This window comes from Sceloporus occidentalis, unplaced genomic scaffold (assembly GCF_023333645.1).
Source record: "Sceloporus occidentalis isolate IW3139 unplaced genomic scaffold, rSceOcc1.0.p SCAF_9, whole genome shotgun sequence".
Taxonomy (NCBI): Eukaryota; Metazoa; Chordata; class Lepidosauria; order Squamata; family Phrynosomatidae; genus Sceloporus; species Sceloporus occidentalis.
Window position 1 is genome coordinate 42,660,271 of NW_028316989.1, and position 72,089 is coordinate 42,732,359.

General features: G+C 42.1%; 1 protein-coding gene across 1 annotated transcript; it reads right to left on the reverse strand.

Moving 5' to 3' along the window:
- Window positions 1-31,423: 31,423 nt before the first annotated feature.
- Window positions 31,424-36,576, reverse strand: LOC149307415 (apoptosis-enhancing nuclease-like). Its single transcript, XM_089537966.1, has 3 exons — window positions 35,797-36,576; window positions 34,341-34,541; window positions 31,424-33,995 (listed from the first exon to the last, which is right to left on the reverse strand). The coding sequence occupies exons 1-3, from the start codon at window positions 36,442-36,444 to the stop codon at window positions 33,804-33,806; spliced, it is 1,041 nt and encodes a 346-aa protein (XP_089394092.1). The 5' UTR covers window positions 36,445-36,576; the 3' UTR covers window positions 31,424-33,803.
- Between the last annotated feature and the right edge of the window lie 35,513 nt (window positions 36,577-72,089).

Below are 72,089 nucleotides of genomic sequence, written 5' to 3' on the forward strand. Positions count from 1 at the left end.
CCACCAAGAGTTGAGGCCTAATCTGTTCAATGTCCCATTTGTTTGTCTGTTTGGCCATCCACAGCATCCTCAGCACTCTTCTCCAGCACTACATCTCACCACAGTATCCCTTTGTATATTTAACTAAGTAGCTAGTGAGCAATGCTGATCATGATGACAATTGCTCCTGTTGCCATGATCATACAACTGCTGCTAATTACTTTCTAAAAATATCTGGTTTCTAAAAATTACTTGGGAAAAATATTCCCAGACTCTGGCCATAGGGCAGGATTTGGAGACAAAGGTCTGGAGCCTTACTCAACAGAAAAAGCAAATAGGGGGATCTCAAATAGATCAGGGCTGGTTTACCACATTTCGACGTAAATATAAGACTACACAGAGGTGTCTGTAAGACCATTAAGTGCAGGGTGTAAAAGCACCACTGGTCCAGGCCTTGACTACTACAGGGTTCCTTCTTCCATAAATAACCAAATCTAAAATTAGGAGGAACTTCCTGACAGTAAGAGCTGTTTGACGGTGGAATATGTTGCCTTGGAGTGTGGTGCAGTCTCCTGCTTTGGAGGTTTTTAAACAGAGGATGGATGGCCATCTGTCACAGGATGGGCTTTGATAGTGTGTTCCTTCATTGCAGAATGGGGTTGGATGGCCCTTGGAAGTTGCTTCCAACTCTATAATTCTAAATGATCCTTTTCCCCCCAATTGTTTTGAACCTTATAGACAGGTCTGTCAAAAATTTATATGTAGGTCTAAAATTTTTAAGTATAAATATAAGTAAAATATATTTTATGAATATCAATCTTACCTAAACATTGTTTTCATTCTATGTGTATTTTAGAATGAGAATTAATCTGGACATAATCTTCTGAGATGTGGGATTTTGGAGCTCCAGGTCGTTTTATGTAAAAAAGCATATGCAGAGCTAGCAAATACTTGTTGCAAAGTAGTTCATTACCTGCCATTTGTTTTTCAAATTAACAATTATTTAAAAAGTTAATGCATTAATAGTTAAGCAATAGTTACATTAATAGATTAAATCATGAATAATGTTTCATTATTTCAAATTTTATACTTTTGGAGCAAATTGAAGGGAAGCAGGATTTTTTTTTAACCATTCTTGCCCATTTTAGTAACATTAATACACAAAATTACTATTTTCAGGGTGTGGGTGAATACAAACAGCTGCAATGCTCAGCCTAATTTCATGCACAAATGATTTTCTTTCACTCTCCCTCTTTTTCTCTCTCTATTTCTTTTCTTATTCTATTTTCTATTTTCTTTTTTCATTTCCCTGCTTCTTCCCCCCTCTAGTTTCTTTATATTTGATTGCACAGTATATATTTTTTATTGTAAGTTAGCTTGTATTTAAATTAATTAATTAATTATTTAATTAAAAATAATCTTTTAAAAAGGTCTCATTTTGTTTGGCTCTCAGCCTGAGAGCTTCTTCTTCTTCTTCCTTTTGTTAACTGCTGTCAAAATCAGCTTCGGTTTATGGCAATACTACCCCTTGAAGGTGCCAAGTCCTGTCTGATTTTGGAAGCGAAGCAGAGTCCGCCCTGAATAGTATGGCGGTGGAAGACTGCCAAGGAATATGAAATGTTGTAGATGATATACCAGAAATTGGCAATGGTAAACCAGTTTGGAGTATTCATTGCCTATGAAAACCCTATAGAATTCATAAGGTTGCTCAAAGAATGGATGCTAGGATCACCATTCCAAAATATCCACAGACTCAGCCTAAGGAGTTGCCTCTTTGTCCATCTTGCCTAGTCAATTTGGCAGAAGCCATCTAGGGTTTCAGATATATTCTTTTCAAAACATACCACATAGTCCCTACCGAACAGAGATGCAAGGAGTGGAACATGAGGATTTCTGCATGCAAAGTGTGTGCTTCCTCATTAAGTTCCAACTTCCCCACACCAAACAATGCATTATATGCAGAGCTAGTTGAGTTTAGCCCTGTCTCCAAAGGGTCGCTCTCTATGAGCAAACGGATGGGTTTCAGTGAGTTAGAATGGCATTAACCTCAGTTTCATGTGGCTTTCTCATGACTCAAGCCATACATTTTGATGGTTTGTGATGTCAACCATGGTGCCTGGATGGAATTCCATGGTAGCCACAGTTGCCTATCCACTCCCTATGTTGAGATATGAAATCATAATTGCACCATTCATTTTTTAAAAACTAAACTCATAACCAGCCCTTTCTTTCTCTCTCTTTTTCTGGACATCGACCAAAAGAGACCAAAAGAGAGGAGGAGAAAGGGAAGGAGGAGAAAGAAGAAGAAGAAGAGAAAGAGAAGCATCAGTAATGACAATCCTTCCAAGTATGAAGTAGGGGAGGTTTTTCTTTTAAATTAAATTCCAGGCAAGTTAAACATGTCATATAGGAAAAAGTTCAGATTTTCCAAAGACGTAGCTGCTGTTTCGTGAGCCTCTCCGCATTGAAACACATGGATTGTCGCCATGCGCTACAGTTCCATGGGCAGACAGACTGGAAATGTATCAGCAGTTGAGAGACAGGAAGTTATAACCCATAAAGGCACATGAGGCCAAGCTTTAAAAATAAATTTTAACAGTCTAGTAATGTGGGAAAGTATAAGTTAGTCGAGCAGTCAGTGGGTGAATGCAAAGCCATCTATAGCAGCTGGGATGGTTTTGCTTCTGGTAACAGAAAAGAGATATTAGCAGAAATTCTAGCCCTGTTCTTTGTTTTATGACGCATGCATCATTCCTACAGATCTGAGCAAAGAAAAGTGAACCAATGTGCAATAGAGAAACACATACACAGCATGCTTCGAGGCAGAGGTTGCTTAGGACTACCACTCAAACTGTATCTTTCCCTGCTTGGGTCAAACTAGACATTATGAGGAATGAATATTCCTTTCAACTTGCCTATTTTTCTCCCACAGTGAGATTTCCTGAGAGATTTATACTGCAGCCGTAAAAATGGCATATTAAGTATGTATATACTTCCCAGTGCAAGAGACAGAACTGAAGCAATGCATGTGTATTCATACATCTTTTACCGCATGCCCAGCCAAGCAGGCATCATCACATTGGACCCCTTAAAGACATGTAGCAATGATGGCATTGGGCACTGTGGTAACCTAAGAGTTCTGTAGAACATTTCGAAATACGGTTTAGGCATCTAAGGAAAAGTGCGAGCAAAGTTATGAAGGGAATGCAAATAGGGCAGATAGAAAGAGTCGTAGAATACTAGAGTTGGAAGAGACCCCAAGGGTCATCCAGTCCAACTCGCCGCCATGCAAGAAGACACAATCAAAGCACCCCCAAGAGATGGCCATCCAGCCTCTGTCCTCCACACTCCAAGGCAGCGTATTTCACTGTTGAACAGCTTAGTCTTGCAGAATAAGACTAAGGGAACGTTTCATTGTGAGGGCAGAATTGCTATTTAGTGGGCAATGCACAAGCTTGCTCCTCTTTTTACATGACATCCCTTCATATATTAAAAGATAGCTATCATGTCACCTCTCAGTCTTCTCTTCTCCAAGCTAAACATGCCAGCTCTCTCAGTTTTTTTTTTTCTCATTAGTTTTCGTGTTGTTATTTTTTAAATGTAACTTGTTACTTCCAGACTCTGGGATTGCAGACATTTGCATGTTAACAAAACCTCCATTCACTAACGGACATTCTACCCTTTTTGAGCTGGTGCTCCATGTAACAAACACAGCCACTTCCTCCTCTCCTTCTTGTTTCCATGCATTCGCAGTAGCAGTTTCCTTGCTACCGTGGGCATCCCAGGTTTGGGGGCTGGGGAGCATAGGGGACAGTTGCTTAATTATATTGACCTTTTAAACCCAGATTTGGTATATAAAGAGCTATTTTACTGCTGTGTTGCCTAGTTTGTGTAAGCCATTTTTTAAAAATTGTGAATAGGTGCTTTGTAGGAATCCACTGCATGGTCATTCACACAGGTTCTGTTTGGCCCTTTAGAGCCTCAGGAAGTGGAAGCAGGAGGTGAGCAGAGTATCAGGTAGCAAACCTATTAATGAATGGATGCATTTGGTGCTCTGGAAAGGCAAGGGTTGGTGGACAAAAACTGGTTCAGGGGTGTTTAACTAGCAAGCACATACAAAGAAGCAACCTGTCCCTTTGGAACAGTCACACAAAATCACTCAGTTTGGTGGGACCATTTGAAGTGGCAGAGGCATTTGATTTCACTCATTACTCATATGGATTGGATATAGATCACCGTTTGCTCATCATAATTCCAAACATGGGAAGCCCAGATAGCCTTCTGTCTATAGAATCATAGAGTTGGGGAAACCACAAGGGTCATCCAGTCCAACCCTCTTGTAACCCTATCTGAAAAAGGACAGAAGATCAGTCTGGCATGACCTGTTTTTGAGAAAACCATGTTGACCTTTTGTGATCATGGCATATCTTTCCATGTGTTTATAGACTGTCTGTTTAATGATCTCCTCTAGAATCTTTCTTGGCATGGATGTCAGGCTGACTGGGAGGTAATTATTTGGATCCTCTCCCTCCCTCCCTTCCCTCTTTTTGAAGATGGAGACAATACTTGCCTCCCTCCAGTCTGCTGAGACCTTCTGTTCTTCAGAAATTCTCAAAGCTGATTGCCAGAGGCTCTGACATTACTTGTGCCAGTTCTTTTAATACTTTTGGATGAAGTTCATCTGGCCCTGGAAACATGAATTCATTTAGAATAGCCAGGTGTTCCTGTACTACCTTTGTATTACTTCTGTGCCGCATTTCCCCTTCTGCAACTTCTGATCCATTTCCACCCGGCTGATCACTGTTCTCTTTTTTTCAGAGATGATAGAGGCAAAGAAGGTATTCAGTAGTTTTGCCTTTTCCTGTTAGCATATCACCTTCTTCTCCATAAAGTGGTCCTACCATTTCCTTGCTGATATTTTTGCTACAGAGATAAACAAACAAACAAACAAACAAAACAAACAACTCATTTTTATTGTTTTTAATCTCTCTAGCAAGCCTGGGTTCATTCTGCACTTTACCTTTTCTGACTCTCTCCCTACGTGCCCCAGCTATTTGTTTGAATGCCTCTTTGGTGGTTTCACCCTTTCCCCATTTCTTGTACATGCCTTTTAGATCTTAGCTCAACTGAAAGTTCTTTAGATATCCAACCTAAGCAGGGTCAGCCATAGATAGTACATGGATGGAAGGGCACCAACCAATACCAGGTGCTGTGGGTTATATTTCAGAGGAAGGAACTAGCAAAACCACCTCTAAGTATTCCTTGCCTATGAAAACCCTATGAAATTCATGGGATCACCATAACTCAACAGGCAACTTGAAGGTTCATACACACACACTTTGGACCTATCTGGAGAAGGCATGACTCATTTGAACAGAGAATAATGCTCGGTATGGTGAAAGGCAGTAGGAAAAGAGGAAGGCCACATTTCAGGTGGATAGCCTCAAAGAAACCACTGCCATGACTTTGCAAGACTTTAGCAGAACTGTTGATAACAAATGTGTCTTGGAGGTCTCTCATACATAGGGTTGCCATAAGTAGAAGTCAACCCAATGGCAGTTAACAACAGTAGTTATATAGACACTCTCTTGCCAGCCTTTTCGTCTCCTGTTTTCAGAGCCCCATTTTGGGTTGTATTTCTTGGTTATCCTGGAGTGTGCCCTCATGATGGAACGATGATAGGAAAGAAGAAGAGGAGGCAACCATCAGTATATGTGACTCACAGAGAGGTTCCAGTGCAAAGAAGTTTAGAATTACAATTCAAGTTTGTAAAAATGCTTTTTGGGAAAAAAGAAGCAGCACTTCTAGAGTTTCTAGGAGCTGTAGTGCAGACAAAGAGCCAGGATTGTAATGTCAGTTTGCAATCTAAATCCTTCACCCTTGCTGTAATTTGCGCTCATCATTGTGCATTACAGAACTCATAAGAATATTGTCAATCACTCATAATATAGCCCTTGAACTCAATCAGGACAGATAGAGGACTTTGTTCCCAAAGGTTGTAATACTGTCCTCAAATTATTCTCCTTCAACTTTTTTTTAAAAATAATAATAATAATAAAACCCTTTCCATCTGCAGCCATTGAAAGAGAAATGATTCCAACCCTTCCATTAGATTGGAAAATTTCTTCAACTAGAACAAATTGGCCATCTCCAAAAACATTAATCCCATCAATGTCATTGTTTAATTTCCCTCCGTTCCACAGAACCAAGATCTTTTAGCACTTTGCTTTAAAAAAAATGATGGGATTTATATTGCGAAATTAGCCATGTTTTTGTGCTGATACTGTATAAGATAAAGTTGACTAACTGGATGGATGAGAAGGTGATGTGCAGACTTGGGGAAAGTCTCTTTTTTCAGACTATATTTACTAGCATTGCCCAGCCAGCCTGGTTAGTGACCATCCTATCTGTTTTCCAAACCTCTGGTCATGTTAATACCTAGAAAGATCTGTTGGAAAGACCCCAGGAAATCCTGGCAACCTATTCTCAGTACTAAAGGCTTAATATCTGCTCAGGAGAGTCCCTGTTAATAATCCAGCATCCCCTTTCATCACTGCCATCCACTTTCCCTTATGGAGCTTATCATTAAACCTGAGAATAGGGAATTGTCGAATTAATAATTATAAACCACTCCTGTGCCATAAACAAAATGTGGCCCATGGACTTTTCAAGTAATGTTTTGTCCCCAAACAGGCCAAAAATGCCTTAATATGCATCGTTTTAATTCTCCTAGACCTGGACTACATAACCTGCAAGAAAAAAAAAATCCTCCCCCCCCAAAAGGGAAATTTTGGGGGATGTCATTGAGAGGACTTCAGATCCCTGAAACCCCTCTTTCGTTTATTACAAATACTTTCCTGTTCACATTCGTCATAATAGCTCCTTAAAAAATCCCATTACAGTACTGTTAAAAAGTTTCAGTTCATTTTACCAGATTAACTAGCCCTTGAATGCTTATCCAAACATGATGGTCATAGTGGTCAGGGCTTGAAATTACACCAAGAAAACCACAGAAAGACAATGAATAGAGAGCCGCACCCATCTGCTTAGCTCAAATATTATCCATATTGGCTGGCAGCAGCTCTCTAGGGTTTTACAGACGGGAAATGTCTTTGAAATGTACCTGGAAATGTCAGGAATTAAACCCAAGGTCTTCTATATGGAAAATGTGTCCTCTACCACTAAGCAACAGCTCCTCCCAAAAGGGAGGGAAAGCACTAGGGCATCGGAGTGTTCCTAGCAAGTGACTCATCTTCTGCCCTCCTTGAAGAGGCAAGTTGCCACATCCTCACTGCAGCTTCTAAATGCTTTTCAAGGGCAGTTACTGTTTTAAAGGGTGCACTTGAACCATCTACTTTCATGCAAAGTGGCCAGATTCCTCCAAAACCTCTCAGGAGGTGTTACGACCCCAAGGTAAAATATCAGGTCAAATCCTGGACCAAAACCCTGCCTTGTTCCAGGATTTGGAAATGATGTATAAATCCAAATATGCTAGAAAATTTCTCAATGGCCACTGTAACATATCCTCCAACTTTACCAGTTTGGTAGGGAGAGTCCTGATTAATAATCCAGCATCCCACTTTTTTCAGATGCTTTTAAAACGTCGTAGTTTCTTTTCCTTCCTCCCCCTTTCTCCCTGTTAGATAAAATGCAATCAGTATACAAAGATTTTTTTTTATTAGCTTAAGTGAAGTTGCTGAGAGGGCTTTGCGCATCTGAAAGCCAGGATCTAGCCGTGTATAACTCCAAAATGCAAGTTCTAAATGGTTCTTATTTTAGAAATAAAGGATTCATCATTCATGCAAGAACACTCACTCATGCACACTTTCAAGAACTAATGATATAAAGGTGGTAGCTGATAGCGACTTAGAAGTTTTAGCAGGGGATAATACAGCACAATCAGCATGGAGTTCCAATTTTGGGAGGGGGCATGGTAAAGTGATACTGGCTCAGCATGCTGCCTTAGGATCTTGACTGGCTCGCATGTGCCAAGGAGTCAAGGGAGATACAGACAGAGTGTCTGCCTGACTTCAACAGAGACCGAATTTGGATTGCCCAGGTGGGCCCATAGATATGGCAAAACCTATTCTGGAGCAGTTTTGGAATTAGAGTGGATTTTCCAGGTAGGAGAATGAGCAAGACAGTTGAGAATCAGCTGGTCATCCACACAGGTGTTCCTGAACAAAGACATTCCTCTCCTGGAGGGAAATACTCTTGAGCTTCTGTTTACTTGCAAACGCAGATATCGCACACACAATGGTTTCCATTGATGAGGGGCTTGTGCAGATTTCAATAACTGGCAAATTCCTTTGGATTTTATGCTAAGCGCTCCTGTGGTGTCTCTACAGGATCTCCTTATAAGGTCTAGGATTTCCTTATACGATCAAAGCAGCTTTCTCTGCATTGAGACACTCTCGGGACTATGACAGCCCCTTTAATATTAAATTTATAGCAAACAGAAGGACCCTTCATGGAAGGGTAATATTTGGGGTAACACCCCTGTACTCCACTTACTTCACTTAGTGCAAATTGATTTGAGAAGCCAAAAGTAACATGCACTCATTTAACTCAGGAGGGGGAGAGGACAAGAGTGAGACAGAATCTTGTCCTTCCCTGTAGAATCAGGCAAAAATTGGATCTGGTGCAGCCTCTCCTAGTTTCTGTTTTCTTCCTCATTAATAACTTTTGCCATCTTGATCACACTCTGATGTTACTTGGCCATACGTATCCCAGTTTTCATTTGTGAAATGTTGGATGGTATGCTGTAATGCCAGTAGTAACAATGGTAGCAGAGCAAACAGCGGGAAAGAAAGGGCTAGATCAAATTTATTAAGTTGTCAAAGAGTAAGAGGGGTTGATGAAAGAGAGAAGACAGATGGAGAGACAGTCTTCTTCTTAGATATGGCAACGTTCACAGGTGACACTTCCACTCAAAATATAAGGTACACGCTATTTTATAAAGTGCAAGTTTTGGCAGACTGGGCATTGTTTCTCAGGGTAACACATTGAGAGTGGAGCCAGGTTGTCTGGAATGGAAGATGGTGGCAATATATTTTGAAGGGGATGTGTCTAATTTCTGGAGTGCCTGAACCAGAAAATACCTGATAGTATTGGGCAGTGTGTGTGGGGTGAGGTGGGTGGATTAATATGACTGTTGCCAGTACTGCAAACAATGACAAAACTGCTTCTAAGTTTGGTATGTATTACTTTCACCATAACCTAGTTCTGTTGGCTGAAAGTGTATTCTAGAAACACACTGATTTTTCTGGACATTTATTCCTTTGCACCAAAGGTAAAGCTACCCATGTTGGCTCCAGACAACACAATTTGGCTGACCCAATGCCTCAATTTATCTCCAGCACTGACAATTATAGAATCCTCTGGATGGACTGGCTGCTCTCATCATACAAATGACCCTCACATTTGGTAAAGAGGGGTGTGAGTTTTCAAGGGATTTGTTGTTCTTCTTGTTCTTCTTGTTATATTTTCAATTGGAGAACCACATTTTCTGGTTCCTTTTTATTGTGTTTTAAACTTAGGGCTACTGGCAGTGGTGTCACTAGGGGGGTGCAGGAGATGCTGCCCACACTGGGTGACACCTCAGAAGTGCTGTGATACCTGGTCAGGTCTTTCTCCCTCTGTGGGGTGAGAAGAGGTAAACACTCCCCTCCTGCCTATACTGTGGCAGTGGTTTCCTCCTCAAAAGGAGGCCACCATTATGGAGAAGGAGAAGGGCGAACATGCCCCTCCTGACTCTGCCACAGTTGCAGCTTTCTCCTGAGGAGGAGGGCTGGCCACCAGACCTCAACACTTCCCAAAGTATCAGCTAATGATTTTAATCTTAATGGGTGCCAAAAGAATGATTACTTATAGGCCATCATAGGAGTTTCCCTGTCCACCTTAAGCTGGAAAGTGAGAATCTTGGGATGATATAAGTAGCCCTTATTCTTGATCTGACCAGGCCTTTGTGAGTCAGACTAGGCTTATGGAAACTGAGTCTAGCTGATAACTGCCAGTTTTCCTTTCTGTCATTACCCTCACTCCAAGAATTTTTAGTCATATAATAACTAATGTTACTATATGATTCAGCAGTGGCTCCAGGGGTGGCCTGAGATGTTTTTACTGCCCGACACAAGTCACATTGGTGCCCCCTGCCTTTCCATGTACAGAACTGACTGTACTGGCAGCTCAGTTTTAACACTGTATTTTCACACTGGCAAAGGATACTCACCCTCTATCATACAATGCACCTGAGGAGAGTAAGGTAGTTTGGAGGAGTTCTCCTCTGGCTATCGGATATGGAGGACCATGTTGGCTTTTTAGAATCACAGAATCATAGAGTTGGAAGAGACTCCAAAGGCCATCCAGTCCAACCCTATGCCATGCAGGAAATCTCAATCAAAGCATACCTGACAGATAGCCATCCAGTCTCTGTTTAAAGACCTCCATGTTTAGGACTGTCCCAGAACAGGGGTCTCCAAATCAAACCCTGAAACCTAGGCATGGCCCAAGATAAAACCATCAGGTGCTATTCATTAATCATACCAACCATAGTTACTTGCAGCTTGTTATTCAGAGAAATGGGGGCTGGCTACTTGCTTCTAGCCAGTAGATAGATGTAGAGTAGATGAGAAGGTAAGCTCTGGTGACACAACAACTAGGAGGGAAGGTGGAAGTTAATTACCCTATATACTTGACTATAAGTCGACTTCATATACAAGTCGAGGGCTGGTTTTGGGACCAAAATTAAAGATTTTTACATGAGCCATGGATAAGTCAAGGGTAAAACTTAATGGCATGCAACAAAAGCTCTAAAGGATGAAGCAAAGCAAAACAACACCAAAGAACTTACAAAATTCATGCAGGCTGGATAGATGAAATAATAGAGGGGGGTCAGCAATTCCATGAGTGATTATGCTCTTGACTTTCTCCAGGTGATGGTTCTTCTTTAAATAAGAGTTAAAGTACAGTACTTACACTGACCCATGGATAAGTCGACTAATTTTTGGGGAGGTCAATGGTTTGACCAAAATGTCTAGATTTATCCATGAGTATATACAGTAAGTAAATAATTCAATTAGCCTCAAAGTTGCTATTAGTCTCAGAGGTAGCAGCACAGAATGGTGGGTGGCACAACAAGATGTGTGTTCAAACAGCCACCCAGCATCGCAATGGGAATGCCAGGTAACAAGGAGACATTGGGGCAGCTCTGGGGCCAGAACGCATAGGGCTGCCTCCAGAGTATTCTGGCCTATGTAGACAAGGCTTTAGTGAGTTGAGTGACATTAGGAGAAAAATCTAATGGGCTCAAAATGGGACGAGTTCATTAGCTAGCTCTTTCCAATCTTTGGCTATAGTCCTTTACAACTTGATAGCACCAGGTTGACTACCCCATTTTAGGCTATGAAAAGAAGTACAATCGCAACAATTGGCACACAGGATTGTTTGCTCTTGTTGATATGATTTTATTTCTCAGCCAATCTAAATTCTCTAAAAATGTCCATTGTTTTGCCTTCTGCTTCACCATATGTTCCAAGGAAAGAAAACACGAACAAACAGTACCTGTCACTGGGGGCATTGTGCTGGCATTGAAGCTTTCCCCACTTACCACTGTTAAAACAACCCTGACCCTGGATACTTGGCCTCCTTGGCTGATAAGCCTACACTGTTTACATATATTTATAGCTTGTTCTGTCTAGGCTGCATTGCCTATGTATTTATCAGACAATATCTGTGGGCTTTAGAAGAAAGTAAGAAAGTAAAGTCATATTCCTAGTTACCCCCTTGTCTGGCAAGCTCACATCTAATTTCTGGGTTAAAAAGAAAAAGATCATTCGTTTTCTATATGTCTGTCTTTAAAGCGAACATTTAAACCTAAGTGCCTTATTGCAAAAAGTCTGGAAATGGTAAGCAAAACACAAAACATAGAATTAATAAGAGCTGCCCCTACCAAATCTGTATAGTTGCAGGATAGATGATGATGGATGATGATGATAGGTGAATATACTTTAAAATTCTTTAAAATACTTAAAATTTATACTTAAAAATGACACTTTAAATAAGCCTCACCTAAGGGATCTCATGCCCTTGCTTTACAGAAGCACATGTTACTTATTTCACTTTAAAAAAGGGACATTATTAGTCATTGGCCAGAACCTGTTGGTACACTATGCCAGTGTAACTATGGTTGCATAGGTGGTGTTAGTTGGAGGAGGAAAGGCCATGGGGAAATTAAGCTGTTTGAAGCTGGAAGAAATGCAACTGCTAGCATAGTGCATTACCTGGATCCAAGCCATTATGTTAAAGGAAAAATATTGTAATCCTGTTACTCAGAAAGTAAGGGATGAAGGTAACATCCTCTTTTCTTGCCAGATACCTGGACTACTTGGAAGCCTCTCCTCTGAACGGTTAAATTCTTCCATGCTAAGCCCTCACCTCTGTTACTTTATCTTGGTTTTCTCTGACTAATATTAATAGCAGGGCTGGATGGGTGTTAGTATTTTTTAAATCAAGAGTTAGCACTGGGGTGTGGGATGGAGGGGAGGAGGAGGTTTGAAAAAACCCGGAGGAGTCAACAACTGGTAAAGGAAAAGTAGAACATGTGTGGGTGTGTTTGGGGGGAGAAGACTTTTTTTGTTTGTTTTCTTAAAAATATCCTCACAAGGCAAACTGTGAGGTGAAGCAGAATTTAAAGTTTTTCAAAGAAGTTTTGCAAGCAGGCTCCCTCACTTTACACAATGGGAACATCTGTGCTACGGCTGGACTCTTGGAAGATGCTCTGGCCACAGCACAAAGCTGGCGTCAGTCAGCTACAGTAACAGCCTTGACTTTCTCTTTTCTTTCCTTACCAGACTTGGCCGCTCTGATATCCATTTTGATTATCCAGCTACTCTTCCTGCTGCTGCCAGCTTTGAAACCCTACCATAAATGCCTCTCTTCACATTATCTTCTTCACTGTGAGCCTGGCCTACGTCAAGCACAGAAGTGTCCCATGGAGGGTGGCATGTGTGTGTGACACCCGTCAAAGAGTGCATTAAAGAATGAGACCTAGAAACAGCCACCCTTCTGTGCTGTTCATGAAAAGGAGTGTTTGTAAGTCCACAGCTTGAAGCATCCTCTTAACCCAAATCCCAGCTGCAAGCAGGTTAAACTCACACGTTGTCCTTGCAATCCAAGTGGCTAGAAATCAATGTTAAGGCAACCACATGGCCCTTGTTTTTAACAGAGGACAGTCTTCTGTCTGAAGGACTTGCCAGAGGTCCTTTTTGGAGTTTTTCTTGTTTGGAAATGTCCTCTGAAGAGCTATCCAGTCCAAGTCTGGTTTAAAGATAAAGAGCTTTACAGATTAAAGTTTAAAGGTTTAAAGATAAAGAGTCCAAGTCTGGTTTAAAGATAAAAAGGAGAGTGATCACAGACCTTGAAGCTATTGTTGTATGCTGTCAATTTATTTTGAACTTGTGGTGATCCTAACATGAACCCATGCATCTAGGATGACCCTATCCTAAGGTGAACCTAATGGGTCACATTATACATGGATGCACATTGTAAATGGTGCCATTACATACCATTGGTTGTGCATTTGGTTGCACATTTTGTGTCTTGGTTCAATAGTGTGGCACTGTCATTCAACACAACAGCCGCACGTGACAATTAATGGGTAAGTCTACATGTGTAGATCTCTTCAACATAACCCTTATGTAGGATTTCAGCAGTAGAGCTCTTTCTCACACAAACACACTCACAAACAAGGCCAACCTTACTATTAGGCAGACTGAGGCAATCACCTCTAATAACAGCAGATACTGGGAGGGCATCAATGGCCGTTCCTTGGCTGTTTCTGATCTCCCTGGCTTTTCCGCTTTGTTAGAGAACAAAGGAAAAGAAAGGGCATCTCATTCTATCCTTCACAAAGCAAAGTATCTGTATGTAGAGAGATTTTGCAGCACCTTTGAGACTAACTAAAATAAAGACTTTGGCAGCATGAGCTTTCATAGACTTCATTCTATTTTCTCAGATGCGTATAGTGGAGTGGAAACCAGGGACAGACATATATGTGCCATTGGTATGTGAGAAAGCAAAGTATCTTTGGCCATCCCTGTGCATATACCATTCATACTAAGTAAATGATTTTATAACGACAACAACGACGATGATGGTGGTATCTATCCTACCTTTTTCTCAGCGGCTTATGACGACTAAAAACATTGTTAAGAATCCACAAAATACAAAATTTAAACATATCAGGAAAAATTAAAACCAGGTTTAAACATATATCATTAAAACATACACATACTAACACAGCAGTTAGCAATATCCAATGCATTATATCATCATTCATCAAATGCCTTTTGGGATAGAAAAATATTTGTTTGTCTGCAAGAAGAAAGTCAGGAGGGTGCTATTCTCACTGCTCTGAGAAGGAAGTTCCAGAGTCTGGGAGCCGCTACTGAAAAGGCCCTGCTCCATGTTCCCATAAATTTTAAAAGAGAAAAAAAGGAGAGATGCAATGATGTATATTATCACAGTGAAAGTTCTCTTAGGCCAGCCCTCCACAGTTCCTTGGTAGGCAGAAGCTATATTTGTTCTGTGAGTAAGCATGTCTGATTCAAAAACAGAAGTTCTATTCAGTAACTAGGAGGGGAAGGGGGAAAGCTATGTTATTTTTAGGGCCATTCTTCCATGATGCAGCCAAATATTTTCCTAAAATGGCAGCCTCACCTTGCCCCATGTCGCTTTGGCCTTTTCCATCTCCCTGTTATTTGAAGAGACAGGCAGATCAATAGGTAAACAGACGCAGTCGATCCTTCCAGCCTGTTTGCAGTGGAATGTGCAATTTTTAGCTTACCGGGGGTTTTCCTTTCCAAAATGTAGGGTGGTGGGTGAACCACAAAAGCGTTTCTGTACATATCTAAAAACTGAACATGATGCTAAACTGGCCAGCTAATTACCTTATTATAGAAACTGACAGCACTTCTGGCATACAGTGGTGTGGATCTATACTGAGAACCAGTTTTAGCAGTTTTCATTTTCAGTAGCAACAGGTCTTTTGTAATAACCAGTGGATTTAAAGCACCTGTTCAACATCACACTTTCCCAAAATACTTTGCATTCATTCATTTCATTTATATCCCAGCAATCGCTTCAGTACCTAAAACAGACACATTCAATGCCAAAGAACTACTTCTAATCTATGCTACAATTGAAATGCCTGTCTGTCCATTGATCTATCTATCCGTTATGCTGTAGAAATCCAGCATGAACCATTGGACCTTCATGAAAAACTTGAGAAAGTTTTTGAACCTGATCTGTGAACTACTTTTGGTTGCCTCCTAAACAAAAAACCAGACATTGCTGGGTTGGGTCCACTTTGCCTGAAACCTGATGTGAATGAAATTTAAGGATAGAAATTTACGGATAGAGAGTGCTGCTGCTTGCTATTTATTTGAATTCACAACATAAGAGAAGCCATCCAGATTTATCTCCGATAGTGCCAGGTAAATTTTGTAGTAATACATGTCAAGATACTATGCACAGATTAAGGGCTCCACCCAGTGGCCTGGAATGAAAGAGGAACCATTGTAAATTGTAAAACCTTTTAAAATGAAAGGAGCTAGTTATTGTGAGCATAATAAGCATGTGAGAAGAACCTTACTGGATTACATCCAATGCCAATCTAGTCCTATTTACACCATCAGAGACCAGCTAGATGGCTATGAGCAGCCCACAAACAAGCCACAAGAGCAAAAGGGTAGAGGTAGGAGCTTATCACATTAACAAATAAGCCTTCTCGCCTCTTCTGGCTTGAATTCAGGATCCAGGATGCTCCCGGATGTTATCATACCTAAATTGCTGCCAATCTAGCCACCATGCCACTGCCCGGATGCATCGCTCAGCCAGCACTTTTTGAAAGTCGGGGAGTTTCCAATTTCAAAAATTGGCCGGTTGAGCAAAGTTTCAACCTGGGATGCATCTGGCATCTTGGCTAGATAGGTGGCGATTGAGGTATGATAACATCCGGGGGCATCCCGGATCCTGAATTCAAGCTGGAAAAGGTAATCAGGCTTATTTATTAATGGGATAAGCTCCGTAGACAGTCAGATCAGGGTAGACAGTTGGACCACATCAAACCAATTCTGTACAGATTGTATTTCCAGTATGTTTCTGATCTAATGCAAAAATGTTGACTTGGTGTTTAAGGATATGTATACTCTGGGTCTCAATTACGTGAAGCACTAGGAGCACTCCAGTTAAAAGTCTGGGCTTTAAGATAATATCAGAGATTCCACTAATTTGTGTGTGTGTTTTCAAGTCAACTGATATGCTGGGAGTTGCAGTCTGACAATATCTAGGGAGTGCTCCTTGTCCGCCCCGATTTATTTGTACTCAGTTACTTGTTTAACCTTTACACAATAGGCACTTTAAAAAAATTGTGTGAGCTGTGAGGCATTTTCCAATCCCAAAGAGAACTCAAGCACGTTGCTAGGTATGCAGATGTACCATCTCCAAAGGAAGATCTTTATGTGCAGAATGGCAATCCTCTAGATGCCTGCTTGGCGTCAGTAATGGGCTGGATGAGGGAGAACAAACTCAGTGTGAATCCAGGGAAAACGGAAGTACTGGTGATAGGCTCCCCGGTTTCTGGTGGTGAGATCTGTCACCCGGCCCTGAACGGGGTCACGCTCCCCCTGAAGGACTCGGTGCGCAGCTTGGGAGTACTCCTCGATTCGTCGCTCCAGCTGACTTCTCAGGTGGATGCGACGGTCAGGAGTGCCTGTTATCAGCTTCGGCTGATACGCCAGCTGCGTCCCTACCTGGACCGAAAGGACCTAGAATCTGTTGTACATGCTTTGGTAACCTCTCGATTGGATTTCTGCAACGCGCTCTACATGGGGCAACCCTTGTACCAAACTCAGAAGCTGCAATTGGTGCAGAATTTGGCAGCCAGATTGGTCGCTGGTAGCTCCAGGTCGGACCATATAACACCTATCTTAAAAGACCTTCACTGGCTGCCTATTCGCTTCCGAGCTCAATACAAGGTGTTGGTTTTGACCTATAAAGCCCTAAATGGCTTGGGCCCAGGGTACTTGGAGGACTGCCTCTCCCCATATAATCCACCCCGCACACTCAGAACATCTGGGACTAAATTGTTGGAGGTCCCTAGGTCTAACCTTACCCGGACCTCACAGAGGGCTTTTACTACTGCTGCCCCTTTACTTTGGAATAAGCTCCCTGCAGAGCTTCGCTCCGCCGCCTCATTAGCTGTTTTTAAAAAACAGCTGAAAACATATCTATTCCGGCTGGCCTTCCCACCTTAATTTGTTTGTCTATCTTTCCTGCCCCCTTTTTTTTCACTTCTGACCCTGGATCGATGGAACGTTTTGCATTTTTCTTCTGCCCCTGATATATGTATTTCCTATTTTATTGTTTCCTGTTCCTGTTTTTGTAGTAATGGTTTTAATTGCTTATTGAATTTTTAACTTGTATTGTAATGTTTTTATAATCTTGTAAGCCGCCCTGATCATTTCTATGGAAGGGCGGGGTAGAAATAAAATTTATTATTATTATTTATTAAAATAAATTGAGATGCAGTAAAATGAAATGAAAAATAAAAATATTTCCTTATCAAAGTAAATTCTAATGGCTCTTCAGTGGAAGACATTTCAATTTCTTCTGAATGGGAACCAACCTGGAAAGAATCAAAGCAAGTCACTTTGCACCAACCAGAACTGCTTCATTCAGGGAATCTAGAACAATTTTGAATCCGGGCGGTCAACATTGGCAAGTAGGCTGTTATTCATTTTGCCTTCTTGCAGGTTCTTGCAGGGGGAGAGCAAATTAGTTTCACCATCCCTTATCACTGAAATACCTTTAAATATGAAAACTCTTAAAAGCACTATGTATACTTAGTGGTGCCCACCATGTAAAGTGCACAGGATACAATACAGGCAGTCTTTTATTATTCTCGGGTGAGCTCAACAATCATAGTTATCTCAATATTTCTTACTAGTTGATCATTTAGTATAAAATGGGTCCTTGTCCTCTGGGGTCTGGTTCCAGCACACCTCGTGGATAACAAAATCCGAGGATGCCCAAGACCCATAAAATACAGTAGCATGGCAAAATGGTGTCCCTTGTAGAAATTGGAAAATCAAGGTTTGCTATTTGGAATGTATACTTTTTAAATCTTTTCAAGCCTACATAAACTGAAGGAGCAAAAGTGTGGTGTAGTGGTCTGAGCATTGGACTATGACTCTGGAGACCAGAATTTGATTCCCTGCTAGGCTATGAAACCCATTGAGTGAACTTGGACAAGTCATACACTCTCAGCCTCAGGGGAAGGCAATGGCAAACCTCCTCTGAACAAATCTTTCCAAGAAAACATCATGATAGGTTTGCCTTAGGACCACCATAAATTAGCTACGACTTCAAGGCACACAACGCATGCACACATATGAAAAGAGCAAGTGAAAGGCTCAAGTGCAGCAGTGCTTAGGGTTTTTCTTTTCTTTTCTTGATGTTCCTAGTTAAGACGCATGATGAGCAAGACAGCAGTAAAACACAAACAAGCAATGATTCTGAATGGGAAATGCACACAACTCCACTCCACTTCCTATTCCCTTCTAGTCCTTATTTCAGAAACGCTTGGCTTTTGTTACTATAGGATTGGGCCCCTTCTCTGAGGATCTGGCCTCCCTTTATTTTTTCCAGACAGTCATAATGCCTTGGTGTTCGTTCATTAGGGAAATGTTGTTGCTAGGACACACACTGGCACGGTTGCATTGGTTGCCAGGATCCGTTCGAAACCAATCACAAGTCAGTTGAGTTTGTTCGCTGGCGTGCGTGCACAGCAACAAGCCATAGTTCACCTATTCATTCAGAGCTCATAATGCATCTTTGGCTTTTCCTACAGCCGCTTGAGCCAGAGAATAATTTCCCCTTTTAATTCCCCCCCCCCCACAAAAGCACCCTAATTTGGTAGTGCTGCTTCGAGTGCAAAAGCACTCATGCACATGCATGTGTGCAGGAAATGTCTCTCTCTCTGGGTGGGAGAAACCGTTTCCAATTTCATACCCTTTCCCGGTAACTGACAAGGTGGAAATCACTCTGCAAATGTGGCATCTGCTTGCGGGGCCACATCCATGCATCTTGCTAGAATAAAATAAATAGATGCAGTTAGGAGGCTTTGAGTTTGGGGAAATGGACTGACTTTCAATGGGGTGTGAATATTCAGTTAAGCATCAGCAGAGACCTCAGACTAATGATTCTCCTTTGTGAATTCACTTTTGTCATTTGTTGTTGTCTGCCTTCAAGTCATTTCTGGTGACCCTAAGGTGAAACTATTATGGGATTTTCTTTGCAAAATTTGTTCAGAAGGGGTTTATCATCCTAGGAGGCTGAGAAAATGTGACTTGGCCATGGTCACCTAATGGGTTTACATGTCCAAGCCAGGATTCGATCCCTGGCCTCCAGAGTCATAATCAAATGACTAGCCATAGCCATAGATCAAGCCACAATGCCATGCTGGCTCTCTGTGAATTCACTACTGGACAATAAAGTACATAACATCGCCACTAAATGCCCCGTACCCTCAAACCAATAGCCAAAAACCAAGACTTCATAACAGTTTCCTGAAGACACTTTTCAAAGCCATCAGTAATATAAATATACCTATGATCCATAGATCTTAGGCAAACTTTGTGCATCAGTCAACTTCTTAATGCTATCTGAGTCTGAAATACAAGTTTTTGATCTCTCCCTCGCCCTCCCTCCTCTCTTTCTTTTTTCTTTCTTTCTATAATTCAGGTTACAGTTCAAATTACAACATGAATTGGAACAAAACCCAGTAAGTTAAAAACACTGAAGGGCAATTTAAATAGAATTAAACCACCTCTCATATATTAAAGCCAAGCAATGATTGGATTCAAATTACAAGGAAAAGGATTTCGCATGAACATCAGGGAGAGCGTCTTTATTGTGAGAAATGTTCACTCGTGAAATAGACAGCCTCCAAGGATGGTGGACTCTATTTCTTTGGAGATATTTAAGCAGAGATTGGATGGGAATCTTTCAAGAGTTCTTTAGTTGCATATTCCTGCATGGCAGGGGTTGGACTAGGTGGCCCTTATGGCCTCTTCCAGTTCTATGATTCTGTGAATTAAAACAGCTTCAACACATCTTTTAAAAATAGGACAAGAAAGGGAGCAAATACCTTTACAAGATCCTTGCATAGCAAACAGTTAATAGACCAAAGCCAGTCTAAATAAAAAGTTCTTGGCCCCTCAGCAGAAGGAGAGGACAAAGGGTGGCACCCCATGGACAGTTACTTCCATAGCCTAAGAGTGGCTACCAAGAAAGTCCCCTTTTAGTGTCCTCATCAAATGTGCCTCTGAGAAACCCTTCTCCCAGTGATCAGAAAACTCAGGCAGGGTCTTAAGTGGATATGCAATCTTTCGGATAGTATGAACCCAAGCTATATGGTGATTTATGGGCCCAAACCAGAAGTTTGAATTGTACCTGGAAACAGACTGGTAGCCAATACAGATTGGTATTGAACATCTCTTACTGTCCGGAAGTCCTTCCTAATATTTAGGTGGGATCTCTTTTCCTGTGGTTTGCATCCATTGCTCCATATCCTAGTCTCTGGAGCAGAAGAAAACAAGCTAGCTCCATTTTCAATAGGACATTCTTTCAAATATTTGTACACAGATTTCATGTCACCTCTCAGTTTTCTCATCCTTAGGCTAATCATATTCAGCTCCCTAAGCCACTCCTCATTGGACATGGTTTCCAGACCTGTCACCATTTTGGTCGCCCTCCTCTGGACATGCTCCAGCTTGTCCATATTCTTCTTGAATTGTGGTGCCCAGAACTCGGCACAGTATTCCAGGTGATATCTGACCAAAGCAGAATAGAGAGATGCTATTACTTCCTCCCATCTAGATACTACACTCTGATTGACATGAAAGCACTCAACACCACCACAAATGTGTATGTGCACTCACACTAGTGTCCCTTCACCTTGCAGCTCTCCCCCTATGCGGTCCTCTTTTGTTGCATCACATCTCAGTACCTTCTATCCATTTCCTCCACTTAGCTGCAGGTGATAATGAGCGTCTTTCGCTCAAACTGCTCATGAAAGTTCTACAATATTTCCTAACCATTGTAGCAACCTCCCAGAAAACATCCAATAACTATGCCTGTATGTTTCAGTTGCGCCGGACCATGGTGCATCTTTTCTGTTGACTTTTCAGTGACAGCATGATGTCACCATTATCAAGGGAGACCACTGGGGATTGGCGCCAGGAGGGGAAGGCATGGTGGTGCTAGATATGTATGGAGAACACTCGCTTTCTTCCTGGGGCGGTTGTGGGAATGAATGCAAGAACAACCATAAATTGCCTTGCAAAACAGAAGTGATGGATATTGTTTAGCTTTCTCTTATTTGGTATCTCTTCCCAAGGAAATCAGAGCTGAGCACCATGGTCTGCCGGGGTGATTTTAAGTTCACGGAATAATATGCCATGTGCAAATTCATTTTGCAGTCTTTGCCTATATTGCAAATAGCTGCTAAACGATTTGGGCTGCAGAGCCGATTGTGAATTGTGGCATGTTGCTCATGAGAAGGGGGTTGCTAGACAAGAAGAAATAACGGTGTGTCTGGCAGCCAGTTTTCTCTCATTGGTATATGTGTGTTAGTGGAGGATGCAAAGGGGGAAGGGGAGAGGGAGAGAGAAATGTCACTTCCGTGACATCACCATCAGTTATCAGCCTGAGCAGCTGCGACAATATTTCTCGACAATAAAAGCTCTGTTTCCCCTTTTGTTCTGATTCATTATTAATGAATATTGAGAATGCCCTGTGCACGCAATTCCAAAAAGCATCAATATTTGCATAAATGCAATACATATTCATGTAAATCACTCATCCAGCCAAGCAATGGATTTGGTATGACTGATTTTGTGGCTTAGAAATTCACTTCTCTTCCAGGAATAGCTTAGTGCATCATTAGTTCAAAGGATGTGCTTGGGCTGGCATCACCACAGACATCCTTGGGAACCTGTCAGCATCTCAGCATCCTGATAGAGGCCCATCACTGATGTCTGCTCTGGATCCACCAGAACCGGCACTCTGAGCATCTGGACCAAACCAGCAGTTTGATTTCCCACAGTACCTGCAACTTAGCCTCATTCTGGGGCATTGTGGAAAGTTAAGAGGGCGGGTAGACACACAAACACAAACACACAAACAGAAACTAAACTCCCTAGACTTTTTCCTTCTTCTGCTAAGCTAACAAAATTCATTACTTATTTCTTACCATTTACTTCATATCTCCCATTGATATATTTTAAAATTTTTCCAATATTTACTAAATATTTTATCTCAGTCCAAGCCCATTACATATTCATATCCCCATTCTTTTTTTTAAAAGCGCTATTATCTTAATGCCAATGCAAGTTAGCTGCCTTGTGCAATAAGGCTCTGAGTGCAAGCTACATGTGCATCTTTTTGGTGCAATAGATGAAAGCTGAGGACAAAAGGAAATGTGGAAGTAGAAGAGAGAAACTGGGACATTCAAAATCAGATGAAAAAGTGGGATGACAAAGGATTAAATCAGTATTGTCCATGCCAAACTGGGACAGATGGAGGGTATGTGTTATACCTTGTATAGAGTATTGTAGTGGAGCCAGTGTTCACTGGGTCAAAGTGCCAGTATGTTTCGGTTAGTAAGGAAGAAGCTGGTACCTGCCATCCCATTTCACAACATGTCTTGTTTTCTCTGACTTTAGCTATAATCCTTAGAGCAACTGGAGGGGAATGGGTTTTCTTAGCAACAAAGTACTGTGAGCAATCCCTGTTATTTCACAAAATATGTTTGTCTCGCTTGGTGTTGAATGGGTTATTAAGACCCATTAGTTTTATAAAAGATCAGCTCTTGATAGAGATGAAAGCTGCTAGAAGAGGTGTATTGATTTTGAAGTAAAACAGTTTTCCCACTGCTAGGAAAAGACCATTATGATGAAGTGCCCACCCTTCAAGATGTTCCACTCCATCGCTGGTCACATTTCAAGGAGAACCTGAGTTGGCAACTCATGAAAACCACCTGTGTTCTGAACAGCGCCTTTCTTCTACATTGTTTGTTCATCATTAACTGGTACTCTGAGGCTGAGTAAATTGTAGTTTCATTTAGTGATGGTTGCCAGTGGTGAATAAGAAGGTAAATTCAATTTTATCACAAGGCCAGACGTTCAATATCACATGAATGGGGGGGAGAAGGTGTTAGAAACCCTGTGGCAAGGCAAGCAATACTGTGAAAACTCTTCTTCGCAGCATAAGCTGTGTTAATATCAAATCAATGTTAACCACCTATTTCTAAGCACTGAGTCCCCAAGGCTGAAAGATCAGACCTGCTTTCCTCAATAGTTGAACAGTGTTTATCTGAAGCCAGTGGCATCACCAGGGTTGGTGTCACCCAGTGCCGTAACTCATGGTGTCACCCCCTCCCATTGACCTCCTCCCATACCATCCCATACAGAGTCTTTAGGCCCGGTAGAGACTGGCGCAAAGCACCAGCCTAGGGCTGATTTTAGGGCTTGGGAGAGCGGAGCGTCCACATGCTCCCAAGCTCTACCGTGCCATAATGGCTCACCCTCACCCACACGGGGGCCACCATGATGATGTAACTGCGGCATCGTGTCTAAATGGTGCATTGCCGCTTGGACGTCATCATCGTGTGCGAGGGCACCAATGGCCCCCAGCATGCGCCCTAAAAAGAACCCACTGGGAGCAGGTTCTTTTTAGGGCTCCCAGAGGCCATGTCGCTTGGTTGCTGCAGCCTTCGTGTGGGGCAGAAAAGGGGGGGCGTCTTGGTGCTCCTGTCTCCCCATCTGTATCCCCCCCTTAGTAATATTTTTTGATTAATGTTACTTATAAACCATAATTCTCGTATATCACTGAATGTAATGGCAATAGTTGTGACATAAACAACTAGCAAAATTAAAATTATACCTTTAAATTACAATAGGATATGCACAGCCTAAATGTATTTACATGTACATAGTTTCATGTGGTTAAAGTGAAAATTTGGTAAGATGTGATGTTATTAAAGAAAATTTAGAAAGTGTGTGTGTGTGTGTATTAAAAAGGAAAAGAGAGGGCCCAGGTTTAATACATTCACGCACACATGTACACACACAGTCATCCCTCAACATTTGCAACTTTGACTTTTGCGAATTTGATTAATATGTTCTAAGAATCTCGATCCTCCTGTGCAACTCTGCTTGGCATTGACCATGGAGTTGTGCTGAAAGACCTAGAGAAAACCCTTCTCTAGGCATTTATAGGTCCTCCAGCATGATTCTATGGTCACCTTCTGGCAGATGTTGGCCACAGAGTTGCACTGGAGAACCTAGAGATTCTAAGAGAGGTGTTTTCTCAGGTTTGAAAAATAGTACTATTTTATTTGTGGTTTTTCCACTTTCGTAGGAGTCCTGTGCCCCTAACCCCAGAGAATGTGGAGGGCCAGCTATATACATATATCTATATGGGGTGGTGTGAGTCTTTTGGCAAGGCCAAAATTTCAATGGCCTAGTGTATTTGCAACCCAGATGGGTTCAGATGCTATTCTGGAGTTATGGATCCCTTCTACACAGAGCGTACTCTCCTCCTTGCTGTCATTCTACATGCATCTTTAAACCATCCTTGCATCCCTCCAGCTCACTCCTGTGTTTATGGCTTTTAAGCTCTGGGTTTGATGTTGCTATTTTCTATTTCTTATAGGGAACATTATTGATTCATTACGTTTAGGTCCAGACTGTCATCAAGGAACAATGGCACTTAAGACTGCATATGGCGGGTTTCCAGGCAGCCTCCCATCCAGACTCTGATCAGCTCCAGACTTGTTGTCCTTTAGACTAGAAGTGGGGCTCATGTAGCCTTTCTCTCCCAAGGAAAGAGTGGGAAAGGAAGCCTGAGGTACTGGAGGAGTAGTAGATGACAATTAACTTGCTAATCCAAATGTCCTAATGTTTTGATCTCACAGGCCATTACACCACTGGCAGATACTAAATGTAAACTTCCCTAGATGTGATTAGCTTCTGGAAGACAAATAGTTACAAACGGGAACCTGGCTACATTTCTAAGTGCTAGACAACTCTCCCAGGTATTTACTGACTATTCTGCATGCATTTAAAGCCCTGGCTCAGCAGAAGGTCTCAATCACCTGCATTCGCAACTGGAATGTCAAGCACATTAAGTGTGATGCCAATTTTAACAACAAAGCCAAAAACATATATCTTCCAAGTTTAAGGTCAGTGTGCCTTGCTATAAGGAAGAAATTGCCATGTAATTTCATTGGGCTGATCCGAAGACTAGGGTGGTATCTGCCTTGTGCTTTCAAAAACCTGCTCAGCATCAGTTTTGTGCTACCAAAAGCTCAGATTGACAACTTGCACATATTTAAACAAGTTAAACTATAGTTGTATGCCATCTCTTCCTGTCTTGCTTGTTGTATTATATTGTGTTACAGTCGGCCCTCCTTATCCACGGATATGTTATCCACAGATTCAAGCATCCACGGCTTGAAAATACTTTTAAAAAGTATAAATTACAAATAACAAACTTTGATTTTCCATTTTATATAAGGGACACCATTTTACTGTGCCATTGTATTTAATGGGACTTGAGCATCCACAGATTTTGTTATCCATGGAGCATCCTGGAACCAAACCCAAATGGATAACAAAAGCCCACTGTATTTTATTTTCATTCTCTAAACCAAACTTTGGTCCTCCAGGTATTTTAGACTTCAGCCTCCAGAAGGTCCAGCCACCTTGGCCAACAGTCAGGATTTCTGGGAACTAAAGTCCAAAACATCTGAAGAGCCAAAGTTTGGGAATTGCTGCTCTAAACTGTTACAAAAGCTTCCGTGTACAATCAGAGTTCTGGTTCATGTCAAAGCCTTTACACATACAAGCAGTATATACTAATGTTCCCATGCCACAGATATTTCCAGGGTCCATCTCTATGCCTCACATCATGAAGTGCTGGAGTATTCAGCAACAGGATTGAGATGTGTCGGTGCAGCCCTGCTCTCCATTCATCATGTGTTGACAGAATATGTGAGATTCCTGCCTAAGTAGGACTAAACACTACAGCTAGAATCTGTTGGTGTCTTGCACATGCATATGTTTCCATACAGCAACATCTGGACATTTTTGTCCAGTGTGGAACATTTCACATTTGGGACATGGCAGGGAAATAGAATCATGCATGTGATACCATTATACATGCAAATTCTACTCTACACATGGATGTGCATTGCGAGTGAGCATGGATTCACATTCAGTTTGGTTGCACATCTGGTGTCTTGCTTCCGTTGTGCACCACTGTCATTCAACAAAAGGGCCCCATGCCATAATTAATGTGTAACTCTGCATGCAGAGATGCATGCTACATGGAACTCAGTCTATGTTGGAATATAAGAATTAATTGTACAGTGGGTCCTTGTTATCTGCTAGGGTTTGGTTCCAGGACCCCCGTGGATAACAAAATCTGTGGATGCTCAAATCCCATTAAATATAAGGGCATAGTGAGATGGTGTCCCTTAAATAAAATGGAAAATCAAGGTTTGCTATTTGGAATGTATACTTTTTTTGAATTTTTTCAACCAGTGGATGCTTGAATCCGCGGATAAAAAAATCCGTGGATAAGGAGGGCTGACTGTATATCCATTTTCCATAGATTGACTGATACAGCTTTTTTGACTTGAAAACCACTGTTCTTTGGGTTTTACTTGAGAAATTAATGCATATATATATATATATATAATCTTAAACCAAAGAACAGTGATTAGAGAAAGCACACGATAAAGGCATGAGAAGATTAAAAGCGAAGGCAAAAGAAGATTAAAAGATTAAAAATTCTACTGCATGTACAATTAAAATTGAACCAGTTGAACTGGCAGAACTACAATATTCTCAGTTTATCTGATGTACAGAAACAGTGTTTGCAGGAAATAGGTCACAACTGATCCTGGAGAGGTGTCATTGTTTGCTGCGCTGGGGCGATAATGGATCACCTTGCCATTCTAGCAGTGGGGTCCCTGTAGCTTTAAGCCGCCATGGTCACAGTCACATCTTATTAGTGGCCATTGATTCAGGTAACACTTGTTCAAAGCACAGCCTCAAAAAATCCAGCTTAGTTATGTGTTGTATTGACTACTAGCGGATGTGTCTTCAGGGTAATACACATTAAAACTTGAGTTTGCAAACTTGAGAGAAAAGGACTAAAGAACCAACAGAATTTTTCCATCAGCTTGGCTCAATGTGAAAGGAAAGGAATAGAGAGGGGAAAAAAGATTGTCTGGCTGTGACAATGACAAGCTGATAAAACAGGTCTGTGCAACTTTGGACCCCACTCCAGTTCCTACCAATCTGATTTTGTAAATCCTCTACAGATCTCATGCAGCCTGCAGCCCAGACTTTGCTCATCTCTGGAATAGATTAACCTTTCCCAGTTTTTATACTACTGTAGATATTATCCTGATTGGTGTATATTTGATCCTTTACATCAGCATTTGATAATCAAGGCACCATTTGACACCATCTTATCAAAACAGCACTAAGGACTTGATGGAAAGCATACAACAAAGGTCTGAATTCTTTTGCTCATCCTTCTTAAAGTACAGCCATTGAATCAATGGGATTTACCTATGTGTTGACTTACAATCCATCGAATGGGTCCAGTCCAGTTGGGACTAAGGTCCGAAACACAACGCAGCAATATTCCAGTTTGAGACCGCCTTAACTGCCGTAGCTCAAGACTAGGGAATTCTGGGAATTGTAATTTTGTGAGACATTTAGCCTTCTCTGTCAGAGAGCTCTGGTGCCATAATAAGCTACAGTTCCCAAGATTCCTTAGCACTGATCCCGGGCAGTTAAAGCGGTCTCAAAGTGGATTATTTCTTCAGTGTGTTTTGGACCTAACTAACAGAATTGCAGCCGAACGTCACTATTTGATTGTCTTTGCTCTGTTAAAAGTCAGCATTTGGCAGCATTTGACAAATTCGCATGCAGTGGCAGTCGGCATTTGACATGCCGTTTTTAAATGGGTGGGCGGTTGTGCTTTTATGCAATAATTTATGCTAATAAATCATTGCTCCATAACAGCCTACCCATTTAAAAAAGGAACACATTTCCACCCAACAGATGATGAAACACAAACAGCTGAAGCCGAACACTGAATTTCAGAACCAAAGCCTGTATTTAAAAAAACAAAACAAAGGGATTTCAAATTCTCGCATACGTTTCTTTGGTGAAAGGGCCACTTTGCAATGTTACGACACTGGTAGCCATCCGATTGTGTCTGAATGCCAAGTGATCGCTGCAGGTTATACCCATCTTCCTTCATTGAGAAGCCATCTGAATTAAACCACCCTGGTTTTCAGTAGCATGAAACAAAACAAATATGAGGACTTTACAACCCACAAAAGGCGTGTGTTGCTTTCTCTCCACTGGAAAGCTAATCATTAAGTGAGTCACCTCTTTAGAATAATGTTTTTTCACTGGCATTCTGAAGCGTCATCTCTGCACATCTTCCCTCGATCCCTTAGGAGTGTTTTGCTTCAAGGAAGGATACATCATAACTACAACCGCACTAGATGGAAGAGGTAGGATGGGTGTGTGTGAATATTGTTTGATCAGAGGAAAGAAGAAGTCACTTTGCCATCTCCGAAAAGTCTTTGGAAATGCCAACGCTGAGAGCAAGGCAGCTGGAGTCACTCATTTTTTTATTATTATAAAAAGGCACCATAGCGCTGAGCATATTGGAGGCTGTTTTAATCTTTTGCCATGAAAATAAAATTTACTTCTTTTAAGAAGAGGGAAAATACACAGTTTCACACTGATAGAGTTTCCCCAAACAACTAAAGGTCTACTTTACACAAACTGGTGGCAAACCTGTGCATGGAAATATAAGTTCATAGTCTCAGTAGAAAAACATTTAGGCATATTCCTTCGTACTAAAGTATTTTCTCGACCGAATAATTTTTTGCACTGAGAGTAGGGGAAATCAGGAAAAGTGCTAGCTTTCCCCTCTTTCTGGCAATCTTGCTCTTTGAAGGTTACAGGGGAAAAAATGATGAGAAAAAGGGCAGAAGAGGATATGAGAGGTGTATAAATTATGGATGGTATGGAAGCATGAACAAAGAACAGGTTTTCAGCCTGTCATAATTTTGGAAGATTAATTGACAAATGAAAAGTACATTTTTCTTCCCATAGCAGAGTTAAATACAAAATACATATTGTGGTGAAACATTGCAGGGAACACAAACCTGGCCACAGTGGTCCATGCATTAGTTATCTCCTGCTTAGACTACGGTCATGCAGTAACATGGTGTGAGTGTGGTGTAGTGGTTTGAGCATTGGACTACAGCTCTGGAAACCAGGGCTTGAATTGCCACTTGGCTATGGAAACCCATTCTGTGACCTTGGGCAAGTCACATACTCTCAGCCCTAGAAAACTCCATGATAGGTTCTTGCTTTAGGGTCATCGTAAGTCTGGAATGAGCTGAAGGCACACAATATAGGAGCTACTTGTAGGATTCCACCATCATTTCTCTGTTGCAGGGCAGTCACAGAGAGATAAGTACCTTCCTCCTCCATCCTGCTAGTTGGCCTGCCAAAATCATGTTATGAGAAAGAACATATTTGGCTGGATAATACAAGGTTAAAGGAAGCTTGTGACCACAGCTTTGAAAAACCACTGGGGTTTGGGTGAGTTGAAGTCCACAACATTTGGACAACAAAGGGAACCTGAGGTAGTAGGTCCAATACAGAAATGCAGATGTCACTACATTTTTGTCTATCCCACCTCTCTCTTGATATGGATCGAAGGCCTAGAAGAGGTCTACGGTTCTATTATTCTGAGTAGAAATTGACCTCCAAGATATTCTCCAACCCGCTAGTGGCTCTCTGTCTTTGGTCCTCCAGATGTTTTGGACCTCCGTTCCCAGAATCCTTGACTTCTGGGAGTTGAAACCTACATTCCTTGGAGACCCAGATTTTGAGCAGCATTACTTCAAATTGGAAACACTTGGGGCTGAGAGTGCAGCCTTTTTCATGCAAAGCAGCTAGAGATACCCCTAGATTCAACTTTATCTTAGTCAACTTCTCTACAATGAACTAGACCACGTAGTCAAGAGGAACCTCCTTACACCAAAGGGAAGCAGAGTCCCTGCTTGTTGGTCAAGCCAGCCCCTGACCAGCTCAAGGACATATGGCTAGACTATGTAAGCTGCTTTTATGACAAGCATCACACATCGAAAGGAAATCCCACATGGGTGATACATCGTGCCAAGAAAGAGCCGATAAGCATCTCTACCAGCTGTCTGTGCTATGATGGCAAGCCAGGTGTTTTTGCTGTTAAGTCTAGCCAGTTGGAAGCCGCATCAAAAGAAGCAGCCTACCTGAAACCAGGTGCAAAAGACCTAGCCATGTCTATGGACTCCTTCAATGCACAACAGAGGGGGAGTTCAGAAAGTCTTCCAGCATCTTGATGTCTCTGAAGCTCAAGGAACAAAGGGGGTCTCGCTTTAAGATTTGGGCTTTTTCTTGAGCCAGGAACTAAAGTGAAATCAGAGACCTTTAACTCCAACCCTCAAAAGTCTTCTCCTGCTATGGTACCGAATCCTACCAGAGACAGGGTGCAAAGAACCGATTTAAATGTTCCAGTGCTGATCTGTACAATGAGTCACAATGCTATGAAAAATATGTACAGGCATCAAGTTTTGGAGTGGGAAGGCTCACATGAGGAATAGGTATTTCACTAAGCTAAGGGTAAGCAACATTTGGCAACCCAGATGTTGCAAAACTCTAACTCCCATCATCCCTCACCACTGATGATGCTTGGCTAGGTCTGATGGGAATTAGTCTATCATGTGGGGAGTATACAAGTTATACAACTGTGTGCAAGGCAATCTGCAAAGGGAACCAGCTATAAAGCCCAGATACACTTTAATCACATTTGTCACAAGTAAGGCATCTTGCAACATTTTTGTGCCACCAGGCCTTCACAATGTTGTGTGGTGCTGGATTTGGTAGTTTTATTTTTATTGTTTTAATGTGTTCTAAATGTATTTCATTGTTTTCATGTGTTCAGTGAGCCAGCATGGTGTAGTGGTCCAAGTGTTGGACTAGGATTCCAGAGACCAGGGTTCAAATCTTGGCTCAACCATATAAACCCAGTGGTGACCTTGGGCAAGTCACACTCTCTCGGCCTCAGAGGATGGCAATGGCAAATCCTCTTCTGGAGAAATTGGCCAAGAAAATCTCATGATACAGTTGTCGTAAGTCACTGTCAGAAATAATTTGAAGGCACACAACAATGCGTTTTAATATTTTTAATTATGTTTATATGGACTCTTATAAAGTGCTTTTATCTTTTTGATTGCATTTTATTCTTTTAACGAGTGGTGTTTTAATATTGTATTAGTTTAATTCTATTTTAATGTGTACTTTTGTATGTTTTCAACTGCAGTTTTAATTTTTGTCCGAGTTTTGGGGAAAGTAGGATATAAATATACATATTACTACCACCGCCACTGCTACTGCTACTACTAAATAATCTCATACTCCCTGAAAGTCCAGTTCTCACTAAAATCTAGGCAAGGAAACTGTTCTGGATTGTGTCATTTAGATGGCTGAAAGTGCTGCTGTATGGTTCCATGATTTAAACATAGAAAACCATTCCCTACATTTTAAAATAATAATTTATTATGTAAAAGTAATAGCTGCAACATTGTTCTCTACATACTTAATGTTTTTGTGTCTTCATGTCACAATTACCAAAGGAAAAAATGTACTGGCCTCTCTTTGGGTGATCAGAGAGAAAAAGAACACCCCAAAGACCAACAGATTTACCCCAAATTCCTTCCTGGTAGACTATAGTCCACATCAAGTATCTCAAATGGACAGTTATAAATACAGTACATAGTGGGATTTAGGCAATGAGGTCAAAGTCAAGTTTGAAAAATGCAGGAAGCAAATTTCTGAGTTAGTTATATTATTAACAATGGCCCTCCATCAAACCACCAAATGCATCTGAGGAAGTAGACTGAAATCTACAAAAGCTCATGCTGCCAACTTCTTTCTTTCAGTTAGTGCTATAAGATCTCTCTACATGCTGCATCCATCACACTGTTACTGACAACACAAACACTCTGGCACTAAAAGTTACAATTCATGAAGTACTTTGAGGCTATTATAGAAATCTGAAACAGGGTAATGGATTGCTTTATATAGGCTACATGTGTCAAATGGCTAATCTAGTACCAGGATTTTTGTGTTTTTGACAGCCATGTGGTGAGCGGCTAGTGCATTTTTGTATTTAATTTCCCCCTGGCCTATATCTACAGCCTACCGTCTAACCACATGCATTGTATATACGGCTGAAATTCTGGTCAGCACTGTGAACATTAAGTGACCTGCAGCACACAAAAGCTCATGTTGTGTTAGACTTTAAAGTACTCAGGGACTTAGTTGTGTTGGTTTTTTTTTTAAATAAAAAACCTAAATTCGCTGTTGTAAACCTAGAACTTAAGGCAATCTTGTCCATAAACTGAGCAACCATGTGTTTTCCCCTTAAGTCCCAATTCATACAAATGCTTGCTGCAAACAAACACGCAGCCCCACATGTCTTTTGACCACGCACACAAAAGGAAGCTTTCAAAATGTACAAGTCAGTCAGTCACAGATCCAGTGGGGCACTGCGATACTTTCAGTTATTATCTCAACAGGAATTGCTGTGATCAATCCATTCATGTTACATTTCCCCAAGCAGGTAAATTTCTGGAGAGATTTAGGATCCTTGGGGTAAGGAAGAAAAATACAGCAATAAACTACAACTGTAATAAACAGCAGACTTCTGCAGCAATAAACGGGGACATATCAAGGCATTAAAGGTCCCTTTTTAACTACTATTGTAATTAGATTTCACGTGCATGTTTCATGCATGGTCTCTATGGTAGAGAACACACATACCCTGAAAAAGTTAGGATTTTTTGGACTACAACTTCTTGAATCCCCCCAAGCAAGCACAACCAGTGAGCATGCTAGCTGAAGGCTTCTGTAGTTCAAAAAAGCATCTTTTTCAAGATCAGAAAGATTGGGAATTGATGGTCAAGGAGGTGTACCCAATATAACAGAAAGTTGTGCAATCTCATTCTGTATGTGTGTGACTATTTACTAACTCATAATGGGATAAAAAGGAGAAATGGAGATACATTTTCAGAAGAAAAAGGCCATGAGTGGAAATGGAAAGTTTGACAGCACCTTAACTGTTCAACAGCTTCATTACTAATCTGGGATTTATAGTTCAGTGAAATACTTAAAATTCTCTGCCAGAGAGTTCAAGTCCACTCTCCTAAAAACTCAGCTTTAGAGAATGCTAAGGTATTCTAAATACTCCACTGAACTCCACTGAACTCCAGGATGGAGCCATGACAGCTGGAGTCATATCAAATTATTGTAACCGTGCGGAGTGGATTCACTTGAAGTCTCCAAGAAAATATATTGCCGCCTTCTCTAAATGAGTGACCAGCAATGGCTTCTTCTTATTGAAGATACATTTCTCCATTTTCTAAAGTAGTGTTCTGTGGATTCGTTCTTCAGTGAAGTGAAGGATGCTGAGCTGCGCATGTCGTAACTGGCCTTGCGCTCTTTGGGTTGTGCAATTTGGCAAATGATACATCAAAATAGCTACACTAGGGTTAGACGTGTGAAGCCTGAAGCTTAGGCTGATGGCTCACAAAAGTTCAGTACTTCAGGCCTTCACTTGCAGTCTACATCGAGGTCCTCAGGCCAATACTGGTCATCCATGTAGCAATCACTGTCTGTGCCAATGTCTGGAGGACTGGAGGAGAGGCTGGAAGCCAGCTGCTGTTCCCACTCTATGTCCACCAACCGATAGAGCTCCATTGATGTCTGTGCATCTTCTACCGATGAATGACCTTTCTTGCTAACCTAGAAGGAAAAGAAAAACCAAAAAACACACTGATTAAAATGTTCCAGTCCTCAAGATGTATGGGCACTGAATCAGTCCGAGACCAACTAATCTAGGCAGAAATTGACACATTTTTTTGCAGTTCTATGCACAGTTGCTTAAAATTGCATAATGATACGGGGTCATGTTGTATTATTAGCCAAAACAGCTCAATACAGGGTGGGAAGATTTGGTTTTCCAGACATTTTGGATTACAATCTCAGTACATCTTTCAACTGTATATGCTGGGCAGGGTTTCTTGGTTCACCTATTTCTGAATCCTACCAGGAAGCCCTATGAATCCAACAGAGGAACATCTTTATTACCTGTATCTTTTTGGATAGCAGCTGACTAGCCAAGCTCTTAAGTGACACACTGGCTTTTACAGAGAGCCCCATCTTCTTCAGCAGCAAAGGGCATCGACTTGTATCACGTGTCCAGGCCTGAGGATGAAAATATTTTAAAGCCCGGAAGTCATTGTGGATGGCGTGTCCCACCACTATTTTGTCTCTCATGATTTGTAGGACCTGCAAGGATTATAAAAGATAGTTAGCCTGCTATCACAAATGGGTTTCAAGCCAAGGTTTTTGCCCTCCTTTGTTTTCTAAAGGACTCGACAAAGGAATTTAATAACATACATGTGGCACCTACAGTAAAATGTTGTAGCATAGGGTGCTCTTCTTTGCTCGTCATTTTCTACACAATTTTATGCCTTTTTGGTTTGCTTAATAAATGCATTACACTCGTATGGATTTGGGAAATTCTCTGCCTTAATGTCCTGACTCCATAATCAATTACCCCTGGTTTTGTCGTGATTTTATTATTGTTATTAATTGGTTTTATTGTACCTTGTTTTTAATTATAAACTACTTCAGGATTTTTAATTAAAATGAAAAGCTGTTTAAAGATGTTCTTAAATATAAACATAAACAGACACGTCAATCTCTCTGGAGAATAAACACCTATTAGTGTCTTCTAAAGAAGCATGAGGAATGAATTAACTTGTTGTGGATCTCTTAGCAATAACAAGATAGTAACTAAGGGACTTGTTGGATCTTTTTGCCCATGGGTGCAATCTTGGGAGCTAGAATAGGCCAAAGAACCAACTTTATCTGGACAATCCCAAAGCTTGTTAGACACATGCAGTAGGTATTATAACAGAGAGAGAGGAGCAGACAGACAGAGTGTCTACTGAACCTTAGAAATTTGTATGTGCCTTCAAGTAGTTTCCAACTTATGGTGCCCCTAAGGTGACCCTATCAGGGGTCTTCTTGGCAAGTTTCTTCAGAGGCGGTTTGCCACTGCCATTCTCTGAAGCTGAGACAGTGCGAGTTGCCCAAGATCACTCAATGGGTTTACATGGCCAAACTGGGATTTGAACCCTGGTCTCCAAAATCCTAGTCCAATGCTCAAACCACTATAAGTCGGCACTGGCAATTACTACCTGCCAAATCCTCCATTTCCAAAATTCAAGCTTATGCAACCAAATTGGTACCACTTATGCATGAGAAAAGATCTGCACAACATGAAAGCTTGTTAGATACAAAAATAATCTATCCGTCATGCCTTGGTCCTAGTGGCTGATGACAGCTCCCCATACATTCATTCCAACTACTACTGCTGTGGCTTCTGAGTGACAGGGCATGTGGATGAATGATCAAAATAGTGCTCCATGTTGTAACATTTACTGCAAGTTCCACTTAACATATATTCTTTAACATATCTTGTAGCACTCAGAGCCATGGACAGACACCAGTATCTGAGTGTGTGTCTTATGCTTACCTCACCCTGGGCCACCTTGAAAGGAGTTGCATTTTCCATGTGCCGTCGGGTGACCCCGCTCCACCGAGTCCTATAGTCTACAACCGGAAGCTCCGGACGGATGTATTTGTCATAGATCACGTCTCCGTCATAGTTCACCACCGTACACCGGGCCAACTCACTTATTTTCCCAGCAGGCCCGGTGCCTACCATTTCACAATCAATAGCCACACACTTCTTGGGTTTCATGAATTTCAGGCAAGTTGAGGAACCTGTGTCCTTTGCCGAGCTCCTGGGGAAGGCAGCCTTGATGTCCTGAGAAGATGAGGATTGCTTGGATGGGCCCACTGAAGGAAAAGAAACAACTGGGCAAGTTGTGACCAGGTTCATATGGACCTTCGCTCCATCCTCAAACAACAGGTTGTCATGACTGGCCTCCCACAGTAAGGTGTCCTGTGATCTACCAGTTCTGAAGGTATCAGAGGTCTTCTCCCTTGATCTCGTTCCCAAGTGTCCCTTCTGCTCTAAGGCTCTTCGCATTGTGAAACGCTGATGTTTCCGGCTTTTCTTTTTATTCAGGCTGGCACTTGCGGCATCGCCATGAGCTTTATGCAGAATGTGATTTGGGCCCCAGTTGGAGCAGGGGCATCTGAGCAGCTGTCCATCCATCCTCAAGTAACCTACCTGGTTTACTTTTCTGGGACTATACCTCCTGGGGAAAGGGTTTGGAGGGCACCCTGACAAAAAAGAGGCAGTAGGGTTAGGGACATGGATGGGAAAACGCTGCTAACCCAAGTATGAGGAGCCAGAGAGACACAGCAGAGAGGGGAAATGATGCATTATCTACAGTATTATCTACATCAGTGGAAAAGCAATGTTGAGAGAAAACATTTCGAAAAAATGCCTTCTTCCACATAAGCCTCCCTAAGGATTAGGGCAGAGGTGAGTGGAATACAGATCAGGATATCTGGATATATCAAGGGTCTATGATTTTAACAAGAGCAAAAGGATTTTTAAAAAGCCTGAGGGCTTTGTGCTAATTGATTATCTCTCAGCCTCAGTGCTCTTCATCTGTAAAATAGGAATACCACTTGGTTGCTTTTAACCCGGCCTTTTGTTTTCCACTTCTAGCCTGTTTTCAAGAGGCACATTAGAATTCAACTACAATAAATTTATAGATACAGATACAAGTGTATGATCCATAGGGCGCAACAGAGAATCAATTCGGTCCGCTGAGCCAACATTTTGTCTCCTGGCTCTCACTGGCAGATATCTGCATTCAACTTGGCCACTTATTACTATTATTATTGTTAGTGATATAATTGAAACATAGTCTTTGGTCCCCAACACACTGCAGAAATCATCCAGTTTTAAGACCACTTTAACTGCCCTGGCTCAGTGCTAGGGAATTCTGGGAACTGTAGTTCTGTGAGACATTGAGCCTTCTCTATTTGTGCCACAGCAAACTACAATTCCCGGGATGTAAAAGCAGTCTCAAACTGGATTATTTCTCCAATGTGCTTTGGACCAATGACAACACTGGCCCTGGTTTAGTACTAAGGAATTCTGGGAATTGTTGTTCTGTGAGACATTTAGCCTTCTCTGGGTAAGAGCCCTCTGGTGCCACCATAAACTACAATTCCCAGGATTCCCTAGCACTGAGCCAGGGCAATTAAAGTGGTTAATTATTTCTGCAGTGTGTTTTGGACCAATAACAACAAGCTGGATGATTGTTGTTATCATCCAGCTTGAGGCCGCTTTAACAGCCCTGGCTCAGTGCTAGGGAATCCTGGGAATTGTAGTTCTGTGAGACATTGAGTCTTCTCTGTCAGAACCCACCATAGACTACAATTCCCAGGAGTCCTTGACAATGAGTCAGGTCAGTTAAAGCGGTCTCACACTGGATTATTTCTGTGGTATGTTTGGACCTCTGTGAACCTAGGAAACCCAAGAACCAATTCTTCCCAAATTAACTCCAAACTGTACCCCCAAACATCCCTGATCTCCTAAAAGGAGCTGTTGAGGGGTCAGCCAAAAACAAGTCAGGGGGTCCAGGTGCCCTCTTTGCCCCCAGGATCCCCAAATGGGGGATCTTTTCCCTCCCATTGGAAACAGATCCCCAGATCTCCTATAAGGGGCTGCCTCCCCCTCCAGCCTTACCTAAGCAAGCCGGCTTCCACGTGTCTTTCCCGGAAGCAAAGGCAATCCACATGCCCGGGCAAGTCCCAGGCTCCGACTCCACCCCCTGCCCCTGATTGGTTCCCTTCGCCAATCGATTTGCATAGAAGGGCGTGGCCCTGCCTCTTGCTCACTCTTCTACTGCGCATGTCTCCCGGGGAAGCTAGTGCTTTTGTGCAGAGAATAGTTGCTGAATCCCCACTGCAGAAATAATCCATTTTGACACCGCTTTAGCTACCATGGCTTAATGCTGTGGAATTCTGGGAATGGTAATTTGTTGGGCACTAGAGCAGAGCGGTGTCAAACCGGATTATTTTTTGCAATAAGAGGATGCAGCCTAAGATCCAAAACACATTGCAGAAATAATCCAGTTTGACACCGCTTTAGCTGCCCTGGCTCAGTGCTGTGGAATTCTGGGAATGATAGTTCGTTGGACACCAAAACCGAGCGGTGTCAAACCAGATTATTTTTTGCAGTGAGGATGCAGCCTTAGGTCCAAAACGTAGAAATAATCCATTATGGCACTGCTTTTAACTGCCATTGGTCCAAGCTATGGAATTCTGGGAATTCAAGTTGTTTGATCCAAAGCACTCTGCAGAAATGACCCAGTTTGAGACCACTTTAACTGCCCTGGCTGAATGCTAGGGAATTCTAGGAGCTATAGTTTTGTGAGACACTGAGCCTTCTCTGCCAGAGAAAGCTGTGGTGCCACAATAAACTACAGTTCCCAGGATTCCATAGCATTGAGCCAGGGCCGTTAAAGCAGTCTCACACTGGATGATTTCTGCAGTGTGTTTTGAAACCCTTTAACTAGGACAGCGGCCATATGCAGAAACAATCTGGTTTGACACCACTTTAACCATCATGGTTAAAGTGGTGTCAAACTGTAGTTTTTTGTGCAAGGGTGCTGCTAAACTTGCTCTTGGGTCACTTTGGGCTTCACAAGCAGCCCATGAGTGGCTGCCTTGGAACAAGACATGGCACTATGGAAGCCTTCAATGAATCTGCCTTTTGCTGCAGGTCTTGAGCATGCGGGCTCAGCTCACAGCATGCCGTCTTGCTGGGCAGACTTTCATTAGCAGCTCTGCCTGTACCAGGATGGGTTGGAAATTGGTTGTGATGGTGGGAGACCTTGCAACCTGTCTCTTCCTGCCTTCTCAGCCCTCAGCAGAGGAGGGGTTTTGTGCATTAAATCTGGAAGGCCTGAATAGCAGGCAGCGGAGACAGAGCCTGGCTGGTTGTGGGAGATCTAGGACTGTCTGTTGGATGCTTTTGGTCAGCCCTTCAAAGAGATGAACTCCAGCAAATTAGGCAGAGAGCATGCAGCTCTTGACTATGCCCTGCAGACGACTTGTCTATCTTAATGCTGAGAGGATCCAGCTTTCCACCTGTGCTTGTCTTATTTCCCCCCATCCTCCCCCTGCCAAGCTAGAACAACTGTTCTGCAAACGGAGGCTGAGAAAAGCTATTATTTTCTATTATTGTTGTTCCTTAACAGGGGAGATCTGGGGGGGGGGACCTACTTCAGGGCCTCATTTCCATATACAGATAAATCGGTGTGCAATCCGAATCGATGGATCGATTCAACAGCGGAGCGTGGTTCCCACTACATTTGCCCCGATTGCATTTTTCCCCTCTAAAATAATCCACTTGTGGTTCACGTTCGTGCATGAATCGATTCAAAACAGACCTGCTCCAGCTGGCCAAAGGACAAATTTAAATCGATTCCGATCCGCGTGTGGTTCGCACTTGCACAGAATCGATTTATCGAAAATGACGCGGAAAATATCAGCATCAAAAGGACGTGGTTTAAATGGGTCTAGTGCATGGCCCCCCTCTCGGAATCGCTTCAGTGATTTGGTTTAAGCAGGAACCAGGGTCATTTGAAGCAGTTCAAACCGATTTGCGATCCAGTTTAAAAGGTAGTGGGAATCAGGTCTAGAATTCAGAGTCCTTCTCTAGTACAGTGGATTCCGCACTGACATAAGGAACAGAGAAGCCTACTTTATACCACTGACTTTCACAGCCATACCTGGAGATGCTGGGGCCACCTCCATGCAAACCAGATCTTCTCTTTTCCTACAGGTCCGTGGATACTTTCTTAAATGTAAAGTAAGATGCCAGTCCTCATGCTTCGAAATAAAGGATTGGGTTCAATAGGAGCTATGGAGACAGTGTGGTGTAGTGGTTTGAGTATAGGACTGTAATTTTGGAGACCAGGGCTTGAATCCCTGCCCTGCCATGGAAACCCATTGGGTGACCATGGACAAGTCACACTCTCTCAGCTTCAGAGGAAGGCAAAGGAAAACTCCCTCTGAGTGAACCTTGCCAAGAAAACTCCTTGAGACGTTCTGAGGGTTGTCATAAGTTGGAAACAACTTGAAGGCACACAACAGCAATAGGAACACCTGCAGCTGCCTCGTACCAAATCAAAATGTTAGTTATTGTAGAGCAATGATTCCCACACTTTGGTCTTACAGATGTTTTGTATTTTAGCTCCCAGAATTCCTGACTGTTGTCTAAGCTGATTGGGGCTTGTGGGAATTGAAGTTCAAAACACCTGGAGGACCAACGTTTGGGAGCTATTGATCTAGAGCAATACTGTCTAGCAGCTCAGCCCTTTTTAAAAACTGAACCACAGGGATATTTGTATGCAAAGCATGAGCTCTTTCTTAAATGTAAAGCTATTCCATCCTTATCTTCATCACTTCTTCCTCCTTTTTCATTTCTTCCTTCTTCAGAACGAGCAAAGATCAAGCAATGTATGGCTTATGGCTGCACCATGTCTCTGTGCATTTTTCATCTTTCTCACAGTCTTGTTTCTTACCTTCTCACCTGAGCACTCCTCATTATATTTGGAAGCTTCCCAGTATGCCAAAGATCCTGACTCTGTCTCCTCCTCCTTTGTCCTCAAAGCCCCTGGACATCCAGTGCGGAGGAGAGAGATGGTAATTTGCACTTCTCCTCTTGTGCAAATAAGATTTCTAATAGGCACAGACACCTGCCGATTTCATCGGCAGGAAGATAACAGAAGGCAGCACTGCTGTATGAGACGGCAAGAACAATACCAGATGGGCCTCATCCTTCTGTTCAAGAAAAGTGAGGTGAGAAAGGAGAAAGTGACTGAATGAGGAGGCAGAAAGGATAAACAACATTTTTGGAACCAAGAGAAGCTGGCCTTAGATCTGCTCGGAGTGTATAAAGTCATCCTCTTGCATTCTGGTCATGCTTTGCAGCATTTGAAAACAGCAGAACTCTAAATTTGACTTCTGGTCCAGCACTGTTCCAGGATGCTTGGGGTGACTGACATAGTCAGGGATGCTTTTGTCCACCTTCAGTGGGTGCACCATTTCTTCCTCTGTGTGATGAAGATACTTCAAGCTATCAGTGGCCTATCCCTTAACTACTGTACTTTCCATTTAGATTCCTACAGCTTGCTCTGTGTGGGGCTGCCCTTGAAGAGTGCTCAGAAACCATAACATGCAACCTGATCGCTTTCTGGTGTGCATTGTAAAGGCCATATTGCATTACTTTTACTACCACACAGGCTTCCAGGACGGTTCTGTGCATAATTCAAGCTGCAGCTCATCTTGTTGTTGCTGTGTGCCCTCAAATAGTTTTGATGACCCTAAGGCAAACCTGTCACAGGGTTATCTTGGCATGATTTGTTCAGAGGAGGTTTGCCATTGTCTTCTCCTGAGTCAGAGAGCATGTGACTTGCACAAGGTCATCCAGGAGGTTTCGGGGCTGAGCCAAGAATCGAACCCTGGTCTACAGAGTCGTAGTCCAACACTCAAACCACTACATCACAAAGCCTTCAATGGTTTGGATCCGTGATGTATGAAAGACTGCCCCTGCCCTTATGGACCTCCCTGCCCTTCTGTGTGTCCACCACCAAGAGGGGTTAAATTGGTGAGAAGGTGACTAAAGAGGTAGAACCCTAAATGTAGAACTCTTTCCTTAGGGATGGAGGACTGGTCACCTCTTTGTTCATCATCAAACAAGCCTTAAAGATGTTTTTCCCAATCAGCTTTTAATGGCTTTGGAATATGGGGTTGACTGACCTCTGACATTATTAATGTGGCTTGTTTGTCAATTGCAGTTTTAAATGACCCACTAACAAAGGTTCTCTGGGCTATGCGCAGTCTGCTAAAAGGCTAAAATACACCTGTAACTCAGTAAAGCAGTGACTAAAGAAGCAGCATATAAAACCAAGAACATTTTAGTAGCAGAGAAAAAAGCATTTCTGCATATAAAACCAAGGGAAAGCTAGCAATGGTTTGCAAAGCACTAAAACCAGTGTTTTCTTTTCATGTTCTTTGCCTTTTTATCATATACACTTCATAGGGAACAAAGTGTAGCAATGACTTCTTTATCTTTAATAGAGAGGTCTCCCCACCACTTCCAAAGATTTTATAACCTTCTACAAACCTCAGGCATGCACTGCGACTGCTTACCCATAGGTTATGAAAAATGGCATTTTGGCTACCTAGGGATTAAAATTCGTATCTGAATATCTGTAATAATAAAACAGGACGCCTGTGTGTCTACAGCAGCCACGACGTATTGGAACAATGTATGAGACCCCTAAAAATTTGACAGCGTTTTGACTACCATCCAGGATGCGCTGCCAAATTGAAATGGGGCTGGCATAACTCCCTGGGGAAATAAGTTTAGAGAACTAGAAAACGGGGAAAGTGTTCTCTGTAGAAGGGGGGGAAAAGATGGAAAAACAGGAGAGGGAAAAGTCACTGCTGCTAAGATTTCAAAGAGAAGGGAAACAGGAGATGGCTTTCTGTTTTGCTTGTAAAAAAACCCAAAAGGGGGAAATTGGGAATATAGGACTCCCCATTGTCCCTTTTTGGGTGCTACATAAGGACCTGAGCAACAATTGGGACACCTCAGCTGGTTAGAAATAGGACAAATGGTTCTTGTGAGTTGTCTCAAGGGTCTCCATGGCCATGCAGTGCTAATTTAATAAAGAAGATGAACTGAATTGCTTCAGAAAGGTACTACTTCGATGAGACTACTGCAAGAGGATTCCCTGTAGACTTCGCCCAGCTAAGGCAAAATGAAAAAGGCGGCAAAAGCATGAAAGAGAAAGATAGAGAGAAGAACCTATTAAATGACAGGTCTGCCGGGAATTCATGGGGTGGAGGAATATGTGGAGAAACACAAACACATCAGCTTGAAAATCTACAGATACATTTGGGAAAGAGGTGCATGGCTATGCTACCATTTCAGAGTGTTGATAAGGTGGGGAGATGACTCTTAAAAAATACTCATACAGGTGGATTCTCCTTTATCCAAAATGCTTGGAACCAGAAGTGTTTCTGATTTTGGAATTTATTTTGGATTCTGGAATATTTGCATATATTGGTATAAGCTGGGGTTTGGTTCCAGGATCCCACCATGGATACCAAAATCTGTGGATGCCCAGGTCCCATTAAATACAGTGCGATAACATAATGATGTCTCTTATATAAAATGGCAAAATGAAGGCTTGCTTTTTGGAATGTGTACATTTTTTGAATATTTTGAAGACGTAGATGGTTGAAACTATGGATAAAGAATCTGTGGATATGAAGGGCCAACTGCACATAGTGGAATATCTTGGAGATGAGACCCAAATCTGAACATGAAATTCATTTATGTTTCGTATACACCTCATAAACCTAGCCTGAAGATAACTTTGTACAAAATTTTAAATAACTTTGTTCATGACACAAATTTTGTGTACATTGAACTATCAGCCACCCATGTGGACAATTTTGGATTTTGGAACTCTGAATAAAGGAGACTCAACCTGTATCACAAACACCGCTGAAGTAGAATAACTTGTTTTAAAATAGTTTTTATTAGTTCAACAAACAAACAAAAACAGTACAAAATGCTAAACATAAATACACCACCATATGGCAAAAAGCAATATATCCCTTAAAACACAAAATATAATCTGTTTCCCAGCATGGTGTAAATATACAATTCTTTCTTCTCTGGTTGAGGAGCTATCTAGAATGTTTCCAAAACAGACCATGCAACAAATCTTTCCAATATTTATGCTAAAACCCTGGTAGTTGTGGGATATCAGACACAGTATTTATAAAGGAGTGAATAGCTGCCATATTTTAATAAACATCTATCCTCCTCTTCCCTCTGGAAGCTTTACAATTAGCTGTTAATTTTCATTTAATGCTAGATTTCACAGCCTCCTCTGCTTTTTCTGCATATTTCCATCCCTTAACCGTGACATTCTTGCCATTAATACTAACATAGATATAGCACATTTGTAATGCAAATATTCATTACTATCTGCAAAAACAGATAGTAGTAATAATCTGCCAGCGTTGCTAATATGCTGGGACGCGATTCTCCATATTAAGTTTAATGTGTTCCCAGAAATCTCTTATTTTAGAGCAATATGTGAGAGTTCCTCTCTGTTCCCTTCCTCTCCAGTATGCAAAAGTTACATTTTGATTAATATCAGTTGAGAAGGAATAAAAAGACATCTGTATACTGTTTTATATATATTTTCTTTCAAAGAGATTGAAGGAAAAAAGCTCAGGATTGCATCTTTTTTCAGTCTCTGAGAAGGAAGTGTCTGGACAATTCACACTCTTTGCAGGCTTTATATTGATTATCAATAGGAGCATTATATAATTTTGATATTAAACCCCTTGTATTTGCAAAAGCAAAAGAGTGATCCTCGAAAAAGGGTACAGATTGCAACACAATAAAAGAAAAACTATTTCATAATAATCTTTTTATTTTTGGAAAAACATGAGTTTGTACATATTGTTACATCCAGTTCAGCACAGAGACTTCTCTGCTTCTATAAAAAGAAATTACAGCTTTAAAACATTAATAAAAATAATCACTTACGTGTCGTTGTTTAGAAATTACTTGTATTAACGGTGGCACCTTGGTGTAATTTTTAAAGCACTTTCAAGGCAGATGTGTTCCTTCAAGTGTTCAAAGAAGCACATATTGAAAACTGACTCCCCCTCCAAAAGCTTCTCATTCCTAGTGCAGTTTTAAACCATTTAGTTATATCATTATGTAATGCAATTAAAGCCACTGATTTTTGAACTTGGAGCTAGATTTGAATGTTGATCCAGGGAATCATCCAAAGGTTGGTCAAGATAATGACAAATAAAATGTGGGCACCACTCCTACTCAAACTCCTACTCAAACTACAAGCTACCAGAGTGTTAGTATCTAATACATTCAGTGTTCATAGCATTAACTGGTAACTCACCAAACACCAAATCCTGGAGCCAGAAGGACCACAGATGACTGTGTCCGAAATCATCACTTTGGCAGACGAAGAAAATGCATTTCGGACCGACCCTCTCATTGCTTTCCCTCCAAGCACGCAAAAAAGCAACAATAGAGGTGATCGGAAACAAGAAAACCAGATAGTATCTTCCAGCATCCTTAGTATGCTTTGTGTTTTCCATGTGGATGAGTAGATGAATAGGCATAACTGATAAAGAGGTTTCCATGATGCAGCGGCCCAGCCCCATAAGGCAGACTGTGACTTGTTGTCATGAGATGGACTACAAAACAACAAAATCACTAGTCTTCCATAAGGAGCATGGCAAAACAGAACTGTTACTCCTTGCAAAGTCCGCATTTCTTCTTGGTAGGGAGAATCAGTGGCATCCCTAGCATTGGGGTTGCACACCACCATTGACCTCCTCCATACAGAATCCTTAGCAATGCTTTTTTGCACTAATGTTACTCATAAATCATAACCCCCATATACCACTGAGTGTAATGATAATAGTTGTGACAGAAACAACTAGCAACATTAAAATTATACCTTCAAATGATAATTCTGGGGCCACTCCTTTCTCTCCCCACTCCCACCATCTTTTAAAGCATTTTAAAGGGAAACATGAATGCCACAGCCCATTTCTGCCAAAAGATAGGTGTAATAACAACAGATCAATAGTTCTGCTCTGGACATGCCTGGAAAACAGTGAGTATTGCCTTCTTCCTTTACTCATGGAAAGAATGTGATGACTGTCAGGCTTGTAAACCCAGCAGCAAGAGATACAGCATGTCCAAATTTTCTTATTAAGTTAATGTATTCAATGGATGTGTCTTTCCACTTGAGGATCTGGTATAGCTGCTTCATAGCTGTCTTCAGTATCGTCATTGCTTACTTTAAAGTTATGTAACTCATCCAGCCATGGTGCCCAAATGGTTCCCAAGAAGATAAAGATCTTCCTTATGTTTCTCTCCATGTCAATGTTCCATGCATATTTTCTTTTTCTGTCTTATTTTGGCACAGCGGCTTTGCTTGCCATGTCTGAATAGCCATTCATTTCTACATTTCTGAAATGCAATTGTAGGCCAAACACTTCTAAGCTCTGCCACTTTTCCATTTTAGTCACCCGAGGACATGTTTATTCTGTTGAAGAAACAAGAAAGGTAGCAATTGTCCTCAAACTATAATTTCACCTGCCTCCCGCCTCTTAGCTTTTTCATGCCTGCAAAAACTCTCTGCAGCCCTTTTCCCCAGCAGATCATTGCATTTCCAGGTACCCCTGGTGCTAACCTAATTAATGCTTCCTTGATGACTAAATCATTAAAACCTTACACAATAACTTCCTAGGAGGTCACTGAAGGCCACTCTGTTTGGGAGGAAATCTCTGACTTTGTTTATTATGTATAGTAAAACCATGGAGTACAGCAAGGGGTAATTACTTATGTTCTGTTCTTTGGGGGAATTTTACTCCTGGGATTGTGCTGCCAAATTGCCGTTTTTTTTTCCTGGCTCCTGAATGCTGTCTGCTGAAAAGCAAATGGATGTGAATATGGAAGAAGTAGAATTAGAATCAAGTTCGGTAGAAATGCAGTCAAACAAAAAGAATTTACATGCCAGAAGCCAGAAACAACCCTTTCCCGTTCCCTGGACCACTGTGGCTGCTGGAATGGAAAAAATGAAAATACTTTCTGCCAACCATTAAATGGCTAGATTTGCTGTTGTTATTGTTTTTGTTCTGGTTTGGAAAGAGAAAATTGCTGCATTTTGTGTGCCATTTTCTATGCACTTAGGAAAATGTACAGCATGGTGACACGCGGTACCGATTACTTTATTAGCCGCATGTTGTTGCTGCTGCTGCTAGTGTATGCCTTCAAGTCACTTCCAGCTTCTGGAAATGTATTCGGACAGGGTTTCTTATTGCCTTTCTTTGAGGCTGAGAGAATAGGACTTCTCTGAAGCCACCCACTGAGGCTCCATAGGCAAGAAGGAATTTGAGCCCTGTTCTCTTGGAGTCTAGCCCAGCACTCAAACTGATGGCTCTCTACCCTCCCATATTTCATAGAGAAAAACTAGGACATGTGGCCGAGCAACATCAGAGTATTGTCAAGATGGCAAAAGTTACTAAAGAGGAAGAACACACAGCCTGAAAAGAGGCTGCAGTCATTTGCTTTCGACTGAACTGCTTTTCTTTCACTCCTCCTCTCAGTTTAGTTAACTGAATGCAAAAGAAAGTCTGCACTTATAACTCATCTCTTCATTTCTTCTCTTCTTGGCTGAGTTAATTGAGTGGAAACCACTTTTGCACTCTGAACCCAGTTTGCAGCCACTGAAGTGAGCACAGGATGAAGGGAGAAAGTGGGTTGCGGAGAGAGAAACAGGGACGTTTCAACAGCACTGGAAAAGATGGGACGGCACAGGACTATTTGGCACTGTCCCTGCCAAACTGGACAGTTCACAGGTATGGGGTTAACTTCCCCCTGAAATCTGAGATTTGTAGCTTGGGCGAACTTCTGGATACAGCCCTAAGCCTGGGTGCTCAGGTTTCAGCCGTTGCCAGGAGAGTGTTTGCACAGTTAAAGCTAGTACACCATCTGTGCCCATTCCTGGAAATGTCATATCTGGCCATGGCGATCCATGCCTTGTTTGACATGCACCAACTGAAGTAAATTGAGGATAAAGCGAGAAATTGGGAGGAGATAGAAAAAGCCATGGAAACCCACTTGGTGACTTTGGGCAAGCCTTGCTCTCTCAGTCTCAGAGGATGGCAATGGCAAACTTCCTCTGAACAAATCTTGTCAAGAAACCTTCATGATAGGGTAGCCATGATTTAGAAAATGACTTGTAGGCCCACAACAACGAGAAAGAGAAAACGGGGAATCTTAAAAGGAGCTGAAAAAATGGAATGACAGTGGAATATCCAGGACTGTTCCTGCCAAATTGGGATGGTTGGAGGGTATGTTAGATGCATGAAGTAGACAGCATTGCATGTACTTTGTGTACATTTAGTCTTGAGGCCACCTTATAGAAAAATCTCATCATCCACTTCCATCAAAGCAGCTTGTTCTTTCTTTCCTTGTTTTGTGCAAATTACATTTAGAATTTGCACAGACTACAGAAACCACAGTGGTGTCTCACTTTCAAATGGGAGCCAAGATGTCTCAAAACAGTGGACAAATGTTTAAAGAGTGCTTTTCTCAGGCCAGGCCAGATTCAAGAAAAGTGTTAAGAAGAGTGAGATTATTTCATATCCTCTTACAACATGAATGAATCTTCCCAATCCTGGCTATTCAGTGCCACCAGAGGAGTAATCCTGTGGGACAGCCTTGTAGAAAATTCCCAGGCATCTCATTCCATGCATTAGAAAGGGCCAAGTACTGTACCAAACTGAACAGCAATGTCATACTAGGGAAGGACAGCGAAATGAATAGCTTGTATATTTTTGTTTATTAAATGTAACGTTTTACCTTGATATTCCTAACATATCTGATATGCGAAGTTGAAGGCTTTCATGGCCAGCATCCATAGTATTTTGTGGGTTTTTCGGGCTATGCGGCCATGTTCTAGAAGAGTTTATTCCTGACATTTCACCAGCATCTGTGGCTGGCATCTTCAGAGGAGATCATCTTCTCTGAAGATGCCAGCCACAGATGCTGGTGAAATGTCAGGAATAAACTCTTCTAGAACATGGCCACAGAGCCCAAAAAACGGCAGAGAACTATATCTGATATGGTTGTTCAGCTAAGAGCTATCATTGAGTCTATGATTCTATGATCAAAAACCATCTTACTAGATCAAACCAGTGTTCATCTGGCAGCTGGCTAACTAGTATAGCCAGTTGAATAATTGTGATGGCCAGTCTAAACTGGCATTCAGAGGGGTACAGAATCTACATATCTGTTTAGTTCTGCTAGCGTGCAATCTCCACAAACCTATATGGCTTCAGTCAATGCTATCTGGCGGACTGTTTCACCCTGTATGAGCTTGCCTGGACCCCGAGATCTTCAGCCGAAACCCTTCTTTCAGTCTTGTCACCTTTTCAGGTATCGTTGGTTGGAACATGAGAGATGGCCTTCTCAGTAGATGCTCCTAGACTTTAGTCTTCCTTCCCTAAGGAAGCTAGAATGACCCTTTCCTTGTTGCCCTGTTGGAAAATAAAGACTTTCCCATTCAGACAGGTTTTTAGAACTGAAGCTTTTTAAGGAAAGGGTTGCAAGAAAGTGCTGTATTTGTGAAAATGTTGTACTGTTTCATCTCCCCTGCCAGGTTGCGCCTGGGTTTTCAAAACAACTTTTAAAAGAACATGTTTTAAACTGTTTCCATATGGTATTTTAATCCGGTCTTAATGTTTTAATTATATTATAATCATTTCAATTTGTAAACCACACTGAATCTCAACTGGGGGAGGGAGGAATAGAAATAAAGTTCATCATCATCATCATCATCATCATCATCATCATCATCATCATCCATAATGGAATGTTCCCATTGACATTAAAAATAACCAGAAACAATGAAAACCATTAGGGTTTGAAGAAAGTTGGAGGAGCTCTTGTTTCCAGGTAATTTTGTATAGGACAGCAATGTACTTTTCCATTTACAGAAAGCTGCTGGTAGTAGTCGCTTTAATTTTGGAGAGGACTGAGTATTGCGGTACCCCATGGGCCATCTGAAGTGGAAAGGATAGGTAAGTTGTATCTGTTCCTCCACAGGGACTCCTTGATAACTGACTGCGATCACAACTTGAGTTCGTGCATTCTGTGAGTTATTTTTATGAGCTGTGTAGCGAGCTTCCTTCTTCTATTTGAAATGACTGCAAAACCAAGCAAAGAGCCTGCCTCATTGAAACGCTAGAGGCCTATTAGGTTATGAAAGGATGATAATAACAGCTATAGTAATATTTTTACATTTTTACTGTGGGATATAAAATATTTATATCCCAACTTGTACCTCAGGGGGTGTGTGTAAAGATAAAATCAACTTGAAACAAGTTGGAGCACTTTTAATATAAAATAATGAGGAATAATGTTAATCCTGTTCCCCAGCTGCAACCTTGAAACCCACCAGTGTTGACAACCATGCAACACTGTTGTAGCAGGGACATAGGATATGTTCCAGAAGCACAAAGAAGTAAAGAGATCCCCCTTCCTCATACAAACCCCACCCAAACATACCATTTTGGAATGGACAAGGTTCAAGAGATGGGCATGCACCTTCATTCCTGACACAAAACCTACCTTTACTTCTCGCTCGCATGTAGTGATAACTGGGTTAGTAGCATTTTCTGACCTTTTCATTGTGTTGCTGCACTTCTTCATTCTCCTGTAAAGAACAGCTAACATATCTCAGAGAGTTCCTGAGACAAAAGAGATGAGTGTCTCCTCAAAGTGATTTGCATTTAGTACAAAGGTAGTGGCAGCTATGTCAAACAAGTGTGTGTGTGTGTGTGTGTGTGTGTGTATGTATACATGCATACATATTGGTGGAATCAACAGAATCATAGAATCATAGAGTTGGAAGAGACCGCATGGGCCATCCACTCCAACCCCCTGCCATGCAGGAAATCCAAATCAAAGTATCCCCAACAGATGGCCATCTAGCCTCTGCTTAAAGACCTCCAAGGAAGGAGACTCCACTACACTCCGAGAAAGGAGTGTGTTCCAATGTTGAACAGCCCTGACTGTCAGGAAGTTCTTCCTAATGTTGAGGTGGAATCGCTTTTCCTGTACTTGCATCCATTGTTCCGGGTCCTGTTCTCTGGAGCAGCAGAAAACAAGCTTGCTCCCTCCTCAATATGACATCCTTTCAAATATTTAAACAGGGCTATCATATCACCTCTTAACCTTCTCTTCTCTAGGCTAAACATCCCCAGCTCCGTGAGTCGTTCCTCATAGGGCAAGGTTTCCAGTCCTTTCACCATTTTAGTTGCCCTCCTCTGGACACGCTCCAGTTTCTCAATGTCTTTTTTGAATTGTGGTGCCCAGAACTGGACACAAAATTCCAGGTGGGGCCTGACCAGAGCAGAATACAGTGGCACTATTATTTCTCTTGATCTAGACACTATACTTTTATTGATGCAGCCTAAAATTGCATTGGCCTTTTTAGCTGCCACATCGCACTGTTGACTCATGTTCAACCTGTGGTCTACTTGGACTCCCAGATCCCTTTCACATGTAGTTTCATTCAGCCAGGTGTCCCCCATCCTATATCTGTGCATTTCATTTTTCTGCCCTAAGTGCAGTACCTTACATTTCTCTGTGTTGTCAGCAAGAACAGTACAATAGCTAATAATGACTGTGTCAGGTGCCTATGACCGTGAAGTCCTGGATTCAATTACTTAGGACATTATTGCATGGACAAATAACCCGACTGCTCCCTAGCGGGATGCAGCCGGGGTCCAGGATGCAGGTAGGTATTATCACTTGTAATTTGCCACCAATTCTGCCGGGCAGCTGCATCCCGGATCCCAGGCATACTTTGGAGGCTGCTTTTCAAAGCTGGGAGCTTTCCATCCTTAAAAAGCGTCCACTGAAGCTCACCTGGGATGTAGCTGGGATGCAGCCGTCCAGCGGAATTGGCAGCAAATTACAAGCGATAATACCCACCTGCATCCCTCGCCCTGGCTACATCCCATTAGGGAGCAGTTGGATTATTTGTCCATCTGAAAATCTTCTTACTCAATTATGAAGAACATGAGTAACCTTTGGCCAGTCACTATCTTTCAGCCAAGCCCACCTCTCAGGCCTTGCTCTACTAGCAAGGATACTCCAGGGGCAGCCCCAGAGTACCCTCGCTCCACAACTGTCCCGACCTGCCTCTGTTCCCACACCATCATGGCTGACTGCCTGGGCATCCCACTGGACTGGAGTGGCACATGCTCTCTCCCCTCTGTGCTGTCCTGTCCTTCTCTTCATGAGGAGAAGGGTGAGATGGGGCAAAACTTATGGAGGTTGCACATGCTCTCCCGCCCCCGTGAGAAGAACAGGGAGGGGTGGCACAGGGGGAAGGGAGCATGTGTTGCTTCTGTTGGTGCCACCCAACCCCATCTTTCTCCTCATGTGAAGAAGGATAGGACAGAATGGCACAGGGGGAGGAAGCATGCACGGCCTCTGTCAGTGCCACCCCATCTTGCCCTTATCCCCATGAGAAGGACAGGACAAGGCGGCATGTGGGGAAGAGAGCACATGCAGCCTCCATCAGTGCCATCCCATCTTGTCCTTCTCCTCATGAAGAGAAGGATGGGATGGCGGGGGGGGGGGCGGGGGGAGGATTATGCACCACTCCAGGAATCCCCACCCCCAAACCCCCATCCTGAAGCCCTATCCCCAGAAACCCCATCCCCTCACTGGGTGACACCTGCTGCAGGAAAGCCACAAATAACTAGCACTAGTGGGAGCAGCTACATACCGTGTAGCAGCATTGTGTATATGTGAATGTGCACATGCGACTCTACCTTCAGGATCCTCCTCCCTGCACACACCAAAGCAGTGCACGGGGTGGAGGAACAAGAAGCAAGCTTGATCCTTCTGCATCTCCTCTGTGCACATTAGCATGCCCAGCAAGCAAAAATATTATAAGAGGCGCATGTGAATTTATTTATTTCTCCCTTCTCGTCAATTCAGAAGACCCTTGATGAACACCTTTAAATAAATATTGGATGCATTTGAGGATTTTAAATCTTGCATTAAACCTTGGTGGTCCACAGCAACAAAAGGTATTTAAAGGGGGTGCACGTGGTAAAGAAAAGGTTAAGAACTGCTGCTCTTACACATTCCTCCTGCCTGCAATCATAAGAGTGTGGTATTAACTTACCCTCTTTTCCTGAGCATGGGTCTGTAATTTCAAAGAGAAAAGAACCCTGGGTGGGTTTTTCCTTTGCCCCCTACTGACTTGCTTTACCACCCACTTGCTTCTTCACAGGCAAAGAGAAGAGTAATTGCCCCAAATTGTTTTAAAAGGGAACCCTTTCATGCTATTTATTCCTCCCTCCCCTCCCCCTAAAACATTCCTTTTCCTTTCTTGCTTTTCTTCTTTTCTTTCCCTAGCCTCCATTTTAAGTCCAGATTCCTCGTAGTATTTTATTATTAAGAACACCTGATAGCACATAAAATTCTTGCCCAGTTTTATTTCTCAGAAGGGCCCTGATTTATTTATTAATTTGCATCAAAGCAGAAAAGCAGCTGCCAAGCCATCTGTCTGTATCCAAAACTTGGACTTCAGTTATGCAAAAAGTGATCACATTTTATCAGGATCAGACCTATAAAAATCAATTTATAGGTCTGATCCTGCAGCTCAGTTCATGTCATGACTTGCTTAAGAAAACTCTATGAAATTCATGGGGCTGCCATATGTTGACAGGCGACCTGAAGGCATGTGTGTACAGACAAAACTAAGATGCTGAGATCCTTTTCACATGTATTGTTTTCAAGCCTGGGGTCATCCATCCTATATTTGAGAATTTCATTTTTCCTGCCTAAATGTGGTACCTTACACATTTGCTGTTGTTGTGTGCCTTCAAATCATTTTCGGTTTAGGGAGATCCTAAGGTGAACTTATCATGGGCTTTTCTTGGCATGCTTCTTCGGAGGGGGTTTGCCATTGCCATCCTCTGAAGCTGAGAGAGTGTATCCCAGTTGAAATTCAGTTTGTTAGTTTTGGCCTAGCTCTCCAATCTGTCAAAGTTATTTTGAATTCTGACTCTGTCCATGCTCACTGTCCTGAATTCCCATTAGGTGTCATCTGTACATTTGATAAGTATGCCTTCTATTCCATCTTTGTCCTAAGAGAATAGATAATCAGAGTGCCTAGAAAGGCGGGCACAAATATTGCAATGTTGAAGCAATATTCAAGAGGGGTGCAATGATCAATGAGCAACAGTGAGCATTGTACAAAAGAGGTATACCAGCTCGGGTAGTAATTCTGAGCAGAGCTTGGAAAAGTTACCTATAAAATCACGTAAAATTAAAATATCACATAAAATCACATAAAATACACTCACGTTAAAAACAGACTAAAAACCCACCTGCTCCATAAAACCACCTTGTTATACATTATGCACAGAAGGTTATGTAACCAAGTAAGCTGATCATAATCATCATCATCATCATCATCATCATCATCATCATCATCATCATGTCTTTTCCCCAGTCTGGGACTCAAGGCAAATTACAACAAGTAAAAGAAATATAGCTTAAAATTTATACCAAATACAATAATTAAGCATATAATTCAAGTATCCATAAAATTAAAACATGTTTAAAAACACAGCTATTAAAAACAACAAATATATCACAGACAGTAGAAAAGCCAACTGGGCTTTGCGGTTAGATTTCTTTTCAGCACTGAAGAAGAGACAATTGCCCTCCTGGCACTTAAAGGCAACCCATTGGTTCAGGGAATAAAGGGTGGGCCAAGTGGCAGGTAACTCTCTGCTTGCTGCCACCTATTTGCACTTTCTGTAAGAGGTCATGTTCCCCCCACCATCTCTGGTATACTGCAACAGACAGCGCCAACTTGCCATAGTCACTATAAGGCACAGACTTTACAGATTAAATTGTCATCATTATGCCTTTTCATCCTTTCCTGTTTCTGCTCCGTACCCAACAGCCAGCCACTGAGGTTTTCCTCTCCCTATCACCAATCTTCTTCCATTCTCCTCTAATCTGTCAGAATTGAAACAAAGACATCTCAGCATTTGGAATGAGGAGGGAGATGAATGTGGCTGATGTCCCAGCACTGGCCGGCATGATGGGAGGGAAGGACGGAAAATGAGAGCGGCTGCTCTGGCAGCCAATTAGTAGGATCATGTTTATGAATGTGGATCAGTCATTCCAGGTAAAGTCCCCATGAGGCCTAATGCAGAATCACAATGCTTTGTCCTTGCCTGGGGATCAACCTGGCAAGCAGAGGACTCCAATGATGCCAGCACGTTCCTGATGTGACTACAAAATGTCTCATTTCTCAGCCCCAGCTTGGACGCGTCTCATTTTGTCTCCTTGAGAAGTGATTATGATGAAGGCGGAATTGTTAACTCACAGAGATAGTGCATGGGAGCTCGTGGGACATTTACCCCTCATTTAGCTTTTGCAGTCTTTGTCAATCTCAGCAGAATATCTCCACTGCTTGTCCTTGGCTTGACATTGTTCTCCAGGAGAAGATGGCAATTTGGGGGTGTGGGAGACTGGGGAATGGATGGTGGAAAACACAATGTGCTTGTTTTATGCTTCCTCATTTCCTTGAACAGAAGGACATTTTGAGAGCAGTCTCATGCCCTCCCTGATTTGGTAGGGACAATCCATATTAATCTTCTGGCTTCCCACTGTTTCAGGTGCTTTAAAAAAAGTCCCAATTTCTCTCTCCTTCCTCCATTTTCCCCTTTCATCTTCCACTTATGTCAGTCGCTCAAAGAGCAAAAGTACAGCATTCAGTTAACTCAGCAGTGAGGAGAGGAGGGTCAGAATCTCATCCTTCCCAGTAGGCTCAGGGAAAAGTAAACTGCTGCAATTTCTCCTAGCTGGCCTATTCTTCCTCATCAATAACTTCCGTCATCTTGACCACACTCTGTTGTTGTTTGGCCACACGTTTTCACTTTCTTTACTGCCATATCACGTTGCTGACTCATGTTCAGTCTTTGGTCCACTAAGACTCCTAGATCCCTTTCTCATGTAGTATTGCCATGCCAGGTAAATGTTATATTGTATCACTTCTGTTGTACACCGCTGTGATCGAATTTGGAATAGCGGTATATAAATAATTTTATATATATATATATATATATATATATATATATATCTCCTATATCTGTGCATTTCATTTTTTACTGCCCAAGTGTAGTATCCTAAATCTCTCATTTGAGAATGAAATTAACAAAGATGTATATCCCTATTCAAATGTTAAGAGAGGGAGATTTCATCTCACCCTGTAACTGTGAATGGTTGAAAGGAAAAAAATATTTTTAAGGGTACACACACACACACACACACCAGTAGGAAAGCAGGCACAACTAGGTGCCAGTTGCAAAGATGTTTAGATCATACTGTTTCAACTGGTAATGAGACGCCCAGACAAAGAGCAAGAGTCCTGCTAAACTAACATATGTAGACCTATAAGCAGCTTCTGGACATGCACACTCTGGACACTGTCTATAGGAGGAGGAGGAGAGAAAGAGAGAGACAAAGCACTATGCATTTCATAACATGGCAAAGGATGAATTGGGAATCCCAAAATTGTATTCCTGTCTAGTCTTCCAAAAATACAACCCATTGCACCCTCCAAAATGACAGCAGTCCTGTTCTGGACTCTAGACAGCCTGTCTCACCTCCACTTTCCTCAAGCCCTTAGAAGCCTTGGAGGTGGGAGGATTCATCTGCCTAAAATAGCTTCCCTGCTCAACCTTCTGAGAATGGCTTTCCACATGATCCCCCTCCCCTCGCACCTTTAACTGGCTTAACCTTGGAAGAATAAATTGCCATTACAGGCCTTTCAGGAGCTTCATTATCGCTCTGGCTTGGCCTCGTTTGACAAGACCCTTTATTGCCAAAGTTATTATAAGGGAAACGTACAGCTCTGAGCTGTAATTTCCTGTCTGCAGTGATAAGCCAGGGTGCACATGCTGTTCAATAAATAGGGTTTTTTTAAATGTATGTCTCTGTCCACAATGTGAAGAGGAAGAGAAGGAGGCCAACCTCACATTAATTGCATTGGTTAATGAGATTTGATTCGGATATCCCTATATGAGAAACAAAGGGGAGGAGGTTGCTCGCCCACTGACCCAAAATGCCATGGCTTTTACAGGAGAGGCAGCCAAAGGGTAAGGTTTAAGTTGAACACCCAGATCCAGCTCATGTTAAGTAAAATGGACTTTCCAGTTTGGGAGAAATCACAGAACTCCAACTGTGTGTGTGATTTAGCACTGTTTGTGTGCTAAGGATTCAATGAAAACCATAGGTCTGTCCCACTTCTGGCCCCATTCACACTGCAAGTTACACTCTGCACCTTGTTTTCTCTGGTCAATGGAGTGGTGATGGGTTTGGGAGTGGTGAATCTGTCCATACATCTGTATTGATGGACACTACCTGGTTAAGTTTGGGCTTTCTACAAATCAGAACCTCTGCAGGGATGAGAGCGGTTTGACCCAAGAGACTTATGGATTTGGATGGTTTCCTGAGGGCTCTTGGGGAGTTTTCTGTTGCATCAAGAGGTGATTCTGTCAAAGCTCTGGGTGACCTCTGGAATAGAGAAATGGCCAGGTTGGTAGATACAATCTCTCCTGAGTGGAATGGAGTGGAGCCAAATCAGCCCATGGTTTTCCAGGGAACTAGTGGTAATGAGGCAAGTGAGAAGATAACTAGAGCGATGTTCACAGAAAACCTGGACTAGGATCAATTGAGCCTCTCTGAAAGTCTACTCTCCAGCAATGTGGGCAGGAAAAAAATCTCTGCCAACGCATCTACAAAGAGCCAATCAGCAGAGCTGTTTTCAAAGGTCAAAGGTTTTTTGTTTGATAGCCCACAAGAGGAAAATCAAAACCACTCAACAGCCCAATGTGAGCAACTTCACCAGTATTTTGCAGATAAAATCACTTGGATTTGCTCTGACTTGGATGCTATAATTAATATAAATCAGTAGATGCAACTTCAGTCTGTACTTGTCCAGGGATAAATGGATATTTTTCAGTTTGTACAGCTTGAGGATGTGGACAAGATTCTTGGAGAGATGACAGCCACCAACATGTCCATTAGACCTTCCTAACATTAAAAAATAAAGCTAGAGGGGAACTGAGTAGGTAGGAGCAGTCAGTGCCCAGACTGGAGAAATTGGTCAATCTCTTCTAAAGCTGGTTGCTAATCTTTTGGCATAACATACTCCATGTGGAGGATAAAATGGTGGTAAAGAGAAATTCAGACAGTAAGTAAGTAAATATTTTATTACAGTCATATACCAGTTCATTCATAGTACCTTGGGAAGATATAACTCGGAAATCAACTCATTTGAGATGTGGTGCTGAAGATGAGGGTTGAGGATACTTTGGATGGCCAAGAAGACAAATAAACTGGTTCTAGAACAGATCATGCCACAATCCATTCTGGAAGCCAAGATGACTAAATTGAGGCTGTCATACTTTGGCCACATCATGAGGAAAAATGACTCATTAGAAAATAAATGAAATGATGCTAGGAATAGTGGAAAGAAGTAGAAAGAGAGAAAGACCACATGTCAGATGGTTAGATTTTATCAGGGAAGACACAGACCTGGGCCTGGCAGATGAGGGACTTGAAGATGTCTCATGCACAGGGTCACCATAAATCAAAGTTGACTTGAGGGCAGTTAACAACAACAACAAATCTTGGAGGAAGGATGGTGTAAAAATATCATGAATGTCTCTGCCTCAGCCTGATGGAATTGTTGCTCCTGAAAACCTCTGTGGCCAGAAGCAGCAATAATAATACAATAAAGCAATTTAAAAAATCTGAATTTTCATATCGTGCAAAGCTGCAGAAAGGTTATGTTGAACCACAATGTTACTGGTCACCGAAATGCAAGCCACCAAGCATTGGCTGCCAAATGTTTCGAAATAATACTGACATCAGCTACTGGACACTTCACAGTATCAAAATCTGCAGTGGAGGCATCTGAGGTGTGTTTATGAGGTCCATTCACTTCTGCTCTAGAATTCTGGATCCTGCCAGTGAAAGCTGTTACTCACCATTAAAAGAATGAGTCATAGATGTAAGCAGGGCAGTGAGGGGAATAAAATTACTATGTTCTGGCAACAGCAGGGACTCTCTATTCCTTGCTCAGTGCCTTGTGCCATACTAGGTTAGTAGTATTCTGTGTGACATCCATCAAAGGTGACATTTAATTCTTATCGCACATCTCTCATTTCCATGTCAACACCAGATGGACCACAGGACTCTAAAGGCCCAAGCAGAAAGAGGGAGAAAAAAGGCATGTGGGTCAGGATTGGGCTGATTTCATAGGGATACGGGAAGGTTAAACCTTCTTCCAGCTCAGTTTTCTTAAACAACTCCTCTATGGTCAAAAGAAAATTGGCATCAATCTGGATTGGACTCTTCCCCAGTTACTTATGATTAAATGCACACATACTGTATATTTAGCTAGACACTATTTGTGTGATCCTACAGTTCATATGTAGTGCTCATCCTGTGAATCCTAGAGTGGGATGATGCTAGATTATCTGGGAGGAATAAAGGGGCCTTTTCTCTGTTTGCACCGTATTTGTGGAATTGCCTCTCATAGAGGTTTATCACACGCACACACACACCCTACACACACATATGCACCTTGAAAATACAATATTGCTTGGTTGGCCTTTTTAATTAAACATGGCTTTTATGCCCTGACACATTCTGTTTTATTATGGGATTTTTATATTCTATTAGCTGCCTAAGATGTGATTTAATGTTGGAAAGGAAGGATGCAGGTTTCCTGAATAAAATAATCAAAACAGTTTACCGCTTGTTTTCTGAAAGTGCACAACAGTGTTGATGATGCATGTGTGCTGTGGGCTTAACCTCTCTCCTTCCTGCACAGCAGAGGGAAGCTTCGGGAGAGAAGGACAAACAGACAATGTATTGTGTTGTCAGTCAGCCTGTTTTTTACTGCGTCTGACAAAAATACCAGGAAATTTAATTAATTCGTTAAGTTTAGAGGGGATGTGTGGGATATACTTTCATACACAAAATTCACTTGGGGAAACCCTGGGGCACCCTGATATATATATATATATATATATATATATATATATATATATATATATATAAGAGAGAGAGAGAGAGAGAGAGAGAGAGAGAGAGCGCTCAAAAATGGCTGGACAGATTTTCACTGAATTTAAAAGTTTCTTTTTGGTAAGGTCTGATGTAACATAGGATACATGTTGCACCGCTAATCCACTTCAGGAGTTTTAAGTTGCCTACGGGCAACTTAATTATTTTTTCATTCATACAGATGATTGAATTCTAATTTTTATTTTAGCTGTGCATACACATAAGAATGCCATCTAAATGCCATCATGAAGATGAACAAATCCACATCAGCAATAGTTTTTAAAAGGTGAATTTTGAGAAAGCTTGAAAATCAATGTGAAAGGGATAATTGTTAAGAGGATGAATTGGGAGAGGCAGGTTCTTTCAAAGGCAAATGAAAGTCACATCCAATAGGAGAAACTTTGGATGGCTGATTGGAAGAGACCTGCTCTCTCAAGGGCGACTGAGACTGATGTATAATGTGAGAAACCTCTGAATACCTAAAGAGACAGGCACACATTCTTCAGACCTTCCAGCACTATATAAGCATACACTCCAACATTTCACAGATGAAAAATGGAACATGTGGCCAAGCAATACCAGAGTGTTGTCAAGATAAAAGGTAAAAGATATTACAATGGGCCCTTGGTATTCACTAGGGAATTGATTCCCAAAGTGGGTGGTATGCCCCACTGGGGGAAGTGGAAGATTCCAGGGGGGCAGTGAAGGAAAAGTGGGGCAGTAGGAGAAAGCGAGGTGGAAAGGGGGGTGATAGGTGAGCTTCAGTCAAAGTATTGGTGTACAAGAAAGACAAGTGGAACCAGTAGCCTTTAGGAGAGGGGACACTTGAAGCTGTGTGGGGAAGATATATCTTCCACTCTGAAAGTATTTCTAAAGAACAGGATGATGATGATGATGATGATGATGATGATGATGATGATGATGATGATGATGATGTCGTCTCTGGGGAAGGGGTATCTGTGATCAATTATTGGAAAGAGTTGTTTGTCTGGGAGCAGCCCCTATACTTAAAATCTCTGCCTTTCCCTGTCCACACCAGTCTCCAGAGCATGTGGCCTCTGTAAACCTCTTAGACACACACTGGCTGTGCCTTTCTCTGCCCTGATGAAGGACTGAGAGTCTCTCCTCTCTAGGGAGAAGCTTCTCCTTGCACCTGATCACCTGGGAGCAGCAACTGAGCAGCTGGCTGAGCAGCAACCAAGAGGCCTCTTCTCCACATTGGCCTTTGCTGCAAGGCTGGCACACGTAAGAGGCTTCTTGGTTGCTACTTAGCCAGCTGCTCAGTTGCTGCTCCCAGGATGATAGAACAGAAAGGGCTCAGCAACTGGGCGGCCAAATAGCAACCAAAAAGATTATTGCCTATGCCAGCCTTTGCTGCAAGGTTGGCACAAGCAAGAAGCTTCTCCGTTGCTGCTCAGCCAGCTGCTCGGTTACTGTTCCCAAAGTAACTAGGTGCAAAGGGAGCAGCGACTGAAATGGGTTGTTTTAAATTTGCAGTAGAACAGTAAACCTAAATTCAAAAACATATGCCCAGGGAGGCCCTAGGAAAGAGAGTAGTAGCCCAAAAACATTTGGGGACTTCTGCACTAGGGTTTGAGTCCAGGATTCCCCGTGGATTACAAAATCCATGTATGCATAAGTGTCATTAATACAAGGGCATAGTGAAAGGGTGTCCTTTATATAAAACAGCAAAATCAAGCTTTGCCATTTGGAATTTATACATATAGTTCCTTATTTTCAAGCTGTGGATGGTTGAATCCATGGATAAGGAATCCATGGATGTGGAGGTCTGGCTGTAATAAGGAAGGGCACAAGCTTGGAGAGGGCTGCAGCAGGTTGATTTTTCCCGACCCTATTGGGAAAGCAAAGATCCAGCCCCTTCTTCTTCTCTCCGACTGTGTTACCTGAGTCCAAACTACTTTTGCACTGTGAAGTCAACTTATAGTGTTCTATAAGCTGTGGAGAAAGGGAGAAAGAAGGAGGAGAGAGAATCTTGGACATTATAAAATCAGCGGAAAATGTGAGATGGAAAGGGATTAATTGGAATTGTCCCTCCAAACTGGAACAGTTGGGTGTTATATATAAGCACATAAGAAGATGGGGAATAAAACATGAAGAAATAATTTGTGATTCCCCAAACAGTACTACAAGGCTTTGATTCCAGGCTGGCTGGAAATCCAAATAGGAGAGCGCTCCTGTTGGCAATGGTAATGCAATTTGTTGCAGATCCTACTTGTCATGGTTAGAAGCTGTTGGCAGACCTTCCCACCATGAATTTGCCTAATCGCTTTCCCAAGCCATCTAAGCTGACAACCATCCCCCTTTTTTGGGACAGTGAGTCTCCTCTGCAGTCCTTTTCATTTCTTTGAGGCACAGTCTGCTTGCGTGATTTACTCTGTCATATATGATCACCCATTTGCACGCATATGTAGTGCTTTGAGCATTGGACTATGACTCTGGAGACCAGGGCTATGGTATGACTTGGCTATGAAAACCCACTGGGTGACCTTGGGTAAGTCACACTCTCTCAGGGTGCATCTAGACTGTCAAAGGTCAAGACCAATTTGGCAGTAAAGAGATTTTGTTGTTGTTGTGTGCCTTCAAGTTGTTTCCGGCTTATGGTGACCCTAAGGTGAACCTATCATGGGGTTTTCTTGGCAAGATTTGTTCAGAGAAGGTTTGCCATTGCCTTGCCCTGAGGCTGAGAGAGTATGACTTGCCCAAGATCACCCAGTGGCTTTGTGGCCAAGTGGGGAATTGAACCTGGTCTCCAGAGTCGTAGGAAATTATCACATAAAGCTTCCCTTCTGATGCTGTTGTGGCTTTTTAAACACCTGAAATAGAAATGATTCTTTTCACATTGCCACACAGTTGTGAAGTGATAACAGGTTGGTTATGGATCTTACTGCACTACCGTTCCATTTACTTGTTAGCTATCTGAGATTAAGTAAGTAAAGTCAGACTGCCTTAATCCCATTGCTCCTGCCCTAGATGAAAGGGTTGCTTGGGCATGGAGAGAGGTGCAGTCAGACCCCTTTAAATCCCATTTTTCCTGCCCCAGATTAAAGTTTTGCCTCTCAACACTAAGAGGTCTTGATTTCAATGAGAATGGGTGTGGGTATGCACAGTGAAATCCCTTTCAATTCTCTCTCTCTGAATTACCCCTGACCTATGGCACATACTTCAATAACAGGTTAACTGTGGCATTAACAGCTATTCATGAGATTTTCCCGTACATTAAAAGCAACGGCAGAAGCACGGATTGACTACAGGATATCTACTGCCTAGCCACAAGGTAGTGTGGTAAAATCTCATGATTACAATGTCAATCCCACTTCTATCCCACTATTGAAGAAGCATGCAATAATCTCTGTAGTCCAACACTACACTCACTAAACCATTACACTCTCTAATAAAGAGATAGCCAGTACCATCGTCAACAGTTCCAGTGGGATGTTCCTCTTTCTTCTCCAGTTTTAAAATACATTTTCATAGTTCATGCATCAAAAAGAAAGGAAAAGAGGAAGAATGCTACTGAAAAGTGGAATAAGCATCTCTCACAAAAAAAACCATTTAAAGACAATCCCCTCCAATAAACAAAAAACACACACAACTCCCTATTAAGAAAACCCAATTGAGCCGAAAGTTTGGGATCAAATATTTGATCCATATTTTAGCAGCCTTGCAAAGGAGGCTTCTTCACAAGGATGAAAACCTTCATCCATCGTGTTTTCAGAGTCTGCAAGCTACCAAATTAAAGCAGCAGGGAGAAGCTGAAGGGCAGATTCCTTTCCCTTCTCAGAAGCCAGGTGCTGAGTAGTAGGTCTTGCAGCTGCTCCTCTGCTAGTGCTTTTCAAATTGCATTTATACTGGAGCTCAGCTGGCGTGGAAGAGGCTGCTTTGCCATTGCAAAAAAGAGTTCAAATTAAATGAAATATTTCCTCAGCCATTTAGCGAATGGTTCAGTGAAGCTGGGTGGCATCAAAAATAGCCCCTATCTTTTTAATTAGCTTCTTGGGGAAAACAACATTTGTATATTTTCGAGCTATCCTGGGGAGAAGGCTGACTGAGATCCAGAAGCTTGTGCCTACTTTAGAAGCAGGTCTTTCAGACAGTTTGGACTACAGTGTGAAGTCAAAGGCTTTCATGGCTGGCCTCCATAGTTTTTTGTTTTTGTTTTCTTAATTTGTAAACTAAAAATTGCTTTTTTTATCTGTACATATTGTTTTGTATTTTATATTTTCCCATTTGTCGATGTGTTTTCTCATTAACAAAGTTGTTTTTGCGCTTTTCCCCATGCTTTGGGTTTTGTTAATTGCTTGATAAAGTTGGCAGAATGATTCAATAAAGATTTACTTACATAGTGTTTTGTGAGTTTTTTGGGCTATGAGGCCATGGTCTAGAAGAGTTTATTTCTGACATTTCACCAGCCACAGATGATGTCAGGCACAGATGCTGGCGAAACACCAGGAATAAACTCTTCTAGAACATATTTATTTTATTTATATTTATTTATTTAGGTATTTATATCCCACCCTTCAGCCCTAATGGCTCTCAGGGCGGCTTACAATATTATTTTTAATCAGACAGTTCCCTGCCCTCAGGCTTACAATCTAAAAGACACGAAACAAAAGGAGAAGGGAATGATGGAGGGAAGGGGATGAGGCCCAGTGGTTCTTCTCTCCCTCTGAGGCCTGGATCAAGGCAGATGGATTGGAGGGAGGGCTCTTCCTTCTTCCAGGCTAGTCCTGATGGAGCTGGACTTGCCTGGCGAACTCCCTCTCAGGCCGGCAGATGGTAGTTGTGGAGGGCGGAACATGGCCACATAGCCCGAAAAACCCACAAAAAAACATGGATGCCAGTCCTGAAAGCCTTTGGCTTCACATAGCCACAACGTTGTGACCCCTGGAAATACAGCTTAAAAGCCAGTCAGCTATTCCAAGTGATGGAAGTTAACTGGCTATTTTCCATTGCCCCAGAAGAGGAAATACATCACTAAAAACCTCCCCAAAAAGGATAATATAAATGATCTTCCATTCCTTTCCTCATTCAAACTGTTCTAGTTTCTTATAGTCTAAATCTGCCCATTTTCCCCCCTTCCATATCCACTCCAGTACATACTAGTGTTGAGGTTAGTCAGTGAGTCTAATTAACCTGCAGCATAATCTCTAATTTGTGCAAAGTTGCTGTGCTTATTCAGCTATAGCTGGTCTATCCACAACCCTTAATTGTGAGCAAATGGTGTGAGTGTGACAACTATGAGCGTTCTGCCCATGCTTAGGCACTCTTTGTTTGCCCTTAAGCGCTCCCAATTTTGTATAGCCTGTTCCAGTGGTTGCTTCCATTTGGCACCTTTGTGAGAGACAGAAGCATCAAGCATCAACCTTTGGCATGCGGCGATCCTTCTGATGGTATGGCTGATTGGGCATCACAGCTTACTCTCATATCCTCCTCTTCCTCCCATCATCCACATTTATGTGAATTTACTATTCTGTTTTCTATTCCATTCCCCTCTCCACACTTATTAAAGCCTCTTTTCCCTTCCTCCCATGATCCCAAATGATCAAAAACCACATATCTGTTAAGATGCCATCTCAGGTGTTACTAGGCCAAATGTATTTAGCAAAGTGATGATTCTAAGCCTGGGTATGTTACTTTTTTTAACTACAACTCCTAGAATTTACCAACCAAAATGACCATAGGCCACTGCTGTCCAGGAATTCTAGGAGCTCAAGGTCCAAAGAAGTAACTTGTCTAAGCAATGGTTCAGAATGCATGAAGCATTCCTTCACCTTCCAAAGCAATGGCTGAAAAATCACTCCCAGTTACTCTTCCCTTGATATCTAGTTGAGCCTTCATGTCTAGGATATCAAATTTCTATGATTTCAATGAAATAAAGAAACTTCCACAAGTACATGTTGGCTCCTCCTTCCAACCTAAACCCAGTATCCACAGGTCGTGGAGTGGGCAGAGCCAGCTAGACACATATAATATTAGGGGTAAGGCTGAGGTTTAGCCATATTCTTTCCAATCATGTGTCAACTCTTTGAATGACTCAGTCATTCATTTATTTCTGACAATATATCAGCCTTTTCCAAGCTGATTATTCAGAGCTGGAACTGTCTGCAGTTTCAGACCTCCATAAAAGTCTACCGGCATTTGTCTTCCTGCAAGTGGTAGAACTGGGCCCCTAAGCAACGAATTCTATGCAAATTTTCATAGTTGGCTGAAAGGTTCCCTGAGCTAGGATAAAACAACCCCCCCTTCACACACACACATGAAGCAACTAAAAGCTAGATCTCTAGGATCATAGAGAGCAGAACCAAACAAAGGAAACTGAACTGTGCAGGTATGACCCACCTCCCATCTTAACAGCCATGATGCCGATAAAAGATTTTAAAATCCATCTGCCTGATTGGCAGAGGGTGGCTTCCACTATATTAGCACCTTCCAGATGCAGTGGACAACAATTCCTAGCCTCCTAAAGCTAGCATAGGTAGCTGTGCAACCCTCAGAGTTGTTGAAAGCATCTGGAGGGCACCAGCTTGGGGAAAACAGATATGCTGCCAACTTGGCATGCTTTTATTTGCTCCTTTTGGGCGGGTGCATGCGTGCTTGCAAAAGCATGCTCTTTCTCCTCCACTGAGAGTTGCACTGGTCTTGCCATCACCTGAGCGCTGGCTCACTGGTTGTCAGCTGGCAGTGCCTCCCTGCTCACTAGATAAACTCCTTCCGAAGCTAGCCAGGGCCCCTTGTTAATTTGTATTGTTGCGCATGTCATTGACTGATGTGTAATTAGAACTCCTGAAGCCTGTCTCGTGCTTTAATTGCCCTGACAGGGGCCACAGCATATCCGCTTGTTAATTAGTAAACCACAATCTCCCAAGGGCTCATTGAGAGCTGCCTTAATTATATTTCAGCTGGAATTGAGGGATAATTACCCGTCACTACTTTGGCTGCTTTTTAATCTGCGCACCCGAGCCAGAGGGGAGGAGGACTTGTTGGTTCTTTTGTGTTTTGTCCTGGGTTTTTTATTTAATTATATATTTTGGCTTCTCTTCTTCGGCTCCTCTTTCCTTCGCCAGCAACGCAAGATGCTGTCATCTCCCCTTTAAATATTTTCTTTTCATTTGCGGAAAATGGGTGTGAGAGAGGAGGGCTGTTTTAGGGGAAATAATGTGATTTTGCTTGGAAGAAAATCTGAAATATAAGTTGTGCGGAACAACCCCTCCTCTCTCTTTGGGTTATAGAACTATCTACCCTCCATAGAGAAATGTCTACACACCTCATCAGGAAACTGAGGGCCCGAACAGATGGGTCAAAATAAAACTGCTTCAGGTCATTTTGGAGGTAAGCTGTTTAAATGATGCATGCATCCTAAAAGTCCAGAAGCCACGCCAAAGCCATGCTCCAGTCCTAAGGACCGGAGCGCAGCTTTACACAGCTTCTGGCCTCTTAAGATATGTTTGTCATTTAAACAGCATACCTCCAAAGTGACCTGAAGCAGCTTTATTTTGGCCTGTCTGTTCAGGCCCTGGGTGCAGTGTCACATTTAGTGGGGTTACTCCCAAGGAAGTGGGTATAGGATTGATGCCTTGGAAAGCCATCATATTTCCTAAGATGGAGAAGAAAGGTTTTTTGTGGGTTTTTCAGGCTATGTGGCCATGTTCTAGAAGAGTTTATTCCTGATGTTTCGCCAGCATCAGAGAATGCATTCCCTGAAGATGCCAGCCACAGATGCTGGTGAAACATTAGGAATCCAATTCACCTGGAGACCACCAGATTGGAGAAGACTTGTTTATGGAGCCTAGACATGGAGCTGCGCCCCTTGAAAAGCATCTCACAGCATTGCAAGAATATTTTTGCTAGGTACGACCTAAATGCCCTAAAGGCGCCAGATCCCACCTGATCTTGGAAGCTAAGCAGGGTCAGTACTGGGATGGGATACCCTCAATAGATGTCAGGTGCTGTAGACTATATTTCAGAGGAAACAACTGGCAAAACCACTCTGAGGATTCCTTGCCTAACTTGTTTCCATTAAGTCAACAGAAAACTTGAAGGTGCATACACACATACACCTCAGCCTTGCCAAAACAAGAGCAAAACTGGGATGGAGAAGTAACAGTCATAGTTAACAACAACAAATGCTATAGGAGCCCTTTCTCCAATTTCTGGCAGTCAGTCTTAGTGCAGCCATAGGTCATAGGTAATACCAACAACAAATACTATAAGAGACAAATTGGGACAGTTGGGGCATAAGTAAACAACCATGGATGGCTGATCTGGGGCACTGAGACCTACATTGCGGTAAGAGTGCCAGGTTGATACACAATCCTCAGATTAAGAAGGGCTTGGATCGCCAAATAATTAAAAGTGAGAAAATTTCAAACTTTACGTAATTGTTGGATTAACACATAAAAGCTGTCATAACTTATGCTTGCAACATGTCTTAATTTACTCACGTTCCTGGAGATGGCCTTAGTCATCTCCCAGAACAGTATTTTTTTTCTGCTTGAATCAAAGACACAAAAACAAACACGTAAGCAACCAGCAAATAAAATTAAGCTGGAAATGAGAATCCAGCACTTGTAGAATCAGTTCTCTGATTTACCTTCTGGGCTAAGGCACATGGCAGTGTAGGGTGTCCATATGTCTTGCTTTACAGGAAGCACTCTTCCCATTGAATGCACTGTCTGTTTGGAGGACTGTCCAATTCACATTGGGTTTAAAGGAAAAGAATTCTAACAAATGAGAAGAGCAAAGTCTTTAATGTTGATCACTGAGAGTCAGGACTGGACAGGAGACTTACTAGGCACACTGGTCACAGGCTTCCCTACTAATGGGAAGCAAATTGAATTTCTACTGAAATTAGAGCAGCCTTCCCCAATTTACAGCCTTCTGCATGTTTTGGATTGTACATCCCATAAGCCTCAGTGAACACAGCTATGGGTTAGGAATCATGGGAGTGTGAGTCCAAAACATATGGACAGCTCCTGATTGGAATGAATTAGACTAATTTCTTATTAGTGTACATCTCTGCATATGAATTAAAATATGCAAATTGTATGCAAATGTCTGCATGAAACACTACCCCAGCACTAAGACTGACTGCCTGAAATTGGAGAAAGGGACTTTGTCTTCAAGCACATATGAGAAAATCTGTAACTTTTGGTTTTTTGCCATTTTAAAAAAATATCATGTTCTTTCTATTCTGAATGTGAAGAAATTTGTAAATGTTTGTGATTCCCCCCCCCAAAAAAAACAATGAAGTTTCACCTTTTTCCACTGTCCAAATTCAATAGAGGCATCTATTCACAGGATCACACTGCACCCTGTTTGCCAGGTAGCTGCTAAAAATTAGGGGTAAGGTATTCTGTATCAGCTACTTAATTAACTATATTTAGAGCCCGAACAAACAGGCCAAAATAAAGCTGCTTCAGTTCACTTTGGAGGCATGCTATTTAAATGGTGCATGCATCCTAAGAGGCCAGAAGCTGTGCCAAAGCCATGTTCCAGTCCTAAGGACTGGAGCACACCTTTGGTGCAATTTCTGGCCTCTTAAGATTCATGTGTTATTTAAACAGCATGCCTCCAAAGTGATCCGAAGCAGCTTTATTTTGGCCTGTCTGTTCGGGCCCTTAGTTAAGAGCCCCCCACAACTTGACAGAAACGTCATTCACCCATGTTCAGATCACCAGCAGAATGGGCTTCCTTCTCCCTATGCAGCTGATGCCCAGTGAAGTAAGTTGTGGGCAAGTTAGGACCATGGCAATTGTGTCACAATCAGGATTAGGCAGCAATCGTGAATGCAGAATAGTCATCCAGTTTTAGGACTTTATTGCACAAGGCAAGTTAACCACATTCACAGCGAGTTTGTAGTGCCTTTGGTTGGGGCTCAAAGCATAACATCTTCCCTCTTCTGTTTTCCTCCTGCGATAGACCGTTTTAAATGTGTTTATTTTTATCGGCACAAAATGATCTATCAATGGCCTCCTTCTCTGCTTCTGTTGTGCTATCATTTCCTGTGCAAAAGTTCATTTGCACTGTTGTCGCGATTTGGTCAGTGGGCATGGTTTGCATGGGGAAAAGAGAAAGGGTGGACATTACAACCAGATTTCATGCCTCCCACCTCCTTTTCCAGCTCCCTCCAAGAGTTTCTTTGTTGCTACAGTACTATAGTGGTATGCTAATGCCCTCATTTTCTCTTTTTCTCTCTCTTTCCCTTAGACACACATGCCTGAAAATGTAAGAGGAAAAGGCAAAAGAGTCTTACAGTTTAAAAAGAATCTATTTTGTTAACTCTCTGCCTCTTCCTCTAGACATACCAATCGCTGCCACAGGAAAGCAAGGAATAGATCAGATGGATAGATAACTAGCACTGACTTTCCTCTGTCAATAGATTAGTCTGGGAACCCTCATCTATTCCAATCAGAAATCCCTCCCATTACAAGCGAAGAACAGGCCTTTCTAAAGGTAAGATTTTTCAATTCATTTACACTGTGACCACGTGCGCATGCATGTGTGCCAAACAATGAAAAGGTGTGCAGATAATGTCTTTGGTGAGGTAGTGTGCAGGCAGTCCCAAATGCTGTGTGCAATTGGGTTTTTGCACAAATGGTCACTGTAATCCCCAAATGGGTTCCAAAGTTGCACAAGGAAAGAGAGCAATTCTGGTTGAATAGTATTTTTACAGACAATGCCACTTAGTGGAAGAACAGACTCATGCGACAAGGCTCTCAGTCATCTGTAAGTATTCTGTTTTCACTAAGGCTCCTTCGTGATGACTGTAACATTATCGTCACAATTGTGACATTATTACCATGATTCCTCCCCTTGCCTCTGTCCACTTTACTAGGCATTTGCTGCATGGGGAGAAGGAGGTTCATTCTGCCAGTGATCAGAACATACTTAATAAAGCAGTTGATACAGAATACTGGCCATCAAACTTTATCTTGTGGGCAAAGAAGAATTGGCAACCTGAATTCAACTATAAAACCATGTTGCAGTATACAAAGATTCCAACTCTGATTTTTAAGAGCTAAACATTTAAAGCCCAGAGAATGGATAGGTGAATTGGAAGTTTTGGGTTTTGTCACATTCATTAGGGCAGGAAAAAAAATCCAAATTGCAAAGAATTTAATAAGATAATTTATCTGAAGATGCCAGCCACAGATGCTGGCGAAATGTCAGGAATAAACTCTTCTAGAACATAGCCACATAGCCCAAAAAACCAACAAAAAACTATGGTTGTTGGCCATGAAAGCCTTCGACTTCACAATTTAATAAGGATTAAAATCTTATTAAATACAAGCTGCAGTTAAACTGAGGAGTGTTAACTAGGACTTGTCATCTGAGGTGTCTGGGACCCAGTTGTGGGTGCTGCAGAACTTTTGATTTCCATTGCAAAACTACTGCAGTTTTGAGGTGCTCCCAAATTTGGGGTGGTGATGGTGGTTCATAGTCAACAACACTCATCTGAGACAACTTTTACTCCCATGCCTTACACTGAAAACAGCCTGAAGGCTGTTTTCAAGACATGGGGGAAGAAACAGGCATGAAACCACCAGAAATCGACCTCATGATATTGCCTCCCTGCTGTCTCTCCATTGCCTATCAGCTCTCCAGCCAGCTGTTTCAGCACGCATGGGCTCTGAATCAGCCAACCAAGCAAGCCCATGTTCTTTCTCTCTCTGCGGGCATCAGATGTCATGTTCAGTGAATTCTTGCAGGCATTCACAAGAATCCCTCTGGAGAGCTGATCTTCTGGAGCAGCAAACTTTCTCACTGAAGCTGAAATCATACCCCATACTTGCTTGGGAGTAAATCACATTTTGGTGGAGCTGTGGGTGGCTTGAAGTATTCCACAACAGACCAAAAGCCAACCCTCCAAGTCTTTATCAACCAGTAGTAGAGATGTGGGAGTGAAGGGCAATTTGTAGCAGTCATTGCAGGAGGGAGACTGGCTGACAGTTTTAGCCTAGCCTTGGCTTTTCATCTGTAGCGACCTTTTCACACATGTGTCTAAAACTCTGACTGACATGGAAAGCAACTAGTTGGAAAGGAGGTTGTGGTGGAAG

Bases quoted from the DNA above. Each gene is read 5' to 3' on its own strand.
- LOC149307415 (XM_089537966.1), bottom strand. From the start codon at position 36,444: ATGGATGGACAGCTGCTCAGATGCCCCTGCTCCAACTGGGGCCCAAAT. The intron at 34,542-35,796 runs GTAAGCATAAGA...TAATCCTTGCAG, and splicing joins TCAAGGTGGCCCAGGGTGAG to GTCCTACAAATCATGAGAGA. The intron at 33,996-34,340 runs GTAATAAAGATG...TTTTCCTTCTAG, and splicing joins TGCTATCCAAAAAGATACAG to GTTAGCAAGAAAGGTCATTC.